This window comes from Zingiber officinale, chromosome 1B (genome assembly GCF_018446385.1).
Source record: "Zingiber officinale cultivar Zhangliang chromosome 1B, Zo_v1.1, whole genome shotgun sequence".
NCBI classification, from domain to species: domain Eukaryota; kingdom Viridiplantae; phylum Streptophyta; class Magnoliopsida; order Zingiberales; family Zingiberaceae; genus Zingiber; species Zingiber officinale.
Genome location: NC_055986.1, coordinates 129,903,629 through 129,975,717, shown reverse-complemented (window position 1 = coordinate 129,975,717; position 72,089 = coordinate 129,903,629).

Here is a 72,089-nt window from a genome sequence, read left to right as displayed (position 1 = left end):
ATTAAAATCTGCACTACAAGCCTACATAAAAATCTGCACTATAAGCTTAATTAAAATCTGCACTATAGGCTTAATTAAAAATCTGCACTATAAGCGCTTCTCATGCTTCGAATTCAAGAAGAACAAAGGTCCGAAACTACTCCTACTGCAGGTGAGAAGCACTTACCTTGCTTTTTGGATTCATAACCGAACAAGAAGGACTTCTAGGACCTTGGCCGGCCGCCGGAGACGATGCCCTAACTCCCTTTTGTTTTCTGCCCGAGCTCCGCCGTCGCACGCAGAAGAGAAGGAGAGAATGGTTTAGGTCACGGGAATAAAACCCTCTCCTAACTTATACCTTTTATAACCTAGTATTTCTGTTAACTCCTTAAATAAATTTTTATTTTTTTTTCTAAATAGAACCGCTGCTTGGATTCTTGGTTAGCCAAATCTTGGACCGGGTCAGAGGTCACGGGTTTGATTCCTCAGCCAAACCCTTTTTCTCCTATTTATTTCGTATTTATTAATTACTGCTTAAATAAATTTCGTTCCTTCTTTTAATCAGCATCGCTCGCTGGAACACTTGGTCAGCTGTGCTTTTGCTAAATCAGAGGTTGCGGGTTCGATTCCTCAGCCGAATCCTTTTTCTCCTATTTATTTCCTATTTATTAACTACTGCTTAAATAAATTTGTTCCTTCTTTTATTTAGCATTGCTCGCTGGAACACTTGGTCAACCGTGCTTTTGCTAAATCAGAGGTTGCGGGTTACCTCGGGTTCGATTCCTCAGCCCCTTTTATTCCCATTTATTTTCCGTTTCCTATTAACTATTACTTCAATAAATTTCATTACCCTTTTTAATCAGCAACCTTCGCTGGGACACTTGGTTAGCCATGCCTTGCTTAAGGTTTGGCTTGTGGGTTCAAATCTTGGCTGTAACCTTTTTCTTCCTATTATTTCCTGTTATCAACTTCTACTACTTAAATACATTTCATGCTTCTTTTAATCAGGAACGACTGCTTGGACACTTGGTCAGCCGGACTCGCTTAAAGCTTGGTTCGGCCGGAGGTCTCGGTTCGAATCTCGTCTTGGACAATTTTTTGTCGAAACTTCTTTCATCCAAAAATTACATAAAAATACTCTAAAAATTTCTAAAAATCTCTAGAATTTTTCTAAAGCATTTCTAAATATTTTTACGTACTATCAGGACTCGTAATGAGGAATTTTGGATCATTACACTAGGACCTAAGGTTACCTCCTCTTAGGGTTTTCCATAACCTAGGGTTACCACCCCTAGGACCTAGGGTTACCTCCCCCTAGGGTTTTCCATAACCTAGGGTTATCACCCCTAGGGTTTCCCACCTGCCTAGAATCCACTAGGACTTTTGCTTAAGACAACTTAGGACTTTCCTGCAAGCTTAATCAACCTTGTTAGATCACAAGATAACTTAACTTTGGACCTTTTGACATAATCAAAACCCAAGTTTGATCGTCTGGTGCATCTTGCACCAACACTTCCTTGCCCCTCAGTCCAACTGACTTACTAGGTTTTCGTTGCTTAGTCACAACTAGGGCTTCTCTGCTTTGCTACCCACCAGTACTTCCTGCCTAGTGTCTGATCCTCTTAATCTAGACACAGGAGTCCCCACTTTCTTTATTCGGAGTTAATATTCTACTCACATGGATTGATTGGACCATAACTCTTATGTACAGATGATGATTAGTACTTCTGGTAGTCTGAACTCTTATACCAATTGTTAGGACCGAAGAAATTTAGATATCTCCATAATGGTATGTATAAATACCCTGTGGTGGTTTTGATATAATCAACCAAAACAAGTTAGATCCTATTGTAGTTTGATGCCTTGTGTCTAAGTGTGCAAGAACTTAGGAGCATAAGAAGTCAAGCAAAAGATGGAGCTAGTGAGAAGGATAGTACGGGAGAGAGTCGACGGGCTCGGTGCGTCCAAGGGACAAGGTGCTGCGGAAGAGTATACTAGCGGGCAAGAAGGAATCGTGCAACATTTTTGAGGAACGAGAAGACAGAGTGGAAGCGTGATCTAGGAGAAGATTGGAAAATGGATTCTGGTGAGGCCTATTTCAGATGATCAAAAACATCCAAGCAATCGGAGCCGGAATGATAAGAAATAGGATAGTCAACAAGTTGTTGACTGTCCGGGCGCTTGGACCAAGTCCAGGCGCCCTGATTGTCCAGGGGCCCAGCCTTGCTCCAAGTGTCTGGACCCCCTGGGGCAGCCCAGGGCGCGTAGAGGAGGCACCCTGGTCTAGGTCGTGTCATCATGGTCTAGGCGTCTGGACAAAAAAAGTTTATCTTCGCTGAGTCGTTGCAAGCTATTACGATGTGGATAAAACTTTATGCACGCTCAAGCACCCGGACCCATTACAGGCACCCGGAGCTGCCATGCTAGCAAATGGATATATTCGACCAACAATCCTCTGATTGCAAACCTAGTAAATATTTTTGCCTTTATCTTTATTTTATGCATTTACTTTCTGCTATTATACAAGTATTTGCCTAACTTAGTCCGAAAATTGAGAAAGGGTATTCATTTATTTTCAAGGCTCTTCACCCTCTAGCCAACCTCCAGGGGACCAACAATTGGTATCAAAGCCAGGATGTTTCAGAAGGACTAACAATTGACCGAAACAAAGAAATTGATGGCTGGATCAAGCCTCATCCTGCCAAAGTTTGAGAAAGAATTCTCACACTAGAAACACCGAATGGAGGTATTTATAAAAACTGATTTCAAAATACTTTTAATAATCAAGTATGGTTTTGTAGTTCCTAAGGATCAACAAGGAGTGGAGAAAAAAAAGTACCTTTCAACGAAGAAGGAGCAAAGTGACTTCGTAACCAACAGGAGAGCGGAATATCACTTACTAAGTGTCTTACTGTCTCAAGAAGTCAATCACATTGGAAGCTACACATCGGCCAAATATCTCTAGGAGAAATTCTTAGAACTCCATGAAGGCACATCTGAAGCGAAGCTTGCATGATGGGACATCCTTCGGAACAAGATAATGAACATTTGTCTGGAAAAAGATGAGAAGGTAGCCCAACTACACGTGAAGATCAAGGAGCTAATCACTGAACTGGTCAACCTCGACAAAACAGTAGCCAATCAGGACATGGTACGCTACGCACTCAACGCTTTTCCTAGAATTCCAGAATGGACTTTGATAATAGACACCTACTACATCTCGAAGGACTTGAAGGTAGGTACCCTAGTGGATTTTTTTTTACTTTAGAATTACATAAAACTAGATGTGTAGGTACAACAAAAGAGTCAAATCAAAATATGGCACTAAGAGCCACCAAAAAGGACAAATCTGAGTCAGACTCAGATCTCGAAGCAGGCCAAGAAGCTTATATGGTAAGGAAGTTTAAAAAGTTTTTTAAATCTAATAAATTTAAATAAATGTAGAACATAAAAAAATCTAAGAAATAGAAGAAAGGTTTGATACTACCAGTGTCAAAAAGAAGGATACATAAAGGTGGACTGCCTAGAGCTCAAAAAGGAAACAGATAAAGGCCCCAAGGAAAATAAGAACAAGAATTTCATGGCCACTTGGGATGAAAGATCATCATCTGAGTCAGAAATAGAAGCATACGCCGGACTAGCTCTAATAGCTAGTCACGAAGAACAAAACACCTCAGAAGTCAGCATCGATGAAGGGAGAGCAACATCAGATGAATGCAGCGAAAAAGGAGGAGAATCAAGCTTCAAATCTGACATGGAAAGTGAGGCATACCTCTTGCCTCCTGATCAACCATATTAAATCAATGTGTAAATTAAAAACTAAAAAAAAATTAAAATAGGAGAATTTAGAAAAAAAAAAAGAATTTTGTTAAAATCTTGTTTAATATAGGATCTTGAAAAATTGAAAATTAAAAATGCTAATTTAAAGGAAGAAATAAAAAATCTAAAAAATTTTGCATGCTCATATTTTAGATGTTATCAAGGACTAAATTGATATTATAGATTTTATAAGGATCAAATCAGAAAAGTAACAAAAACATACATTCATAGAAAATAGTTGATCAATCTAGTAGGAATAAACCTATATTGGTTCCAAAATCATGTTTAGTTTAAATTGTGTATATTTCTAATTTGATTTAATATTTTCCTTTTAATTACCTAAAGTGCTAAAATAAATTTATTCATACAATTTCTATTCAAAATTAATTAGGTATTATTTTTTCTGAAAAGGAGGATTTCATTTCCTATCTGTAGAAAAATTTATAAATTTTTTTGACCATTGTATTATTTTTTATAATTTTTTTAATATAATATTTTTTAAATTTTAAAATATTTTACAGAGTTATTTTTATAAAATTATTTTTTGGCAAAAACTTAAAATATTCTCTGTCAAACAAAATATTTTTAAAATTGTTTGCTAATATTTAATTTTCTATGAATTATTTATGCAAATAATAATTTTTAATATTAAAAATTCTTGAAAACTTAATTTTCAAAAATTTATTTTTTTCAATTACATTCTCAAAAACTTTCTCAAGATTTTTCGAACCTCAAAACCATTTTTAAGTATTTTTTTAGTAAATAATTTATTACTGTTTAATTGATCTTATTTTTTTGTAAAATTTTTATTACTACTTTGGATATGTCTGCTTAAACTTTATAAAAAAATTTAAAATTTTTTAATAAATAAAATGATTTTTTATTGAAAATTACTTTTTAATCACAAAAATCAAAATTTTGAGAATAAATTCTAATTTTCTTCGTAAGTGTTAGTCACTGTTCGTGTATTCCTTAGATTTTAATTTTAATTTAATTTAGCATAACTCCTATTTTTAATGTGATCAAAGGGGGAGTTAGAAGTTAAGTTTAAGGGGGGAGGTATATTTTTTAAAAATATTGCATATCTAATGTTTGAAACTTGCATGTTCATTTAATTTAATGTATTGTTTTACCCTAACTTAACTTGGGTAGATCCACATCAAAAAGTAGAGATTGTAAGTATCCCGTGGTGATTTTGATGTGATCAACAAAGTTAAGTTAGGTCCTGTTGTGGTTTGATGTCTTGTGTCAAAGTGTGCAGAAACTTAGGAGCACAAGAAGTCGAACAAAAGACACAGCTAGCGAGAAGGATAACACGGGAGAGAGTCGACGGGCTCGGTGCGTTCGAGGGACGAGGTGCTATAGAAGAGTATGTTGGCAGACGAGAAGGAATCTCGCGGCATTTTCAAGGGATGAGAAGTCTGAGCCGAATCTTGCTCGAGGAGAAGACCATAAAATGGGTTCCGGTGAGTTCTATTTTAAATGGCCAAAATCACCCAAGTAATCAAAGCCGAAACGGGGAGAAACTAGACAGTCAACAAGTTGTTGATTGTCCGAGCGCTTGGACCAAGTCTAGGCACCTGGATGGTCTGGGTACTCAGACCTGGTGCAGGCGCCCGGACCCCCTGGGGAAACCCAAGGAACCTCCTCTACGTGCCCTGGTTGAGGCTGTGTTAGCACGGTCCGGGCGCCCGGACCCGGTCCAGGCACCTGGACTAGAAAAGTTTATCTTTGCGGAATCATTGCGAGCCATTGCAAGCCTTTGCGACATGGATAAAACTTTATCCATACCCAGGCGCTCGAATCCATTCCAGGCGCCCAAAGCTACCACGTCAGCAAACAGATATATTCGACCAGCAAGCTATAAATAAAGTCTCGGTCTCAGTAGTTAAGAGCATACTTGTAAATGAATTCTGTGCTTCATTTTTTATCTCTGTTCTCTATTTTTCTACGCTTTCAAAGTTGTAAAAGGATACTCTGCCTTTGGAAGAAGGAGATTTTTGTGAACTTCATTTGTTTAGGATTAACACTCCTCTGATTACAAACCTAGTAAATATTCTTGTCGCTGTCTTTATTTTATGCATTTACTTTATGTTATTATATAAGTGTTTGCCTAACTTAGTTCGAAGATCGAAAAAGGGTATTCATTTATTTTCAGGGCTATTCCCCCCCCCCCCCCCCTCTAGATGACCTTCAGGAGACCAATAATATGATATTGTTCACTTTGGGCATAAACCCTCATGATTTGATTTTGAGCTTTACCTAAAAGGCTAATACTAATAGAGATATCTTTCCCTTATAAGTTCATCATCTTTCTCATGTGATTTTAATGTGGGACTTTGTTTATAACCTTGTAACCCCAACACCTAAGACAAAATATGCATTATGAAAATCTTTCATTTCAAATTTACTAGATAAAAATGACTTAGTTTCTAGTAGAAAACCTTTATCATTGTTTACAAGCAATATATCATCCATATACAAAATAAGTATAATAAATTTACTCCACTGAACTTGATATACAAATATGGATTAACTGGATTCTCCTTGAAATCAAATAAAAAATCACTTGATCAAATTTCTAGTATCATTGATGAGATATCTGCTTTAAACCATAAATGAACTTTCTTAGTTTATATACTAGGTGCTTTAAATCTCCTTAAAGTTCTTTGATTGCACCATATATAGTTTTGTCAATATTTCCATTGAGAAACACAGTCTTAACATCTATGTAGTGTATCTCTAGCTCATAATGAGCTATAAGTATCATGATTACCCTAAGGGAGTCTTTCATTAAAACTAGCAAACTTTCTTTTTATAATCAATGTCCTCATTCTGAGTGAATCCTTTAGCAATTAGGCATGCCTTATACTTTTCGACATTGTCATGTGAATTCCGTTTGATTTTAAATATTCATTTACAACCAACAAGTTTCATACCTTCAAGCTGTTTTATAAGTTTTCAAACGTCATTATCCGCTATAGACTTCATCTCTTCCCTCATGACATCGATCTATTTTTCTAGATGAGGGCATTGTTTGAACTTTTGGAAGGATGTAGGATTATCTTCCAACCCTATGTCAAACTTATGCTCCTAGAGATATATATAATCACGAGACATCGTAGATCTCCTTTCTCTAATAGACCTCCTTAGTGACACTTGATCTTGAGTTGGTTGAGAGTCATTCTCAACTGTAGGAGGGAATACTTCTATTTGAGATGATGTACCTTCCAATAAAATTGGGAGGGATATGAAAATATCTGTTGGAACCCCAAGGTTATTTTTGGTGTGATCAACCAAGATAGGTTAGTTCCTGTTATGTTTTGATCCCTGTGTCTAAGTGTGTAAGAGCTTAGGAGCACAGGAAGTCGAGCGGAAGACACAGCTAGCGAGAAAGACGGCACGGGAGAGAGCCGATGGGCTCGGTACGTTTGAGGGACGAGGTGCTGTAGAAGAGTACATCGATGGATGAGAAGGATGCGCACGGCGGTCCGAGGGACGAGAAGCTAGAGAGGAAGGCAGCTCGAGGAGAAGGCCGAAATTGGATTCGGGTGAGCCTTATTTCGGTTGGCCGAAATCACCCAAGCGGAAGAGTGAGAGGAAGAGAAAAAGAAGCTGAAGCCTTCTGCTGGAAGGCGCCTTCACTGTGCATGGAAGGCGCCTTCACTGTGCATGGAAGGTGCCTTCAAGCCATGCGTAAGGAAGGCGCCTTCCTTACGCATGGAAGGCACCTTCAACTCATCATGGAAGGCGCCTTCCATAGTTATGGAAGGTGCCTTCGACTAGGCTGGTTCGAGCCATTACAGTGGATAAAACTTTATCCACTGGCACCTCGTTGGAGGCGCCTTCCATCCCTATGGAAGGCGCCTTCCAGCACTATAGAAGGCACCTTCAGCCTGCAGATAAGTTTTTCCAAGGGCCATAAAAAGACCTCCGGACCTAGGAAAAAAGGTAACAACATGAGTATTCATTTCCTAGCAATAGTCTGAGCTTTCACTGTGTGTAAGAGGCTTCTCCGCCTTCACCGACGGAGATTCTTAGTGAGCTTTCATCTGCCTTGGATTAACAACCACCTCCGTTGTAACCAAGTAAATTCTGAGTCTCTTTTAATTTCATATTGTTTATTTTTATGTTATTGTTGCTAATCTAAGTTGAAAGGGGAGAAAGGTGTTTTGTTTTAGTGTTTCAGGTAACTCAACCCTCTCCAACCGATCTACCTGGACATACAAGTGGTATCAAAGCCTAACAGCTTCAGGAGGACTAACCGCTGAAGGAAGCACACGAGATGGCCAGATCAAGCATTCACCCACCAAAGTTTGAGGGTGTTGGTTGCTACTGAGAATATCGTACCGGTTCCGCTGTACAAAAATTTTATACAAGTCCTGAACCATTCCTAACAACCTATTATGTTCTTTTGAAATTAAATTTGGAATCGCAAACGGAACTTAACATTATTGATTCCAAATTCAACTTATTTGTTCTTAGTGGTTTAGACTTGGATCACAAACGATTCTTAACATTATTGATCCAAATCCACCCATGTTACAAATTCAATTAAATATTAATTTCAGAGATTGGCTTCCAGGTTAAACATGACGAGGCACTAGGCCTTTTTGGGTATGGGAGCATCCACCACTTCCTAGAGAAAGTCTTTCAACGAAATTTAATATTTAATTTCCTTATAGTAACCCTAAGTTTAACCAAAAAGAACAATCGAATCACAAATTTGAAAACACAAAAGAAACACAAAATCGAAAACATAAATTCGATTACCTAAATTCATTAGCCTCTTGTGTTTGGTATTTCAAGATCTAAATAAAAGGATGAATTAGTTATGATGCGAAAACTAATAACTAGTTATATCTTTTATAGCTTATAGACCTCACGATCTTCTGTCATATTCCTCTTCTTATCTCGGACGTCGTGTGGGCGACGATCTACCGAGACGAGAATCCACCCAAGCTTCCTTCTTCTCCAAGCAAGTTTCGGCCACCACAAGAACTCCAAGAGAAGATGAGATTCAACCACCACCACCAAGCTCCAAGGGATGCTAGAAACAAAGTCTCCTTTCTCTCCTTCTTCTCCAAAAAAGATCCGGCCACCACAAGAACTCCAAGAGAGGATGAGGTTCGGCCACAAGAAGAAGAGAGGGTAAGGAAGAGGTGTAACGTCCGAAAATTCTCAAAACTATTTTAGAAATATTCTACGTTTTTTTCTGGAATTTTAGGATATTTTTATGGGATTTTTAGAATAGAGGAAGTAGAAAAAATAAATAGAGAACGAAAATAGCCTACGCGGGAATTGAACCCGAGACCTAGCGAACTCTATGTCTTATAGGGTGACTCTAGTAACCAAGTGAACCCAGCAGGGCCGTGCTGAAAGGAAAGGGAATCAATTTTATTTAAGTTGGAGTTGGGGCGAATTAGATCACTTAATATAAATAAGAAATAATTAAGTGAAGGGTTATTTGGATCGTGATTTTTCCTCTCCTCAAAACCTCATCGCCGCCCACCTCTCTTTTCACCCTCTCTCGGCGCCAACCACAAGGAAGGCTAGGGTTCCGCCCAAGGGCACCTTCCGGCGACGACTTCGACACGAGGACGCTCCCCTCCGCGAGAGGAACGCGTGAACGCGAGAAGATCGTCGAAAGGATCGTCTCCTCCGTGAAACCTAGCGATTAGAATCTTAAGAAATTACGAACAGGAGGTAAGAAACCCCTCACCTGCAGTATAAGTAGCTCTCATGTGAATTTCATGTATTAGTTTAGTAATATGTAGATTATCGACACAAAGGATGCGAATTAGCGCATACCAAGTGTTCGATTTAAATGGTTTAGCACAGGAAAATGCAGCTTAGGCATTTTAGTAGCCCAAATAAATGCAATAGAAGCATTTTATAGCTTATTTAGTCTTGCTCCAGCTTTTACAGGACTAGATGTCCAATGGGAGGGCTCCCACAGTCGCCTCTAGGTTTAGATAACCTAGTTCTAGATTTAGACAACCTAGTAAATGCAAGACAAGAATTTATTAGCTTATGTTCAGTATTTTACTTTTCAGTGGCACTGTACTGGATTAGATATCCATTGGGTTGGGCTCCCACAATCGTCCCTAGGTTCAGATAACCTAGTAACCATACTAAATTCGAGACTTACAAACCCGGGTCTAGTTAGGGATGCGCGCACAACACGTACAGTTGTCGGGCCCATTAGCAACATGATTATGTATTTTAATCTATTATGATAATAGCTTTCCAAACTCACAATCAGTCATGTGATTATATTTTAAAATCAGTTCTAGTTTAGCTCTAGTTTAACTCAGTTATATTTCAGTTTAGTCCTTTCTTGTTGATACTTCAGTTATTGCCATGATTAGCTCTTGGTTTCTATGTTTAGTATGATAGTATGTCATGCCTAGCATTCTCCATCATGTTTTCAATCAGCATCTTTCAAAAGCATGAACTCATCGTATGCATGTTTTAGTGAGGTAGATTGTTTCTTACTAAGCGAAAGCTTACAGATACTTTTCCTTATACTGCAGATAAAGGTAAAGGAAAGGTGGACTAGCGGAGGCTGGAGGTCAATGCAATGATGAAGATGTGTGTGGAAGGAACCTGGAGTAGAGATCTTGGAGAGACTAGCAAACTAAAACTTTAGTTTTATATAACGTTATTTCCACATTTTTAGTTATTTTGATGCATGAATCATGAAAGACCTGTTTAGATTGTTAGTAATCATGCTTAGAATGTCAGTTAAATGTTGTTAGTATGTTTATAGCCATGTTAGAACTCACGTGTATGAATTTGGCACGAAACAGTGTTGAAATCAGAGTTCTGGTATGAAATCAGAAACCCCAATCGATCGGTCGATCGATTGGAGGCTTCTCAATCGATCAGCTGATCGATTGGGGAGTTCGTACCGCGAACAGTAGGCTTCTGGATCGATCAGCCGATCGATCCAGCAAATTCTGTCGCGAACGGTAGACCCTAGGATCGATCACTGGATCGATTGGCTAGTCTGGATCGATCAGCCGATCGATCCAGAATATGGGCCCGAGCACAGTAGCATGCTGGATCGATCACTGGATCGATCCAACCTGACTACCACATACAGTAGCCACCTGGATCGATCAGGACATTCCAATCGATCCGTGGATCGATTAGGAGGCCTGATATCAGCAAGAAACTCTTAGTTAAGTTCCTTGACCATTGGGGGATGTAATATATGTCCTGAATAGTTTAGATTACACCCCTTAGCACATGTAGAACCAAGAAATGATGATAGTTTAGCAAAGTTTTAATTAGTACAGCTTCCGCACTTAGATTTAATGATGGTCATGGAATAGTTAGCACAGCATAATGTGACGGTCCGGCCTCACAGCCTAGTTAGTAGGAGGCGGGTCGTTACAAGAGGACCAGCCACACCAAGGAAGAAAAGAGAGAGGAATAGATGATAGATTATTATTAGGTGAGGCACCTCTACCCTCTCTTTTATATTCCTTGGTCTTGGCAAATAAGGAAAATTTAAATAAAAACTTCCTTATCCTCTTTGCCAATGAAAGGAAAATTTAATTAAAATTTCCTTTCTTGTTTCTATTTGGCCTACCACCTCAACATCCTCCATACAAGGAAAGTTTTAAACACAAAATTAAAACTTTCTAATTTGTTTCCAAAAATTTTTAAATAAAATTTCTCTTTTAAAATTCCCTTCATGATTGGTCATAAAAGGAAATTTTTATAAATTAAAATCTCTCTATTAAAACATGTGGATAATTTACAAAAAGGAAAGTTTTCTCTAAAATTAAAATCTTCCTTTCAATCTAGAAATAAGGAAAGATATCAAATTTTTTCTTAATCTTTTGTAGAAACTATAAAAGGAAAGATTTAAATTTTAAAACTCTCTTTTAAAATCATGAGGATGGCTGAAAAAGGAAAGTTTTATCAAAAATTAAAATCTTCCTTTTAACTACAAATAAGGAAAGATATCAAACCTTTCTCTTAATATTTTGTAGAAAACTATAAAAGGAAAGATTTAAATTTTAAAACATCTTTTAAAACCATGGCTTCCACATAAGAAAAATTTTTAAAAATAAAATCCTTTTAATTTATTGTGTCCAGCCACACCAAGCTTGGGTTCAAGCTAGGGTCGGCCACCTCTTTAAATCATCTCACCTTGGTTTGGCCGACCCTAGCTTGGGCTCCAAGCTAGGCTTGGCCGGCCACCTTAAGGTAGGTAAGAAGGTGGGTATGGGTGGGTATAACACTTTATAAATAAGAGGCTACGACAAGGACCGAGAGGAGGAATTGGTTTTGGTCTCCCGATGAACTTGAGCTTCCCGTGTTCGCCCCAAACACCCAACTCGAGTTCATCAATAATAACTCATACCACTAAAGAGTTATTATTGAACTACCACACCAATCTCATATTACTATATGAGCTCCTTTTTATCATGAGTGTACTAATCTCCCTGTGTTTAAGATATTGAATGCCCACTAATTAACTGTGTTAGTCTCCCTGTGTTTATCATGAGTGTGTTAGTTTCCCTATGTTTAAGATTACGAATGTCCACTAATTAAATAAGTTACTGACAACTCACTTAATTAATATCTAGATCCAAGAGTAGTACCACTCAACCTTATTGTCATGTCGGACTAAGTCTACCTGCAGGGTTTACATGACAATCCTTATGAGCTCCTCTTGGGGACATTATCAACCTAGATTACTAGGACATAGTTTCCTTTTATAATCAACAACACACACTATAAATAATATCATTTTCCAACTTATCGGGCCTCTTGATTTATCGAACTAAATCTCACCCATTGATAAGTCAAAAAAATAAATACTAGATATATGTGCTTGTTATTATATCAGAATTAAGAGCACACACTTCAATAATAACAAAGGTCTTGTTCTTTTATTCAGTCAGTATAATAAGAACTTACCTTAAATGGTCCTGCTCAATACACTCAGAGTGTACTTGTGTAATTTTATAGTTACTAATACCAAATTATACTACGAATATTCCAATGGTTTGTTTCTTTCCATCTTAGTCGTGAGCTACTATTTATAATTTATAAGGAATTGATAACATGATCTTCTGTGTGTGACACTACACACCATGTTATCTATAATATAAATTAATTGAACATCTACACTTAGCATACAAATGTAGACATTTGACCAATGTGATTCTTTATTTCAAAATAAATGTTTACAAAAAGCTAGACTTTTAGTATACACTCTAATAATCTTCCACTTATACTAAAAGACTATGCTGTCATAACTGTTGCCATACATTTGATTCCTATTCCTTCATCATGCCCATCAAAAGCTCTTGCCTTAAGGGCCTTAGAGAAAGGATCTCCCAGGTTATCATCTGATGCAATCTAGGCGGCAACAACTTCTCCTCGTTATATTATGTCTCGTATTGGGTGGTACTTTCGTTCTATGTGTTTATTTGCCTTATGGGCTCGTGGTTCCTTTGAGTTTGTTACTGCACCACTTATTATTACAATACATTGTAATAATTTTAGGCAAACCAGGAATCACATCTAAGTCCATCATGAAGTTTTTGAGCCATACAACTTCTACGGCTGCCTCAGAGGCTGCCAAATACTCAGCTTCCATGGTGGATTCCGAAAAGCATCTATGCTTATCACTCCTCCATTGTTATGGCTTTACCTCCTAAAGTAAACACAAAACCCCGAGGTCGACTTACTATTGTCTCTATCTGATTGGAAGTCAAAATCCGTATATCCCATAGGGAGCAAATCATCTGCCTTGTAAACTAGCATATAATATCCAGCCCCTCTAAGGTACTTTAATATATGACTTACGACAGTCCAGTGTCCCAATCCTGGGTTACTTTGATATCTACTAACCATGCCCATGACAAAACAGATATCCTGTCTCGTACACAGCATAGCGTACATTAGGCTTCCGACAATCGAATCATAAGGAACTGCCTTCATGTCCTCTATCTCCTTTGATGTCTTCAGAGACATCTCTTTAGATAAATCTACTCCATGCCTAAAAGGTAGAAAACCTTTCTCGGAGTCTTGCATGCTAAAATGAGCAAGGATTGTATCGATATATGAAGCTTGGGACAAGCACAACATTCTTTTCTTGTGATCCCTTATTACTTTGATCCCGAGAATATGTGCGCATTTACCCAAGTCCTTTATATCAAATTTCTTGGACAACCATACCCTTACTTCCGGCAACACTTTGATATTATTTCCAACTATCAAAAATGTCATCTTCGTATAGTACAAGAAATACCACCATATTTTCATCACACTTCTTGTATACACAAGACTCATCCAGACACTGAATAAATCCATACGACTGGATTACTTCATTAAATCGGATGTTTCAAGACCTTGAAGCTTGTTTCAGTCCATAAATAGACCGATTTAGCTTGCACACTAGATGCTCTTTGCCTTTTTTAATGAACCCCTCTGGTTACTTCATATGGATGTTTTCTTCAAGACTTCCGTTAAGGAAAGCTGTCTTGACATCCATCTGCCAAACCTCATAATCTATATGAGTGGCAATGGATCATAAGAGTATCCGGATAGACTTAAGCATGGTCACCGGTGAAAAAGTTTCCTCATAATCGATTCCTTCTTTCTAAGTGTACCCTTTCGCAACAAGCCTTGCTTTGAAGGTTTCAAAGCTTCCCATCTGTCCCTCTTTTCCTTTTGTAGATCCACTTACATCCAACAGCTTTTACACCATTTGGTGGTTTTACAAGCTCCCAGACCTTATTAGAATACATAGATTCTATTTCAGAATTCATCGCTCTCTACAAAGATACTGCATCTTTATCTAGGAGTGCTTCGTCATATGTTCGGGGATCAGATTCATGTTCACCAGGGATCAAGTCCGACGACTCTCCCAAAAACATGAATATCTCAAGTTGCCTCACAACCCTTCCACTACGACGAGGCACTATCTGTAACTGTGCATCATTTGTGATACGTGTTGCAGTTTCTTGTGATATTTCATCTTGCACTGTTGGTACTAGACTAGATGTGTCATCTCTCATTTCTTCTAGAACAATTTCACTCATGGGTAATCTTCCTCTAAAAATCAAGCATTGGTGCTAACAATGATCTTCTGATTTTTAGGATTATAAAACAAACCACCTTTCGTTCCCTTAGGATATCCTACAAACAGATAAACTTTTGTACGTGATTCCAACTTGTCAGTATCTCCCTTTAGCACATGTGCTGGACTACCCCATATCCGAATATGACTCAGACTAGGCTTACGCCCATTCCATAATTCCATGGGAGTAGAGGGCACTGATTTAGAAGGTACCATATTCAGAATGTACACTGCTATTTCCAGAGCATATCCCCAAAATGAATCTGGTAATTCTGAATAACTCATCATCGATCTAATCATTTCCATAAGAGTCATATTTCTTCATTCTGCCACACCATTTTGTTAGGGTGTATCAGGTGCAGGCAATTGAGATTGAATCCCAGCCTCTGATAAATAATTCCTAAACTCTCCAAAGAGGTATTCGCCACCATGATCAGACTGTAGTGTCTTGATACTTTTACCATGATGTTTCTCCACATAAGCCTTGTACTCTTTGAACTTATCAAAGCATTCAGACTTGCGACGCATCAAGTAAATATACTCATATCTCGAATAATCGTCTATAAAAGAGACAAAATATTTGAAACCACCTCTTGCCTGGATAGACATAGGACCACACAAATAAAAAATGAACCAGTTCTAACACATCTTTGGCTCTATACCCCTTGGCCTTAAAAGGTCTCTTGGTCATTTTACCTTCTAAGCAAGATTCATAAGTTGGAAAGTTTTCCAACACTAATAAACCCAAGAGTCCTTTGAATCCTACTCAAGTTAATATGACCAAGCCTTAGATGCCAAAGATATATTTTGTTCATTTCCGAAGGTTCATTTCTCTTATTAGAATTAGAAGATGTGCTATTAATTTCCATTTTTTTCATCGTGGGAGTTATTGGATTTAGAGTATACAAATTGCTAACGAACGTACCAGAATAGATAATTTCCCTATTTATCTTGATAACACCTTTACTATCATAAATAGACAGAATATCCATCCTTGTATTGTTTAGAAACTGAAATCAAGTTCTTTCTAAAACTTGGTACGTAAAGACAATTTCTTAAAACCAATATTTTATTCCTATAAACATCTCCCACTACAACAGCTGCTACTTCTGTAGCATTGCCCATGTAAACAGTGATTTCTCCTTCATGTAGTTGTCGAGTTTCCTGGAACCCCTGCAATGATTTGCAGACATGATCAGTGGTTATCATATCTACTCACCAGGTACTGGTAGATAACACCACTAAACATGTTCCAACTACTATACCTATATTGTTCTCTTCCTACGAGGACAGTCCGCATACAAATGTCTAGACTGCTTGCAAATAAAGCACTTACCTTTAAGCTTCTTCATTCTTGCTTTTAGTCCAGTACCTAGAGATCATACAGTCTTGTCTGTTAGCCCGATTCTAGTGTCCGAAGAGTTCCTTGAGATTGTACATCATGTCATGGCCAGTAGGCATGGTCTGATGCTGATGTTGCAACACATTTGATATAAAAGCCAAATGTAACTCTGCGCCATCTCATCTACTTTGACCCATTTCTTATGATACTCAATCTCCTCTTCACTAGAATCACTATTAGGCACATTAGGGCAGACCTTTAACAGTACAAACTGTTGGATCGTGATATTTCGCTAGAGGGGGGTGAATAGCGATTACGAAATTTGTTCGAAAAGAGTTACGCGCAGTGGAAATAGAAAAATAATGCTAACACAAACCAGTTTTACTTGGTTCGAAGCCTGTGTCGACTCCTACTCCAAGGCCCACACACAAGGGTGCTTTCAGTGGGCAATCACTAGCAGTTCGAAAAATTATTACAAACTAAGTGCTGAAATGCTAATAAAATTAAAGCTATACCGACAAGAAAATTAAGCAAAGAAGAAAGAGCGCGTTGTCAGAGCTTTGTTAGCGTCGCAGGAGCGAAGAGCAGCAGGGCAAGCAGTAGAAGATCTCTCTTTGAATTGTTGTTCTGAAGCTCCCCTCTGACCCTCCTTTTATATGAGGCTCAGGGTGCCCCGGATCCCTTCCGGGCGCCCTGGTGAGACGTGGCAGGTCCAACCAGTGAGCTCCACGTGGCGATGCGTGATTTGGATAAAAATCACCTCCCGGGCGCCCGGACCTTTGGGCGCCCGGATCCCCTCCGGACGCCCGGACCACCTTTCTTCAGAAACCAGCTTTCCTGCAAGACAAGGTTAGTTCGAGGCAAATAAATAGTGTATATCCTGTAAAACAGAGTGTTAGCACAGTTCATAAGTTTGACATAAAAAGTATGACTTAGATTCCATCTTTCCGAGACCGGAATCTAGTCATGATCTCGACTTAGAGATCCGAAATGGATCTAAGCCAGATCAACGCCTAATGTTCCCTTCCCGGGAACATGTCCTCACAGTCACTCTCTTCCAGTGACTTACCTTTACTTACCTGCCAGACGTCCGGTCATCCCTTCGACCCGTCTGGACTTCTCGCCAAGCGTCCGGTCAGCCCGTCGACCCGCTTGGACTTTTCGCCAGCTATCCGGTCAGCCCATTGACCTAGCTGGACTTCTTGCCAAGCGTTCGGTCAGTCCGTCGACCCGCTTGGACTTCGTGCCAGACATCCGGTCAGCCCGTCGACCTGTCTGGACTTCGTCTGCACACTCGGTCAGAGTGTTAGATCACAACAAACCTAACTTAACCCGATTTGTCATTCATCAAAACCTGAGTTAGACCGTTAGTGCTAACCGCACCAACAATCTCCCCCTTTTTGATGGAATGACAACCTGGTTAAGTTAGTAAAAATATGCAAAAAAAATTAAGCATTTTGTTCTAGCATGGGGTTTAAGTTTCTAGCATTTAGTTTTAAATTTTATTTTGTTTCTAACTTAACCACCTATATCCCTCCCCCTTTGACATTCATCAAACAAGGATGTAATTTAAACATTCAAAAATACAGAATAAAAATGTAGGAAATGATGTCAAGTTAACTTGGAGGAGTTTTAACTTACGAAGATTTGTTTAAGTATTAAATTGATTTTTTGGACTAAGTTTTTAGGGTAGCTAAAACATGTAAAACAATCTTTTGGAAAATAGTTAAGAGTGGCTAAATTTTTTGCAAAACTTTAATTCAAAAATGACTTTGTAACTTCATAGAGGATTTTCAAATCATAAAAAGTATAAGTTTCAAATTTTAGGATCAAGGTGAATTTTCAAAATATGCTTCAATTTTAAAGTATTTTCAAACATAAGTTTTGACAATCAAAATTTTAAGGCTAAGTTTTCAAAGCTAGATTTTTCAAACAACATTTTTTAAATTTGAAAAAAGTTCAAAACTGAGTTTTAAAAGATTTTACTTTTCAAAACTGATTGAAACTGAGTTTTAAAAAATATAATTGAAGAATTTAATTTTATAAAGGCTAGTTTTAAGAGAATATTTGAAAAATAATATTTCAAAAACTAAGTTTGAAAAAACTTTTCTTTTCAAGACTTATTAAGTTTGTCAAAGTTTTAGATTTGAAACCAAAGACCAATTTGAATAAAAAAAATATTAGAAAAAATATTATGTTTAAGGTGAGGAAAGTAGTTTTGGTGTTAAGTGTTGATTTAATCCTCCCCCTAAACTTGACATCTAAAATAGCTGTCTAACCATTTAGATACTTACTGACTATCAAAAGATAGCAGCTTTCACTTGGTTAGTCAAGTTAAGTTCATTGCAAGCAGTTAGTGGTTGACTTAACTGAGTAACTTAGCTTGATAAATGTATGTTTTGTATTTAACGCCCAGACTTATATCGATGCACTAACATAAGCATCTTAAGTCCAGGCAATTGGCCTATACATCTCACCCCTTTCTATGTTTGTTAATCACAAGCAAAGTAAACCTAGGGTGTTGGTGAGATGCTCAAATACTAGTCCTAGGGGAACATGATTTCTAAAGGATTTTTCTAGGCAAAGGCTAAAGTTGTTTTGAAATTCTAAAAGTAGGAAGGTTTTAAAAATAATAAAATAATTTTGACCTAGAATTTAAAACAGTCAATTTTAAAAAATTTGAATTTTGAAAATCCTAGTCTATTAAACACATTCCTAACTTTCTACGCAGATTGCTAAATTCACTCTCAGGGAGTGGTTTTGTGAATATGTCAACTAAATTGGATTTGAACTCAATATATTTGAGTTCAATGTCCCCTTTAGTAACATGATCCCTGATGAAGTGATGCCTAATTTCAATATGTTTAGTTCTGGAATGATGCACTGGATTTTTTGTTAGGTTAATTGAGCTAATGTTATCAATTAAGACTTTGACATTTGTGAGATTTAAGTTGAAATCGTTTAGGGTGTGCATCATCCATAATAATTGTACAACACACTCTCCTATTGCTATATATTCTTGTTGGAGGATCGGTGGCCGGCTTGAAGGGGGGTTGGATAGCTAGGCCACCCCCAAATCGATTTCTTCTCTACAATACGTTAGTTTGCGCAAGCGGAAATATAGAAACTAAAATAAAGAAACACAAACGAGAATACAAATGCTAACACGTTCGATGTAACGTGGTTCGGAGATTGCTTGCTCCTACTCCACGACGTGTCCTTGAGGTGGACGAGCCCTTGATCCTTTGGTGGATCAGTCCCCGGCAATCTCCGGCTAAAGCTTCTCCTTCTCGGTGGAGCAAACCTCTCACAAGATCACTCTTCCTCTTTACAAGATGGAGTTAGAATTAGGAGGAAGAGAATTATCTTGGGAGCTTTGGGCAAGATTCAGAAGGTTTACAATGAGTATCAGTAACCTACTCAATGCCCCAAAGCTCCCCTTAAATAAGAGGAAAGAGTTGATCATCAATCAACTCAAACCCTGACACCAGTCGACTGGTGCTAGCCGTTAGGCAACACCAACGGCTCTCTTTAGAGCCCGTTTTCTGCCAACGATCATGTACCGGTCGACTGGTCTTAGGACCAGTCGATGGTCCCCTTAGTCGACAAGCACAGAGAAGCTGGATCAGTCGACTGGTCCCATGACCAGTCGACTGGTCCCAGTACATTCACTCCTCTCATCCTTTCCGGAGTTGCCTTTGAAGTCCTCTTCCTCGGCCTTCGTCCTCAGATGCACCCGAGCCCGCGGCTCCTCTCCGTGCCATCCTTCACGCTGCCTTGAAGTCCACTTCCTTCGGCCCCACTCCATTGCTCCTCGTCCGCGCGGTCCCTCGGATGTCTTCCACACTATCCTTCACCGACTCAACGATCCGAGCCCTTGGATGAGCTTCCCACACTTGGCCGCACCAAGTTCTCATGTGTTCCACAAAGTCCTGCAAGACTCAAACACATATCAAATACATATGAAAGCCTAACTTAAACTCTTTGACACACACATCAAAACCTAGGTCGATTGCACCAACAATCTCCCCCTTTTTGATGTGTGGCAATATGTTTAAGTTAGGCATAAATAACAACTTTGAAAATTTGAAGCAATATGTAAACATGAAGCATAAAACCCAAGCTCCCCCTTAACACATGCTCTCAACCTTAATTTTCAAAGATTTGTACACAAGTAAACCAAGTAGATTTCTAACTTAAACCTACCCAATTCTCCCCCTTTGACACCATCAAAAATATTGTACCAGACACGTACACATACTATGGTATCAGTTATAACCAAATTTGAACCGAAAATTTGATTTTAAAGACCAACAGAATGCTGAAAGGCTGGTACCAGTCGACTGGCACAAACTGAACATCAATTTCAGCCTATGGCAGCCAACTTCAGAAATCCATAAAAATTCCAGAAAATTCGAAAAATCATGAAATTTTGAACACATATTTCTTATAATATTCTTTAACTAAGAAAAATATGTTTTCATGAAAAGTCAACCTATTTTAAAAATTTTGACCAAGTTTCAAAAATATCGAAAACATGCAAGTTTGTATCAATTTCAAGCTCAGTTTTGAAATCATATGTTTTAAAATAGCTAGACCACAGTAAATAAAACATAGAATTGTTTTCAAAACATTTGAAATGTCCAACTATGATCTATGGGCAAGATGTCCATTAATTAAACATTTGCTTTCCCCATAGTTGGTCTATGATCACTAAAAATTGACACATTTCATAACTCATCAAAATGCCATAAGCATATGTGAATTATTTGTATCATCCTAGTATCTCACATTTATTGTTAGAAAATAATGCAAGTCATTGTGAGATAAAGGTAATCTCTACTTAGCCCTTTTTATCATGAATTTCTATCAAGGCTAAGTACTCCCCCTTAAGGTCTCAAGTCAACCAAAAAAAATTGGAATTATGATTTCTATGGTTAACTTGACCTAAAATCCTCTAACCCTTGAGGATTGATTTTGGCACCCAATAGAAGTTCTCTCTAATTGGGTTGACCAAGTACTCCTTAGGGATCCATTTCCTATCTATGGTCTTTCTCTTTGATTTCCCCCTAGCAAGTAGACAATGATAAGTCTTTTCATTATTGGGTTCATTGTATCCTAGCCCATTTTTCTTAAAACTTGCCCTTTGGCTCCCAATAATCATGTTTAAGGTATTTGAGCCAATTTCAAATTTTCTAAGGGCATTGGTAAGGTATTCTACCTTTCCCTTAATTTCCTATTTTCCTCTTCTAAACATGAATCATTTGAACTTGTAGAGGAAGCATGCAAATCATCATCCCTAATAGGCATGGATTCTAATTTTTCTTTAAGCATGCAAATGTCATGTTTCAAAGACTTGTTTTTCCTTTTTGCCTTGAACAAGTCATCATTTGTGCTTGAAATAATTTTAACTAAGATATGGGGAGGAAGATTATGTACCTCACTTACCGAGAAGTCTGAATCCAAGTTTGACCTCCCTTCACTTGAGCTCCCTCTTCATCTTCACTTGAGCTCCTTCCTTCTTCTTGTTCGGATGAGGTGGAGGCTACATCATCAATCCCCATGAGAGCAAAATTGACTATGTGATGCTCTTCTTCCTCCGATGATGATGAAGGATCATCCCATGTTGCTTTTAGGTTTTGAGCCTTCTTCCCTTTTTCTTTTGTCTTCTCCTTCTTCTTCTTTCCTTCCTTCTTTTTCAAGAGAGGACAATCATCTCTTATGTGTCCTTCTCCTTGGCAATTGTAGCAAATTATCTTCCTTGTCCTACTTTTGCTTCTTGAGCTTCTCTTAGCATGAGATTTGTTAGATGAAAATTTTCTAAAAGCTCTTCTCATTTTCCTTACCATATACGCCTCTTGATCACTATCCATTGAGGCGCTTGATTCTTCGGAGTCGGAGGATGGTGGGGATGAAGACTTCTTCTTCTTACCCTTTCCCTTGTTTGCCACAAGGGCTACTCCTCTCGATCTATTTGCTTCTCCCTCTAATCCTTCAACCCTTGTTTCGTGAAGCTCCATGGTTGAGAAGAATTCATCTAGAGAGCTCTTCTCTAGATCCTTTGAAATGTAGAATGAATCTACAATGGAGCTCCATGTCGAGGATCTTGGGAAAGCATTGATAGCTTTCATTATGATGTCCCGGTTGGAGAGTTTCTCACCTACACTTGTTAGTCCACTTAAGATTTCTTTAAATTTAGCATGAAGTGTAGATACCTTATCTCCCTTCTCAAGCTTTACATTGTTGAGTTGAGTTCGGAGGAGATCTCTTCTTGCCAATTTAGCCTCCGATGTGCCTTCATGAAGCTCCACTAGCTTCTCCCATAACTCCTTGGCACTTGAGTAGGTTCCAACTCTTGTTACTTCTTGTTGGGGAAGAACATGTAGTAGATGATGGATGGCTCTCGAATTTGCTAGGTGTTCTTCCCTTTGTTTCTTGCTCCACCTTGTTTTCTCAAGTATCTTGTTGTCTTGATCCCTAGGTACTTCGAAACCATTTTCCATGATTAGCATAATATCAAAATCGGTTTCGAAGAATACCTCCATTTTCTTCTTCCACCAAGAGAAGTCTCCTTCGAATTTGGGTGGATGAATGTTTGAGCCGGCCATTTGATGATTTCGTTCTTCTTGGCGATTAGTCCGTTGAAGAGCTTCCTTGCTCTGATACCAATTGTTGGAGGATCGGTGGCCAGCTTGAAGGGGGGTTGGATAGCTAGGCCACCCCCAAATCGATTTCTTCTCTACAATACGTTAGTTTGCGCAAGCGGAAATATAGAAACTAAAATAAAGAAACACAAACGAGAATACAAATGCTAACACGCTCGATGTAACGTGGTTCGGAGATTGGTTGCTCCTACTCCACGACGTGTCCTTGAGGTGGACGAGCCCTTGATCCTTTGGTGGATCAGTCCCCGGCAATCTCCGGCTAAAGCTTCTCCTTCTCGGTGGAGCAAACCTCTCACAAGATCACTCTTCCTCTTTACAAGATGGAGTTAGAATTAGGAGGAAAAGAATTGTCTTGGGAGCTTTGGGCAAGATTCAGAAGGTTTACAATGAGTATCAGTAACCTACTCAATGCCCCAAAGCTCCCCTTAAATAAGAGGAAAGAGTTGATCATCAATCAACTCAAACACTGACACCAGTCGACTGGTCCATGCACCAGTCGACTGGTGCTAGCCGTTAGGCAACACCAACGACTCTCTTTAGAGCCCGTTTTCTGCCAACGGTCATGTACCAGTCGACTGGTCCCCTTAGTCGACAAGCACAGAATGCTTCTGTGCATTCTGTGAAGCTGGATCAGTCGACTGGTCCCAGTACATTCACTCCTCTCATCCTTTCCGGAGTTGCCTTTGAAGTCCTCTTCCTCGGCCTTCGTCCCTCAGATGCACCCGAGCCCGCGGCTCCTCTCCGTGCCATCCTTCACGCTGCCTTGAAGTCCACTTCCTTCGGCCCCACTCCATTGCTCCTCGTCCGCGCGGTCCCTCGGATGTCTTCCACACCATCCTTCACCGACTCAACGATCCGAGCCCTTGGATGAGCTTCCCACACTTGGCCGCACCAAGTTCTCATGTGTTCCACAAAGTCCTGCAAGACTCAAACACATATCAAATATATATGAAAGCCTAACTTAAACTCTTTGACACACACATCAAAACCTAGGTCGATTGCACCAACAATTCTGACTCAGTTGTAGATAGGGCAACATAATGTTGCTTTCTACTAAACCAAATAACAAGTGATGAACCTAATAATTGACATCCGCCACTTGTGCTTTTGCGGTCTAACTTGCATCCAGCATAATCTGAGTCAGAGTACCCCATTAGTTCAAAGTTATTAGTCCTAGGATATCAAATACCTACATTTGTTGTTCCTTTAAGATATCTAAAGATTCTTTTGACTTGAGTCAAATGAGATTCTTTAGTACAGGTTTGGTATCTGGCACACATACTAACTGCAAATAAGATATTTGGTCGACTTGCAGTTAAGTATAGTAGGCTACCTATGGCATTCCTATAATGCTTTAGATCAACTGGTTTTCCATTGGGATCATCATCTAGGATTGTGTTTACCGCCATAGGTGTTTTCATCTCTTTGGTGTTTTCCATTTCAAATTTCTTAAGTAATTCCTTAGTATATTTTTGTTGATAAATGTAGTTACCTTCATTTGTTTGTTTGATTTGTAATCCTAAAAAGTAGGTTTATTTGCCTACCAGACTCATTTCAAACTCGTGTTCCATTAAACTTGTAAATTCATCTAGGAATTCTGAATTTGTTGAACCAAAGATTATGTCATCTACGTAAATTTGTGCTATAAAAATATCTGCTTTTATTAATTTGACAAATAAGGTTGGGTCAATTTGTCCTTGGTTAAATCCTTTAGATATTAGGTATGACGTTAATTTTTCATACCAAGCCCTAGGTGCTTGCTTAAGTCCATATAAGGCTTTCTTCAATTTATAGACATAATCAGGGTGTTCCAGACTCTCAAACTCAGGTGGTTGTCCTACGTAGACTTCTTCTTTTATTAGTCCATTTAGGAATGCTGACTTAACATCCATTTGGTATAGTCAAAACCCTTTGTGTGCTGCATAACTTAGTAACATCCTAATGGACTCTAGTCTAGCTACTGGGGCATATGTTTCATCATAGTCAAGTCCTTCCACTTGACTGAACCCCTTAGTAACTAGCCTGGCCTTATTTCTGGTAATTTCACCAGTTTCACTTAGTTTGTTTCTAAATACCCATTTTATTTCTATTATTTTATTATTCTTGGGTGGTGGTACCAGGTCCCAAACTTCATTACGCTTAAATTGAGCTAATTCTTCTTGCATAGCTATGACCCAATCTGGGTCAAGTAGTGATTCGGTTATGGTTTTAGGTTCAATTTTTTAGATTAAGGATATTTGACTTAGATTTCTAAAGGAGGATCTAGTTTCAACCCTAAGATCTGGGTCACCAATTATTTGATCAGTTGGGTGATTTGGATTGACTCTTATTGTTCTAGGGGGATAACTTTCCTGAGGTTGTTCTTCTTCTTCATGACTTAGGATTTGGTTGGTTCCTTCAGAGTTATTGTTTTCTCGAATAAATTCACTTGATTGATGTTGTGTTTGTTCTAGGTTTTGTTTGGATTCTTCAAATTTCACATTAGTGGTTTCTTCAATTCTTAAGGTAACCTTATTGTAAACCCTGTAGCCTCTACTATTCAGGGAGTATCCTAAGAAAATTCCATTTTCGACCTTGGAGGTGAATTTTCCTAAATGTTCTCTTGTGTTTAAGATAAAAGCTGGGCATCCAAATACTCTAAAGTATTTTATATTAGGTTGTTTATTATAATAAACTTCAAAAAATGTTTTGTTATGGGTTTTGTTTTTAACTTGTATTAGATTTAGGTTTAGCTTTGGGTTCAACAAATAGGCGTTCTCTGGATAAACTTCTGGGCTATAGTGAGTCACTCGGACATCATTAAAGTAACCATGCCTTCGAGGTTTTCCAAATAGTCATATCCATTGGACTTAGTACAAAACCTTGGTCTAACTGGTTAGGATTCATAAAGGGTAGCTTCAGTCAGTTCCACTTAGCCAAAGGCACCAGGTCGAAGCCATATCTTCCTAGACATGCATAGACTAAGCTTCCCTAACGTACTATCATCCAATATTTCACCAGTACCATTTTTCAAGTTAAACTTGAACCCTTTTTAACTAATCCTAATTACCCTGTTGGGTAGGTTGGTTACGGTTACCCTGCTGGGTAGGTTAGTTTTGGAGGTGTCAGCTATTTTGGAGCCTCCCCCTGGATTAATGGCCTTTTAGTTTAATTTTGTTCTTGGTTTATGTCTGTTTCTTTTGTAATTATATTTTACTTGGTGATAGTTTACATTTTGTTGAGTTTTAATACGTTTAGATTTTAAACTTTTTGGTTTAGGATTGTATTTTGGTCTTTGACTTGATTTATTTGAGTTTATATAAAATATTTTTTCTTTAGGTATGTAGTATTGATTAAGTCCTACTTGCGTGATTAAACACACTTTCGGAACCCAAGCTTGTTTTGTTGGTTTGTGTTGGGTTATTAATGACTTGAACTTTTTATTTGAGCTTGACTTATAGCCAAGTCCGGTTTTATTATAAGTCGCTTTTTGATTATTTAATATTAAATCTAAGTTTTTGGATCTTGTTGTGAATTTTTCTAACATTTATTTTAAATTATTAATTTCATTTTTTAGTGATAAATTCTCCTCCTCAAGTATTAGATCTTAGGTTAGATTTGAATTTTTTATTTGTTTCTTGAGATTTTGATTTTCTTCATAAAGCAACTCATTTTCTTTTTCTATTTTAACTAATTTATTGTTTAAGCAAGAAATAATTTTAAAAAATTTCTTATTTAAGTTTAGATATACCTCTTCAGGACCTTCAGAAATGAGTACGGACTCGTGGCTCGATTCGGGTTCGGACCCGTCTTCTGATTCTTCCTCTGATTCTTCTTCGCGGGCCATCAACGCGAGGTAACTCTTCTTCTTCTGTTCTTCGGCTTCTGATTCATCTGAGGAAGTGTCATCCCACGTTGCTTTAAGGGCCTTCTTTTTGGTCGTCCTTTGTTTCTCGTTTTTCAATTTCGGACACTCATTCTTGTAGTGACCCTTTTTGTTGCATTCAAAGCATGTCACACTCCTTGGGTCGGTTGGAGAGTTGATCTTGTGAAGGTCCTTTTTGGTGAAGCTCCTTTTCCTGCTGGTGAACATTTTCCTTACCAAGTTCACCAGGTGCTCTTCATCTTTAGAGTTCTGATCAGAGTCGTCTTCAGGTTCAGACTTGTTTTTTAACTTCTCCTTGGAGGAACTTGCAAACAAAGCTACACCTTTCTCGGCTCCGATGTTAGTTTGTTCGTGTAGTTCTAATTCACAAAACAACTCATCTAATTTAAGTTTAGATAAATTTTTTGAAATTTTGTAGGCATCCACAATAGATGCCCATAAACTATTACATGGAAACGCATTCAGTGCATACCTTATTAAGTCCCGGTTCTCCATTTGGTGGCCTATAGCGTGGAGCCCGTTGAGGATGTCCTTGATCCTCGCGTGCAGTTGACTTACTGTTTCCCCTTCCTGTATTTTTATATTAAATATTTTATTTAAGAGTAAGTCCCTTTTTGTTACCTTAGCATCGCTGGTTCCTTCGTGTAGCTCGATCAGTTTGTCCCACAACTCTTTGGCGTTCTTATGTGGTCCGACCCGGTTTAGTTCTTCTCTAGTCAATCCGCACTGTAGGGTGTTGATTGCCTTGTTCTCTATTGATGCCTTCTTTTTTAGGTCTGATGTCCAATCTTCTGGATCCAATAGATTCCCGGAACTGTCTATTGGTATTTTGTAGGGTCTGGTGACCCTCATCCACTGGTCGAAGTTCGTCTTGAGATATACTTCCATTCTCTTCTTCCAGTATGAGAAATCATCTCTGTTGAAAAGAGGAGGTCGTACTGTGCCGAAGCCTTCAAGCTGAGATATTTTAAATCCTGCACACAATCAAACAAATAGGCAGGCAAATTCCCAAGACTTGGTCTTGGATTAGTAGTGCGGGAAGAATTGAAAAATAATAAATGAACTAAATTGATGTTGCACCAATTTAGATTTAATTGCAACGAGAAAACTTTCCAAACAGATAATAATAGCAGTTTGGAATTAAACGTAAGACTGAAAGCGAAAGAAAGAAAAGAAAATCCCCCCCCCTTGTCTAATTGGTGGTTGCACCAAATCAGAGCGGTATCTGCTCTGATACCACTTGTTGGATCGTGATGTTTCGCTAGAGGGGGGATGAATAGCGATTACGAAATTCGTTCGAAAAGAGTTACGCACAGCGGAAATAGAAAAACAATGCTAACACAAACCAGTTTTACTTGGTTCGGAGCCTGTGTCGACTCCTACTCCAAGGCCCGCACACAAGGGTGCTTTCGGTGGGCAATCACTAGCAGTTCAAAAAATTATTACAAACTAAGTGTTGAAATGCTAATAAAATTAAAGCTATATTGACAAGAAAATTAAGCAAAGAAGAAAGAGCGCGTTGTCGGAGCTTTGTTAGCTTCGCAGGAGCGCAGAGCAGCAGGGCAAGCAGTAGAAGATCTCTCTTTGAATTGTTGTTCTGAAGCTCCCCTCTGACTCTCCTTTTATATGAGGCTCGGGGCGCCCCAGATCCCTTCCGGGCGCCCTGGTGAGACGTGGTAGGTCCAACCAGCGAGCTCCACGTGGCGACGCGCGATTTGTCATTCATCAAAACTTGAGTTAGACCGTTAGTGCTAACCGCACCAACACAAACTTATAGCCTTTAGCAGTTAGGACAATGCCCAGGTTCTTTTCAATCTATGTAATTAGGATCAGTAAGTTTGTTCTCTTTCAGTATAATAGCCAGTGGGTTGAAAGTTATCCTAAGAATCACAAAATAAACTTTTGGTCAAGACTCTAAATTTAGAATAATATTGATTACTCAAATAATATCATTTAAATTTACCAATACCTCAAAACACCATGAATTTTGCATGCCACGTTAGTGTGGACGTATACAAAATCAAACATTTGTAAGAGGAGGTTTTACCCATCAATTTTATTATCTTGTCATCCTAAATTTATGACAAATAAAATTAATAGTTAGTATCCCTTTGGTCACACAAATAATAGCAGTGACTCTGTTGGGTAGGATACTATTAAATGTGTCTAAGTGTATACCATTACTTGATACTTAGTCCATTAAATAGGATTGTGCCCCTTCAGTTGGAGAAGATCACACGCTCCTAAATAATTTCCTATAACCATCCATAAAGGAATTTTGACCTAGTGATCCGCAAACAAACTCATCCGTTGTGGAGGGAGGCACTCAGAGCCAACACACAAGTTTGTTGCATCATTTACAAACCAGTAATGGAGACCGTGGAATTTATTTACTAATCCCTCTCCCACTTAGTTATTTAAGGTGAGGAATTTTAACCATGCAAGCACACATCACAGTAAATAAAAGCAATAAATATGAAAATTAATTTTCCAACTATTATTGCTTCTTGCATTACTGTTCTCCGTGTGCTGCCAACCCTAGCTGCTGCCATCTTTAGCCACCGCAATCGGGTCTAGTTGCTGCATCTATCTTGCTTCTTTTTCCGTTGCGCCTCTGGTCCACAAATAGTACCGCGCCTCGCAAGGATACGATCCGCGACAAAAATAGAATTTTACATATATCGATCCTATATTCCACAAAGGAATGTACATGTAATCTAGATCGAAACAAAAATATAAAATCCCAAAACTAATACAGCTCCTGCTATATTTAATACATACAATCATGCACACACATAAAATGCCCATGACATGTCCAGGGGTCCAATCACATACAATATCTATAAGTCATAATAGTTGGAGCATGCAACCACAAAGTTAGCACATCCTACTATTATCCTACCTAAATTATGTATGACATGTGCATAATTAAACTGAAAACCAAACACACAGAGGTAAACCCTAGCTCTGATACCAATTGTTGGTTGCTACTGGGAATATTGTATTGGTTTCCCTGTATAAAAATTTTGTACAAGTCCTGAACCATTCCTAACAACCTATTATGTTCTTTAGAAATTAAATTTGGAATCGTAAACGGAACTTAACATTATTGATTCCAAATTCAACTTATCTATTCTTAGTGGTTTAGACTTGGATCGCAAACGATGCTCAACATTATTGATCCAAATCCACCCATGTTACAAATTCAATTAAATTTTAATTTCAAAGATTGGCTTCCAGGTTAAACATAGCGAGACACTAGGCCTTCTTGGGTATGGGAGCATCCACCACTTCCTAGACAAAGTCTTTCAACGAAATTTAATATTTAATTTCCTTATAGTAACCCTAGGTTTAACAAAAAAGAACAATCGAATCACAAATTTTAAAAACAAAAGAAACACAAAATTGAAAACATAAATTCGATTACCTAGATTCATTAGCCTATTGTGTTTGGTATTTCAAGATCTAAATAAAAGGATGAACAAGTTATGATGCGTAAACTAATAACTAGTTATACCTTTTATAGCTTATAGACCTCACTATCTTCTGTCATATTCCTCTTCTTATCTCGTACGTCGTGTGGGCGACGATCTACCGAGACGAGAATCCACCCAAGGTTCCTTCTTCTCCAAGCAAGTTTCGGCCACCACAAGAACTCCAAGAGAAGATGAGGTTCGACCACCACCAGCAAACTCCAAAGGATACTAGAAACAAAGCCTCCTTTCTCTCCTTCTTCTCTAAGAATGATCCGGCCACCACAAGAACTCCAAGAGAGGATGAGGTTCGGCCACAAGAAGAAGAGAAGGGAAGGAAGAGGGCCGGCCACACCAAGGAAGAAAAGAGAGAGGAATAGATGATAGGTTATTATTAGGTGAGGCACCTCTACCCTCTCTTTTATATTCCTTGGTCTTGGCAAATAAGGAAAATTTAAATAAAACCTTCCTTATCTTCTTTGCCAATGAAAGGAAAATTTAATTAAAATTTCCTTTCTTGTTTCTATTTGGCCGACCACCTCAACATCCTCCATACAAGGAAAGTTTTAAACACAAAATTAAAACTTTTTAATTTGTTTCCAGAAATTTTTAAATAAAATTTCTCTTTTAAAATTCCCTTCATGATTGGTCATAAAAGGAAACTTTTATAAATTAAAATCTCTCTATTAAAACATGTGGATGATTTACAAAAAGGAAAGTTTTCTCTAAAATTAAAATCTTCCTTTCAATCTACAAATAAGGAAAGATATCAAATCTTTTCTTAATCTTTTGTAGAAACTATAAAAGGAAAGATTTAAATTTTAAAACTCTCTTTTAAAATCATGAGGATGGTTAAAAAAGGAAAGTTTTATCAAAAATTAAAATCTTCCTTTTAACTACAAATAAGGAAAGATATCAAACCTTTCTCTTAATCTTTTGTAGAAAACTATAAAAGGAAAGATTTAAATTTTAAAACCTATTTTAAAACCATGGCTTCCACATAAGAAAATTTTTTAAAAATAAAATCCTTTTAATTTATTGTGTCCAGCCACACCAAGCTTGGGTTCAAGCTAGGGTCGGCCACCTCTTTAAACCATCTCACCTTGGTTTGGTCGGCCCTTGCTTGGGCTCCAAGCTAGGCTTGGCCGGCCACATTAAGGTGGGTAAGAAGGTGGGTATGGGTGGGTATAACACTTTATAAATAAGAGGCTACGATAAGGACCGAGAGGAGGAATTGGTTTTGGTCTCTCAATGAACTTGAGCTTCCCGTGTTCGCCCCAAACACCCAACTCGAGTTCATCAATAATAACTCATACCACTAAAGATTTATTATTGAACTACCGCACCAATCCCATATTACTATATGCGCTCCTTTTTATCATGAGTGTATTAATCTCCCTGTGTTTAAGATATCGAATGTCCACTAATTAAATGAGTTACTGATAACTCACTTAATTAATATCTAGCTTCAAGAGTAGTACCACTCAACCTTATTGTCATGTCAGACTAAGTCCACCTGCAGGGTTTACATGATAATCCTTATGAACTCCTCTTGGGGGCATTATCAACCTAAATTACTAGGACACAGTTTCCTTTTATAATCAACAACACACACTATAAATAATATCATTTCCCAACTTATCGGACCTCTTGATTTATCGAACTAAATCTCACTCATTGATAAGTCAAAGAAATAAAAATTAGATATATGTGCTTGTTATTATATCAGGATTAAGAGCATACACTTCCATAATAACAAAGGTCTTGTTCTTTATTCAGTCAGTATAATAAGAACTTACCTTAAATGGTCCTGCTCAATACACTCAGAGTGTACTAGTGTAATTTTATTGTTAAGATAAACTAATACCAAATTACACTATGACTATTCCAATGGTTTGTTCCTTTCTATCTTAGTCGTGAGCTATTGTTTATGATTTATAAGGAATTGATAACATGATCTTCTGTGTGTAACACTACACATCATGCTATCTACAATATAAATTAATTGAACAACTACACTTAGCATACAAATATAGACATTTGACCAATGTGATTCTTTATTTCAAAATAAATGTTTATAAAAAGCTAGGCTTTTAGTATATATTCTAACAGAGGGGGAGTTCGCCAACTAGAAAAAGAAGATGGAGGTATTTTTCAAAACTGATTTAGATTTGTTTTTAATAATGAAGTTTAGTTTTGTAGCACTCGAAGGTAAAGAAAAATACCATTGGACCAAAAAATAGCGTGACAATTTTACGTCAAATGGTAAGGCTGAATTTCATCTTTTAAGCGTACTATCGGTTGAAGATCTTGACAAAATCGGTGACTACCAAACTGTAAAAGAACTTTGGGAAAGGTTCTTGAAGCTCCATAAAGAACGAAAAGAAGTTGAATCCAACTCCTCGATGGACACTAAGTCATCATTAGAAAAATCTAAAATTGAGGAAATCGTCAGAACAGCTCTAATAGCCAAGTACCTACCAAAAGATGAAGCAAGCTTGTCTGAAATGAGCATCAAGAGCATTGATAAAGGGGGAGCGTCAACAAAAGAAAGCAATAGTTTAGGGGGATCTACGGACAATGAGATCAACAAGGTAAGTCTGGTACAATCTCTTCCTCCACGCTCCTACGCACGGTGAGACGAGCCAACAAAGCGTTAGTGACCTAAGACCGAGGTGGGGATTCCTGGCTAAGCCTTTCGACACTCAAGTCAATTCCTCTCAAAGATGGAAGAAGAAGAAGAAGAACAGTAATTGAAGTGAAAACAGAGTTCAGATACTAGAACATGCGTACCTTGCCAACGGAGAAGATCTCCCTTTTTATACCACCTCACGTAACCTCCGTAGTCGTGAGGTGGTCCCCGGTTCGTTCGAGTTTGTTTAGGAGATGAAGTCATCTTCTATACTTTGTGTAATAATCCTTTAAGAAATCTTTTCTGTAACCCAGATGTACCCATTTTGTTGTTTATGATTCGTATTAATAATGGGACACATCATCATAATTGAAGAATCTTCTAGAAGATATTTCTGGCCAAATAATCTATTAAGCATGTTTCGGCCGGTCATTAAAGTCGACTGCATATACTGTTAGGAATGCCTTTCGCTGAATATATTTCGGTCAGTCGTTTAAGCCGATCGTATATAATGTTCAGATCACCTCCTACTGAATATGCTTCGACCGGTCATTCAAGTCGATCGTATATTCTGTTCAGATCACCTCTTGTTGAATGTGCTTCGACCAGTCATTCAATACGGTCGTATATACTGTTTAGATTATTATTTTTTGAATATGCTTCGACCAGTCGTTCAAGCTGATCGTATATACTGTTCAGATTACTTTCTATTGAATATGCTTCGACCGGTCATTTAAGCCGGCTGTATATGCTGTTAAGAATACCCTCTGTTGATTTTTTATTTATACTTTGGGCGAGCTTTGCTCAACTAACTATATATGAGCACGAGAGCGCTCGCTCAGCCTGTTGTCGGCCGGTAAGATGGTGAGAATATTATATAGGACTAAATGTCTTTATGCTCGGGCGGGCTTTTCCCGGCTGAACATACATGAGCACGTGGATACTTGCTCAGCCTGCAGTTGGCCAGTAAGATACTAAAAATATTATATAAGGCTAGATGCCTTCATGCTCGGGCGGGCTCTTGCCCGGTCGAGCATATATGAGCACGAGTGTGCTCGCTCGACCTGCCGTCGGCCGGTACTAGGCTGAGAATATTATATATGGCTAAATGTCTTTATGCTCGGGTGGGCTTTGCCCGGTTGAGCATATATGAGCATGTGGGTACTCGCTCGACTTGCGATCGACCGGTAAGATGATGAGAATATTATATAAGGCTAAATGTCTTTATGCTCGGGCGAGCTTCACCCGACTGAGCATATATGAGCACATGGGTGCTCGCTCGGCCTGCGATTGGCCGGTAATATGATGAGAATATTAGATAAGGCTAAATGCTTTTATGCTCAGGTGAGCTTCGCCCGGACGAGCATATATGAGCACATGGGTGCTTGCTTAGCCTGCGATTGGCTGGTAATATGATGAGAATATTATATAAAGTTAAATATCTTTATGCTCGAGTGGATTTTGCCCGGCCGAACATATATGAGCACATGGGTGCTCGCTTGGCCTGTGATCGGCCGGTAATATACTAAGAATATTATATAAGGCTACATGCCTTTATGCTTGGGTGGGCTCTTGTCTGGTCGAGCCTATATGAGAGCGGGGGCACTCACTCGGCTTGCGGTTGCCCGGTAAGATACTGAGAATATTATATAAGGCTAAATACCTCTATGCTCGGGCGGGTTTTACTCGGATGAGCATATACGAGCACGTGGGTGCTCACTCGGCCTGCGGTCGGCCGGTGAGATAGTAAGAATATTACAAATTGAATACCTTTATGCTCGGGCGATTTTGTCCGACCGAGCATGTATGAATGCATGGAGCTCGGGCGGGCTTTACCGTCCGAGCATATATGAGTGCCTGGATATTCGCTCGGCCTGCGATTGGCCGGCAATATATCCTTCCTATCTCTCTTAACCTGATCCCCTCCTTCATTCACTCGGACAATCTATTATATCCCGTATCACTGATGGATTCAAGTTTATTTATAGGTACATAGGTTTCATCGTAATCTAACCTTTCTACTTGACTGAACCCCTTTGCCACTAGTCTAACTTTATTTCTTACCATTTCACCTTTATTGTCTATTTTATTTCTAAAGACCCAATTACTATTAATTATAGATTTATTTATAGGTTTAGGCACTAGTTTCTAGATTTGGTTTCTTTCAAATTGAGCTAGTTTCTCTTGCATCACAATTATCCAATCTGGATCAGGTAGAGCTTCTTCTATAGTTTTGGGTTTAATTTTGGAAATAAAACCTATTTGACTTAGGTTTCTATAGGATGATTGAGTTCGAACTCCTAGGGTTGGATCATCTAAAATTTAGTCAGTTGGGTGATTAAATCTTATCCTTAATGGTCTTATGTTAAGGTCAACAATTGGTTCATCTGATTCACTTATTTTATATTTAATTTTACTATCTTCTTCATCATCTATCTTTCTTGTATTCTGATTATTATTTACATTGATTAAGTTAGGTAAATTATTTTCTTCATCAAATATCACATTGGTTGTTTCTTCAATTTTTAGGGTATATTTGTTATAGACTCTACAGGCTCTATTGGTTGTTGAATACCTTAAAAAGATGCTAGTTGAAGATTTTGATGTAAATTTACCTACATAGCCCTTAGCATTTAATATATGTACTTACATGCAAAAACTTTTAGATAATTAAATTAGGTATTTTATTGTAATATATTTCATAGGGGGTTTTATTATAAAATTTATTAATTAATATTTTATTTTGAATATGACAAGCTCTATTTATTACTTCTGCCCAAAATTAGTTACATAGGTTATATTCGTTTAACATTATTCTAGTGGCTTCTTGTAATATTCTATTTTTTTGTTCTACTAGACCATTTTATTGGGGGCTTCTAGGACATGAAAATTCATGATATATCCATTAGTTTACAAAATTGGGTAAACTTATGATTTTCGAATTCCCCCCATGATCACTTCTAATTCTTTTAATTTTGGTATCTTTTTTATATTCTATTAATATGCAAAAATTATTAAAGATTTCAAAAGTTTCATCTTTGATTTTTAGAAATTTTACCCAAGTAAATCTTGAGTGATCATCAACTATGACTAAGTAGTATTGGTTTCTGCTTAGTGACTTGGTTGTTAAATGAGTAGGTCTAAGTGTAGGAACTCAAGAATTGGGTCAATTCAATTTAGGTTTGTTGGTTTGTGGGTTGACTTAGTTTGTTTGCCTTATTGACAAATATTACAGATTGTATTTTCTAAATTTTTAATTTAGGTAGACCTCTAACTAAGCCATTTCAACTCATTTTTTAAATGAGTCTGATGTGAATATAATCCAGTCTTCTGTGCCACAATTTGGTTTCCTCTTATTGTGTCAAAAGACACTTTAGTGAGGAAATTGGTAGGCCAATTGTATAAATATTATTTTTCCTAATTCCCTTAAGTGTAATTTTAGGATTTTCAATATTTTTAATTAAACATTCAGAGATAGAAAAAATAACTAAATATTCAGAGTCACATAGTTGACTTATGCTAAGTAAGTAAAAATTAAATTTATCAAGTAATAGGACTTTTCGAATAATGAAATCGGAACTCAGTTCGATATTACCTATTCTGATTACCTTAAGTTTCCCATCATTGCCAAATATAACTGAACCTAAGTTCTTGAGTTTTAGCTTAGTAAACTTCAATCGATCTTCAGCCATGTGTTTGGAGCATCCACTATCCAACATCCATTGGTCTAAATCATTATGTTCCTACACATAAAGTATTTGATTTGGATCTAATTTTAACGGGTTATAAGATAGATTGATTAAATTCAACCCCTTAATTTTCATCTCACTCAGTCTAGGTTCTCAATCATGTTATATCTATGGGTGATTGAAAGATGGTTGATTGAGTTTAACTTAAGTTTAATTAGATTTGATTTAAGTTAAATTTGATTTAATTATATTTGATTTAAGTTGGATTTAAGTTAGATTTTAATTAGATTTAAGTTAGATTTTATTTTACTAATTTTTATTTTAATCTAAATCCGTCTCACCATTTTTCTATATTATCAATTAGGGAACCTTATGAGTTTTGTGAGATGGTTAATTTTAATCTTCAATTAAGATTAAAATCTAAAGATTGATTTATATTTGAATTAGATTAAGGTTTAACAGTTAGTTAATTAAACATTGATTTCAATAATTGGCTTCTAGGTTGTGGCAAGGCACTAGGTTTTCTTGGATATTGGAGCAACAACCACTTCTAGACAAAGACTTTAAAAAAAATTAAATATTTAATTTTCTTTTTGAGAATCCTTGGTCTAACTAAACAGGTATTGATCAAGCCTAAGTCCTTATCTATCTTAATCTAAGCATGTGTAAGGAAAGCGATAAAACAAATATCAACCAATTTTATCTAGTAATGAAGATGGTCTTTTTATTGGCTCCCTGTAACACCCCACACTCCTCACTACTGGTCTGCGAGGAAGGGAGCGCTACTGAACTACTAACTTTACTTAATTAGAGTCGTTCACATGTAATTATCAATACATAAATTCTCTAAACATACAACTGATAGCAGCGGAAAATATAAACAACTTATCTCTACATTCTACTCCAACATGTGAACACAACTAAAACTATACATCAATCTAATCATGCTGAAATATATGCATTAATCTGAACATGCATGCAACCATTATATATACAACTCAGATAATAGGTCTAATGTGCATAACAATAAAAAGAAAAAAATTCTAAATACATGGAAATCTTAATAAATTCTTATGCTAAATCCCAAGGCTTCTATAGTCCAGGCATCACACATCCATCCGCACCTCCTTGTCGCCTTCCTTTGCTATAGCTTTTCTTTCCTTTATCTGCAGTAAGAGGAAAATGCATCTATAAGCAAAATTTCTTAGTAAGCGCTATCTAACTCACAAAAACTCGAATATGCATGTGAATATACTAAAATCTAAAAACAACTGAATGCTCAAAAGAAGATACTACTCATGCTCATCTAATAGCAAAAGAAACTTACTGAAATGCTCAACATGTAAAGCTAACCAGAACAACATGCTAGCATAAAAGAAATTAAACTTGCTGAATTTTAAACTTATGTGAAGCTTGTTTTACTTGTTTAAAAACTTATACTTTAATACTTCAAAATAATAATAAATCTCTTCTTGGGCCCAGGCTTAGTACCAAAGTGTGCTCCCTAATAGAAACTGGGGTAGCAACCCACCAGTCCTACGAGGGTAAAGCCCTCGGTCTTACTAGGGCCAAAACCTCGGAATTGGTTACCTGGATTTGTTTAACGACAACCTCGGAAGTCCGGTACTAGCCTCTTAAAAAATAAAATACTTGTTATCTTTTATTACTTATAATATATAATGCCTCGGCATTTTAACAAGCACCTTGTGTGCCAAAATCCCTAAAGTCTTAACTTTGGGATCTACTCAAGGCCTTGGCCTTTTTCTCTCTTTTCTTTATTTTTCTTATACTTGTTAATACCTCTAATAAAAGAATGCTTCTTTAAAAACTGAAATGTTTAAACAAATTCTAACATTGAAATGCATAAACAAAAATCTGCATACTATGCTAATCAAAATTCTGTATACTATACTAACAAAATTCTGCACTTGTAAGCTTAATAAAATTCTGCACTTGTAAACTTAATAAAATCTGCATTATAAACTTAATAAAATCTGCACTTGTAAGCTTAATAAAATCTGCAAATCTAATTAAGCTACTAGAGATCTAATTGGATCTTCCAATGCTAAACCATCAAAACTGCAATACTAAACAATTCAAAATCTGCAATGCTAAACAAATCAAAATCTGTAATGCTACACATAGCTATTCCACACTAAAAATATGTTAAAGCTTGATACCTATGTAAAGCTTATACTTTTATAGAGCAATAGAGATCTTTAAGCATGTTACAACATGATCTAAACTGGAATACTAAGCCAAAATCGTAAACTGAAAACTAAATCTGCATACTATACTAATCAAGATTCTGCATTCTATGCTACACAATTTCTGCATACTATGCAAATATAAATTCTGCACTATAATACTTAACCAAACTGCACTATAATCTTTTTTTAAAAAAACTACACTATAAGTTCCACCAAAAATCTGCACTGCAAGTTCCACAAAAAATCTGCACTATAAACTTAATTAAAATCTGCACTATAAGCTTAATTAAAATTTGCACTATAAGCTTACATAAAAATCTACACTATAAGCTTAATTAAAATCTACACTATAGGCTTAATTAAAATCTACACTATAAGCTTAAATAAAAATCTGCACTATAAGCTTAATTAAAATCTGCATAAAAATCTGAATTTCTAATTACAAGGGAAAAACAAATCTTGGATCTACTCTAAATTCCCAAGCAACCACAATCCTTTACAGCATATTCCGAAAACTAAAAGAAACACTAGATCAAAGCTCGAAACTACCCTTACCGCAGGTGAGTAGCACTTACCTTGGCGTTCTTGGACTCACTACCGAAGAAGAAGGCTCCTAGGGCTTCGGCAAAACTCAATCTCTCGGCAACTTCTTTGCATCTACTTGTTCTCCTCGCCAAGGTGATCACGATGGTGGAGGAAGTCCTTGGATTTGGTCCTTGGCCGGCCGCCAGAAATGATGCCCTAGCTCCGGCTTTGTTTCCCGCCCGAGCACCGCCGTCGCGAGCGAGAGGAGAGGAGAGGATGGTTTAGGTCACGGGAAAAATAGAACATCAACTTATCCCTCTTTATAACTTAGTATTTCTGTTATGGCTTAAGACTAATTCGTTATTAATTTATTCACGAAATACCTGGTGAACGCTTGGTTATCGCACTTCGCCTAAATCTCTGACCGGGTCAGAGGTCATGGGTTCGAATCTCGGCTGCATCTCTTTTATACTTAATTATTTTCTGTTATTAACTACTACTTAAATAAATTTCGTTCTTTCTTTAATCAGCACCGCCCGCTTGGGCACTTGGCTATCACGCTCCGCTTAAGTTGTTGACTGGGTCGGAGGTTGCGGGTTCAAACCTCAGCCGAAACCTTTTTATTCCTAATTATTTTCTGTTTACTACTACTACTTAAAATATTTCCACTCCTTCTTTAATCAGTATCGCCCGCTTGGGCACTTGGTCAGCCGAGACAACTAAAGGATTTTCTTAACTAGAGTTCTCCGGTTCGAACCTCGGCTTAACCTCTTTATTTTTTTGCAACTTGTTTCTTTTGGTAAAAATACCAAACGAACTCCAAAAATTGCATAAAAATACTCTAAAAATTTCTAAAAATCTCGAGAATATTTATAAAGTATTTCTAAATATTTTTATGCACTATTAGGACTCGTAATGAGAAAATTTGGGTCGTTACACTCCCTCTGGATTATAGCCTCGACAAGGTCTATCAAGGTAGTGAATTTGATCTTTAGGAATTAAATATTGATCAAGTTCAACTTGATTAACCAAGTTAGACTTGGGGGCCCATGCTTGGACTACTTTTCTATTTGTTCGATTAATATGGGACAAGTAGAGCCTAAGAGCAAAGCCATGAGGGTATAGGCTCAAAGTGGATAATATCATGCTATTGTGGAGACACATGAACATCCTTCAGTCACAACAAATGGTATCAGAGTCATAGTCCAAACCAGATATCATGTGGGGTGTCCTTGGACGAAGTTGGTGAGCTCGGAGTAGGTCAGGATGATTGGATACTTGTGGGGAAGCTCTGGAACAAGTCAAGGTGACCAAATACTCGCGAGAAGACCCCAAAGAAGGTTAAGATGATCGGATATTTATGGGGAGGCCTGGAGTAGGTCAAGATAACTGGATATTTACGAGGAGGCCTGGAACAGGTCAGGGTGGCCAAATGTTTGTGGTGAGACCCGAAGCAGGTCAAAAGTGATCGAATGTGGATTCTTACGTGGAGGCCCTGAAAAGATCAGGGTGACCAGATGCTCATGGGGAGATCTAAAGCAAGTCAAGAGTGACTGGATGCTCACAGGAGGGCCCAAACCATGAGAGTAATACTGGTCTTTCGTTTAAGGGGAGGATTGTTGGGATACAATCAAAGTCCCATATTAGAAAGATATGAAAAAGATCATGGATTTAAAAGAATGTAAGATATCTCCATTGGTATGAGACATTTTGGGTAGAGTCCAAGAGCAAAACCATGAGGGTCTTGGTCTATAGTGGACAATATCATATTATTGTAGAGATACGTGAACATCCTTCAGTCACAACAATTTATCATGAGCTGGTTAGAGGGAGGTGAATAGCTTGCAAAACAAGTTAAACAATTCTCTTTCTTTCTATTATAGCAAAGACACACAATTTAATTAATTAAAATAAATGACATAAAAAAATAAAGACTCAAACAACTACTTGGTTACAAGTTAGGTGGTTGTTAATCCAAGATAGCAAAAAACTCATTATAAAAATTTCCTTCTTCGATCAAGATCAAAGGCAAAGAAGCCCCTTACAGTGATTAGAAGTTCAAGCAAAGAAGTATAGAAGTGAATATTATTTGTGTTATAGAACTCCTAGCTCTAGGGTCTTATTTATAGCATTCAAGACAAAGTTATCATTATGCTAACATGGCTTGGAGGCGCCTCCAATGTCATCCAGGGCACCCTCAATAGATAAAGTTTTATCCACACAAGCAATGACTCTTAAACAGCTCTGTCGCATTGGAGGCGCCTTCAATGTGATTTGAGGCACCTCAGCTACTATTTATCTGAGGCTCCTCTAGTCACAACTAAAGTGCCTCCAGAACCATTCATCTAAAGAACCTCCAGTCTCATCTGAGGTACCTCGAGTACTGTTCATCCGAATGGTTAATTTCAGCATTGACCATTCTTCGTTCTACTCTCTTAGGTGATGTTCCGACTGTCCAAAGTTGAGCTCATCCGAACCCAACTCCATTTTGCTTCTCGAGCGGGCTTTCTTCCTAGCTTCTCATCTCTCAGATGCTCTACGCGCGTTCTTCTTGCTCCATAAGTGTACTCTTCTGCAACTCCTCGTCCCTCGGATAAACCGAGCCCGTCAACTTGTTTCCTGTGTCATCCTTCTTGCTCGCTGTGTTTTTTGCTCGACTTTTTATGTTCTCAAGTCCCTGCACACTTAGACACAAGGCATCAGACACACACATGACCTAACTTAACTCAGTCGACTACATCAAAACTATCCCAAAGTACTTACAATCTCTTCCTTTTTGATGTGCATCAACCCGAGTTAAGGTTAGGGCAAACCAAACAAATAAATAATATAATGAAAGTAATTATTATATCAAATATTATATTTAAGTACAAGTATAAAACAATCAAAACATATTGCAATTTAACACAAAAAGTATTGTAAATTGAAATTAAATCATCCCCCTAAACTTAACACTTATTGACTCTCCCTCTTTGATCACATAAAAAATAAAGGGGGAAAATGAAAAATTATAGTAAAATATTTGAGAAATTTTCTAGGAGTTGTTATCTAATATTCTGTATTTTTATCAACATTTATTTTCAAAATTAAATAAATTTTAAAATTTGAATAACAAAATAGAAAAAAAAATAATTTGAAGATTATTTTTACTATTTGAAAAATGTTGAAACTTTTTGTCCATGTCACACAAAATATTTCGGATCATACTGAAAATTTTCACATGAAAACTATATTTCTTATAATCACAAATAAATATTTTGCACATAATTAGTTCATTTAAGTTTAAATACTTAAAATTAAATTTTGATTTCTAAAAATCCTGCTAATTTTTATAATCATAGAAAATATCATGATTATATAAAAAATTAAGTTTTTCAAGAATCAACTTCAAAACATTTTTAATATTAAATTTTGATTTTTTTTAATTAATTCATAAAAAATTAATAATGATCAAAATTTTTTGATAATTTTTATATTAACAGATAGCATTTTTATCTACCAGAGGAAATAAAATTTTAAACAGAAAATTTTTATGAACAGTTAATTTAGCCAATGCCAAAAAAATTACCTAAATAAATTCAAGCATGCATATAAAATTAAATCAATAGGTTAGAATAGATTTTGATATCCATAATAAATTTCTACCTACTGAATTAATTATATATTTTCTTGGAATATTATTTCATAATATTTTTGGTCTTTCTTTGAATGTACATATTTGGACCTATTTTTACATAAAGACCTATTTGTCATTTTGATAGTATCATACATTTAGGAGGTAGAAGATGTACCTCACTTATTGTATCAGAATCGTAGGTGAAGGCTCCCCCTTCATCATTGCTTTTTTCTGATGTGGCTTCGTCGTCTTCTATTCAGTGACTGACCATTAATGGTAGTCCGGCATATTGTTTCATCTCGGATTCGGATGATGACGCCTCACTCCATGTCGCTTGTAGATTCTTTTTGTTTTGTCCTTGTTGACCCTTCTTTCTTTTCTTTTCCTTTTCTTTTTAGTCGTAGATAGTTGTCATTTATATGCCCTTTTTCTTGGCAATTGTAGCATCTTATTTTCCTTTTATCTCATAGAAACTTCTTGGGCTGTATCTCATTAAATTGGTTAGTTTTAAAAAATTTATTGAATTTTCTTACTATGAATGCTTTTTCATTTTTGTCAAGCGATGATTCTAAATCCGACTCTAGGAACTTCTCTCAGAGTTCTATGGTAGAGTTGTAAGCTCCAATCCGGTTGCTTCTTGGGGTGATAGTACGCTCAGTAGATGGAACTCTACTTTATCATTGGCTTCAAACTTAGTTTGTTGCTTCTTGATCCATTGGAGCTCTTCTTTTTCCTCTCCGTTCTCATCCCAGGGTGTTTCAAAATCATATTTTATTGTTAAAAGTGCATCAAAGTCAGTTTTAAAGAATACCTCCATACAACGCTTCCATAACACGAACTTTCTCTGAACTTTGGTGGGTGAATGCTCAATTCGGCTATCGTCTTATTGCTTTAGTTGGCGGTTAGTCCTTCTAAAGTGTCCAGACTTCAATACTAATTGTTGGTCTATCATGGGCTAGCGAGAGGGGGGGGGGGGGGTAACCTTCAAAAAAGTTAGAACAATTCTCTTGTTTTCTATTATAGTAAAGACACACAATTTAATTAATTAAAATAAATGACATAAACAAATAGGGACTCCAAAAATTACTTAGTTATAATCTAGGTATTGGTACAGTTAGCATTAATAATCAAATTCAAGTTCTGATGTATTACAAAGATAAAATTAGATGCTGTGTGTTTTAATTTGGTTACCAAGTGGGATTGAAAGACTTGATGGATCTAGTGGACCTAACACCAGACTAAAGTCCAGTCGGGTCAGGGAGGACCAGATGATTGACAGAAAGTCCAGTCGGGTCAGAGAGGACCAGATGATTGACAGAAAGTCTAGTTGGGTCAGAGAGGACCAGACAGCTGGCAGGAAATCTAGTCGGGTCAGAGAGGACGAAAAATTAGCTGAAGTTCAGATGAAGCATCTAGTAGGAAGACCTGGTAGGTCAAGAAATTAGAGTCAAATAAGACTACAAATGGCAAGTGGATGTAAGTAATTGGAGGAGAGATCCACTGAAAATGCGTTCTTGGTTAAGGGAATAATAGGCGTGTGTCCGACCAAGGATTTCAGCGAAATCCAAAGTCAGGACTAGACAATCTCGAGACTGTCAAATTAATTTTAATACTACTTTTTGTCTATTTTGCTAACTCTGTGGTGTAGAACATCAAAGTTGGAAGTTAGATGTAAAAGGGATTTCCAAGCGCCCGAAAGGATCCAAGCACCCAAAATAGCTCGAATCCAGCTTTGGGAGCAGATGAGTTGGCAGACGCTGGTTAGTTGACCTATGTCATCATCCAGACGCCTGGGAAGTGATAAAGGTGACTTAGATAAGGCTTTGCCGAGGAGAAGCCACGTCAGTAGTCTAGGTGCCCAGAGATGGATAATCTCAGCGATGAAGGTGGATTGGATAGGTTTCAGTGGAGGTGCCCAAGGGTGGTCCATGCGCTTGGAAAAGCCTATAAAAGAAGCTTGACTAGAAGTTTCATAACATCAATTCTTACAACATTTCTACATGATTCCTCTATTGTTCGGCTACTCCAACTTCATATTACTGCTGTGTTACACACTATGTGAACATCCTTGATATACTTCAGATATTAACAGAAGTCGTAGATAGATAACTATCTAACTAGACACACGTGGAGTAAAAGGGTACTATTTTACTTCGTCTTATCACCGAAGTCGTATATATTAAAAATAGCAAAGTCTTTAACCAGTTCAATGAGTCAAAACTGTTTTAGAGGTGGACTAATGCCGAAGTAAAAAAAATGTCTTTTACAATTCGTTGGTTTTGTAATGTGCCGAAGTAATTGATAATATATAACTTTACAGTTTATATTGATTGCTAAAGTAAAAAAAACATCTTTTACCTAATTGGTTTTGTAATGTTTTAAAGTAATAGATGATATATAACTTCATAGTTTACATGATTACTGAAGTAAATATATTCTATAACTTCGCTAGAATTTATATTTACCGAAGTAATAGATGATATGTAACTTCATAATTTGCATTTATTACCGAAGTAAATGTATTCTAAAACTTTGCCATAATTTATATATGTCAAAGTATTTGGTATTATGTTACTTTCCAGTTTACATTTATTAACAAAGTAATCGATTTAAACCAGATAGCTTTAGTATTGATGAATATCAATCTTACAAACAAGTTTATCTACAATTATATCTACAACTATATCCAAAAGTATATCCACAAAAGTATATCCAATGTTTACTACAAACTACATCTACAAGACAAATTCTCTCCACTCACTTATAACTTCATCAAATTGAGATTTGTTATAATATTTATTCTTGATTGTTCATGTAAACTGAAATGTAAAAAAAAATACAAAATGCATTAGATTTAATCTAACTATAATTTATTAATAATATTATGATGAAATCAACACATAGTAACAACTAACAAGATTTTTATCTCAACATAAAGTTTTTTTTAGCTCAAGCAAAATACATCAAAAAATCAATTAGAACCAATCCTATGTGTTATATACAATTCAACTTCGAATGAAGAAAAGTTGGACCAACAAATATAGCTGAATGATTGTCAATAAGGAGAGACTGCAATTGCTTACTGTTGATGAGAATAGGATGGTTCTAACAGGATTGAATTTGAAGCATCAATCGCTAAATGATACACAAACTTAACAAAGGTTTGTTTTGCTATAAAATTGGATAGATGCAAGTTGAGCCTTATCATCCTTCAATTAGATGCTAAGTTAGTGAGTTAACAAATAGCCAAGGTTAGATGCTAAGTTGAGCCTTATATTAATGGATTGCAAAGATGATAGGTTGACACAATTACAATGATTACTTCCATATTGTTAACAAATATAAAATACGAGGTATTTCACTTGACTATAACCTCCAGACAATAGATATGTAACAATTGCTAGACTATAATTATAATGAAGAAAATGAATGGCTAAACTTAGGTGGCATGGATTACCAAAAATAATTTCTTTTGATTTTCAATCTAGCACCTAATGTTATAAACACTAGAATCAATAGATGATAATTAACTTTTGAATTTTTACAAAATGCTAGTAAATGTATCTTTCAAACATGACCCTTAGCCAACATATCAGCAAACATGCCCCTTTCAGCCATCAATTAAATCATTCAATAAGTTTTTTGATATCTTTTCATGATTCTGATCTTTTTGGATTAGATTAATCATTAATATGATGCTAATAGTGTGCTAAATGGCTGTCTAATTCTAATGTTAATAAACAAATTAAATGTCAATGCAATCATTAAAGCATCTAAACTCCATTTAATTAACCAAAGAGTTCAAAGTGATCAGGTATCTGAAAGACCAAAAAGTCATTTAGAATCTATCTCACAAACAACAATAAGATTGGAGACTTAGGTATTTAAGCAAATGATGTCATGTTCCTTTAATTCAAGAACAAAACTTTCAGGAATGCTTCATAGCAATCTAGGAGATTAACTACCTAGAATCATACCTCATCTTTGTTACTGAACATGTTGTGAAGATGAACAACGTTAAAAGCAATTTATCATGAAACATCTACTTTTCTACTTAGATGTTTAGCACAAGATCAAAAGTTTCACAGAAACATCAACACGATTAAAGAATTTCATGAATTATTATGATCCTATAATTCAATATCAAAACTCACCATCTTATCCAACTCTGGATTTTCAGATTCAACTATCTCTTTCATGTACCTCATCATACAATATCCATATTCAACAGATCCACTTTGTCTTATATTACCCTATAATGAAATTGAAAAGGTAATGCAAAAGTCATAATCGAAATAATAAGAACTATTCATTCATATCTTCATATAACGTCACAATACATACCTTAATTTGTTTAAAACCTAGCCCTTTAGGAATACCCTTGGATGCATTGTACATCTCCCCATTACATTTTAAAAAGTAAAGTTAGTTTTGCATAAGTATCTTCTCCACATATTGGACATGCATAATAACCATGTGTAGTACATCCACTAAGGTCATCATAGGCAGGAAAGTCATTGATGGTCTATAATAAAACTACTTTAAGAGTGAAAAACTATCTTCAATAAGCATCATATATGCCATCAACACCTCCCACAATCATTGCAAATCTTTAACCAGCACCTCGAGATAGACATTTATATCGTTTCTAGGTTGTTTAGGTCCTAAAATGAGCATAGTTAGCATGATGAATTTCCTCTTCATACACATGTTTGGAGGTAGATTATAGGTGGCCGACATGATTGGTCAACAGCTGTACCAACTATTAAGGTTGCTATAAGGATTAATGTCATCAGTTGCAAGTGCTAGGCGAAGATTTCTTGGCTCACTTTCGAAGTCAAGCCACCTATAATCCACCAACTTCCAAGATGATGAATCAACTGAATGACGTAACTGATCAACAACTCTTGTGGATTCTGCATGCCATGTTAAATTTTTTGAGGTCTCTAAAGATTTAAACATGCACTTAAATCTTGGTATGGGACGGAAATACTACACCGCCTTAGCAGGAACACCTTTCTTCTCAACGTTCTTCTTGGTTTGCTTCCACCTCGACAATCCACATTTTGGGCAACGTAGATAATCTTTATATTGCTTCCTATAAAGGATGCAATTATTGGCACAATCATGAATCTTTTCATGACTCAACGTCAAACAACTCAATGTATTTTTTATATCATATATTTTGGATGGAAGATTGTGATTATCTGGTAGCATATCCCCAAAATCCATTAGTAGATCTAAAAATAGAGCATCACACATCCTATGCCTTGCTTTGGTATTGTACAATTTTGCAAGTGCACTTAACTTTGTGTAGCATTTACATCCATTGTACAACAATTTCTCTACTTCCTCCAAAAATTCCATAAATGGTTCTAGATTTTTTGCATAGTTATTATATGTTGCCTCACACATATTAGTGGTTTCAAACTCTTCGTGATAATTATTAATTAACTCCTGGTTGGTACTCAAATTTACTCTATCACTCTCGACAGACTCACCATGCCAAATTCAATTCACATAATTTTGACTAAAACCATAGAAATAAATTTATCCTCGAATGGACTTCATCGGTCCTTTTTAAGATTTACACATTTGCAACAAGGATAATGAATTAAATTGGGGTCAATATTGGGATTCTATATACAACCTCTAATGAACTACTCCACACCATCTTTATATTATTTGGGCCTCTATCCGAGTGAATCCAAGATTTATCCATTTCAATATAATAAAATCCCAAAAAATGAGTGCTAAAAAATGAGCGCCTATATAAGCTAAACATAATGGTTATCTATGAAGCTAATTACAAGATCATCAAAGAAAGTTTGGGTAATTCTACAATTTAATTTATAGAGTACCAAGAAATGATGAACAACATATTCACTAAGAACGAGTGTGCATAACATGTAAACTATCAAAAATTACATTACAGAAAGAGTAATACATCATAGAAATTACATCACACAAGTAAATTTGCATCACAGAAATTAACATTTTGACCTTCAGTAAAAAAAAGTCTAACTGTTATTTTGAAAACTACAACTCTAGGTTTGAAAGAGTCAATTAGATTGGTAAGGAGATTATACTAATCCAACAAGAGTAAAGTCAAACCGAGTTATCCTGTCTAACATTTAATGAATAGAACATTTAAAAATTCCAAAAGAAAATAGAAAACTCATACTTTGCATATATTTTTAATGTTTCTTCAGGAGATTTAAAAAGGTCCCAACCAGAATAAGAAGAGAATAGTTCACATATAAAGATAGCTAATCATCCCAAAAGATTTGAAGAAGGAGAAGAGTCACCAGATAAAGGCAAAGCGCAGTCAAGCTTCAAAACCCTAAATCTTGCATGGCAAAGAAAGAAAATCAAGAGATTGGCGTCTAGGGGAAAAGATTGGTAGTTTTTACATACCTCAAATCACTGGAAGTCCAGAGAAAATGTATGCCCACTAAACCTTCAACAATGATGCATGCCCAGAGAAAAGATAGTGGGGCAAGAGATCGACATCTAGGGGAAGAGAACAAGGGCAAAAAAGAACGGTGACCGCTAGGGTTAGAGAAAAGAACGAGGGTCGTGCACTAAGTATTTTAGGCGCTAAAGTATTTTTGGGTGCTAAGTATTTTGTTCGGTGCTAAGGCAAAATTATCTGGTTCATCTTTTTTACTTCAGCATCTATAAATTATAAATTTAAAATTACCTTTTTATTTCATCAAATACATTATGTCGAAGTAATATACTACAAAAAAAGGAGTGAAGCCCGTATTTTTTAAAATACGAAGTAAAACATGTTTTTTTTTACTTCTATAGTGTTATTATCGAAGTTGTTTATTATATACTACTTTAAAATTACTAATTACCGAAGTAACCTATGCTGAATTAAAAAGAAAATTTTCTACTAGTGACAACTCTTCTACACTTGACTAGTATAGACGGACCAACACTAACACATGAGTGATATGTGGAAAATCCACAAGTGCACGAAAGTGTCATCATGTAATAATAAGATTGAATCCATAGAGATTGGGATCGAGTACTAGCTTACTAATCAAACTTAACAGTCTTGACCAAATCAAAAGTTGTCATGATCATAAATCAGAATCTAAATGTGAAAAAGAAGTGAGATTGTGAGAGAGAGAGAGTGAGAGAAAGAGGGAATTTGAAGAGATCACAAAAGTAAGCCAAAATGTGATCAAAGTAGATAGATAGAGAAAAGATAGTCAGATAGAATGATCCTAGGATTTCAGTTTCATCTCCATGATAGTTGTAACAACCACCCTTCTTACTACTACTACTCTCTAAGGATGACCGTTACTTAACTACTAACTCTACTTAACCGGTATGATTAAAAATCACATGGAAACCCTACCGAAAAATTTTGACAGAATCTCCCCTGTACCGGTGACCTTAAACTGACATACATAACATAATATACACAGCCACAGGCGGCTGGAACATATATCAAACATACAAAAGGAATAATATCATCACACAGTTTAATGAAATCAAATCATGCAAGTAATGAATAGCGGAAACAAAATAAACATACAATTAACTAACAGCGGAAGACTAAATGACTCATCTAATACATTCTTAATAAATGGCAATCTTAATAAATTCTTAAACTAAGTCCCAAGGCTTCCATAGTCCTGGCATCACACACCATCCGCGCCACCTTGTCGCCTTCTTTTCTATATCTTTTCCTTTCTTGTATCTGCAGTAAGAGGAAGTGTAGTCTATAAGCAAAATTTGCTTAGTAAGCGCTATCTAACTCACAAAATCACGAATGTGCATGTATACGAAAAGAACTAAAAACTATATGCTCTAAAAAGAAATAAAGCATAAACATAACTGCTCATGTCAAACTAATAGCAAAGGAAAGCTAAGAAATCTACTCATGTAATTCTACTCGCTAATCATGCTACTCATCTAATAGGTAAACATGAAACTACTCATCCACTAGATAAACATGGTAGAATAAAGAACTAAACTTACTGAATTCTAAACACCTTCTGAATCTTATTCCACTTGTTTAAAGACTTATTCTTTAATACTTTATACTTATGTAAAACTTTCAAAAACTTATACTTATAATACTTCAAAATAATAATCAACTTCTTCTTGGGCCCGGCAACTGTGCTTTTACTTTTGTAACGACCCGACCCATTCGGCGGCCCATTTGGCGACCCTCTGGTCGTCGACCTTCGACCGTCGGTCGAGCCGTTACTACTAGGTTATCTAAACCTATGGACGACTATGGGAGCCCAGCCCAAGGACAGAGAGTCCAGTACAGTGCCACTGATAAATGTAAAATACTTGTTATCTTTTAATACTTCTATATAATGCCTCGGCATTTTCTTAAGCACCTTGTGTGCCAAAATCCCTAAAGTCTTGACTTTGGGATCTACTTAAGGCCTCGGCCTTTTTCTTTCTTTTCTTTATCTTTCTTATATTTTTCTTAAACTCTTAAAAAGAACATAGACATGCTACAACATAATTAAATTAAAGGAAAGAAAATCTGACTTCTATAAGCATGCTATATCAGAGACAAATCAAAAGAAAGCATATCTAACTTCTTCAAACATGCTACAACATATTTAAAACAAAGGAAACAATTCTGAGATCTTTAAGCAAGCTAAAATGAATGCAAAGGAAAACCCCAAACTGCAACGTGAACTGACATAGCTGTTCCTACTCATTGGAGTTACATAAACTTGATATCTACATGCATAAAACTAATAAGGAAGGATCTGTATCAAAACTAAGCAATGGAAATGCTAACAGCACAAAACCACTCTACTGCATGCTCATTAAAAGGCCTGTTCCTACACATGGCAGCAAAGAAGAAAATCAAATACTAGGATGTTTCATGCTCTCATTTCCGAATCTAAACAACTAAATCTGGTTTTATGGCAGCAAGCTTCAAGATAAACCAAACCTAAGTCTGTTCATGTTATTCTAATAGCAAGGAGAAACATTATAATTCAATACTGCTCGTGCTCTTCTAGTAATAAAGAAACTACACATGCTTAACTAATAACAAATAGAAAAGTCCAACAACATGCTAAATCATAAATCTAAAGAATCTTTAGGAAATAAAAACAATCTTGAAACCAATCCAAAACTGTTCCGAAGTCATGAAAGGAAGACTAAATCCCTAGCAACAATTCTATATAGCATGATCCAAAACATGAAAGGAAACTAAAGCTCTATCAATTCCTCAATTCTGTACAGCAAATTCCAAAACCAAGGAAAAATCTAAACTAAGATGCTTCCCAATGCCACTAAACTGCATGCTCCGAGTTAAACGATTTCATGTTCTCCCTTGAACCTCACGGCAGAAAACAAAATCCCTAAACATGCTTCACAGCAAAACTCGAACAAACAAGGAAACACCAAAACAAAAACCCTTCTATCTTCTTTATGTGATTCACGGCAGAAAAACAAAACCAACCATCCTTAACAACATGCTACGAAATCATGGAAAACAAGAATCCGATCAAAAACACAAACCACCTACAATTTATCCCAAAGCTTTCGGAAAAGAAAGGAACAATCGGAGCTATCCTACTGCAGGTGAGTAGCAACTTACCTTGCTGTTCTTGAGCTCACTACCGAAGGAGAAAGGCAGCTCTAGGGTTTCCGAGATACTTGAGTTCCCGGTTCCTCCTCGTGCCCACAAGCTCTCCTCGACGAGAGGATCACAATGGCATAGAAAACTCTCGGCTTTGATCCTAGGCCGGCTGCCAGAGACCAAAACCCAGCTCCTTCTTCGCCGTCGCCCGAGCAGAAGCGCCGCACGCAGACAGAATCGGGAGGAGGGAAAAGATTAGGTTTAGGTCACGGGAAAATTAAGCCTTAAGTTTCCCTTTTATATTCCCGGATTCCATTAACTTCCTTAAATAAAATTTCCTACCTTTTCTAAACAGAACCGGTGGTTGGATCACCTGGTCAGCCGGGATTTGACCGAGCCAAAGGCCGCAGGTTCAAATCCCCAGCCGAGTCTTTTATTCTCTTTTTATTCTGCTACTAACTATGTATTACTTAAATACAATTCGACCCTTATTTGATCAAGTAATAACTTCTAGCCCAGTTGGTTAGCCGGGTTTTGCTCGGGTCAGGGGTTGCCGGTTCAAGCCTCAGCTTGGATATTTTTTTGTCGAAACTTCTTTCGTTTAGTAAAAATACCAAACGACCTCCAAAAATTGCATAAAAATATTCTATAAATTCCTAAAAATCTCTAGAATTTTTCTAAAGCATTTCTAGATTTTAATAAGGACTTTTAGGACTCCAAATCGTGAAATTTGGGGTGTTATAATAGTAAACACTCGATCTATGTCTCAATTCTCATCCTTAATATTGGCTTGTGTAGGTAGACAATTCTAAGGTATCCGATGTAAACTTTTGCTTCTAAAATGGAGTACCAACCCTAATTGTCGAACGTAGTAGGTAAGATCCATTAAGTTCTATGATTGCCTAGGGTTCCTCACGGCAAGCCAGGTTGCACTTTCATATCAGACTCTCCACATCTTGGTTGTCTATGGGTCAGAGGGTCGGGTTCTCCTTTCGGTTCATCCCCAAACCCTCATGGGATATGAATCTTGTGCTTTTGGCATTAAGATCGTATTAAAATAGTAGATCTGGACCAAAATCCAACAATCATAAAAACAAGATAGAAAATATGCATAGATCAAAGGAAAGTATTCACATCACATGGAAATTACTCCCTAACCCTAGAATCTAGAAAATTACCCCATAAACAAGGGGTTACAACTAGCAAACATACTTAACAATCTCAATCAAATAGTTTATAAATTAGAGAAAGCAGAATAGAGGAAGAAATTCTTAGATTGCTTGAAGAATCCTCCTCCTAGATGCTCCCAATGGCTCCTTGGTGCATGGATGGCTTCGGAACGGCTTCGAAGACTCCTTCTCCACTGCCTTAGGGTCCTTGGATCACCACCCCAAATCGACCACCTAATTTTATGGAATGAATCACCTTTTATAATGTAGATCCACTACATTAATGCCCCCTAATGTCGGCTCCACGGATATGGAGGGAGGTACATGTAGGTACACAAGCGTCAGGCGCATGATGGGGTAAACCCCAGGTCGTCAGTTCCTGAGAATCGACCCCTGACCATTACACCGGAGATGTCATGTGCCCACCATCTGTGCTACACCCTGGGGGCATGAATCACCTTTTATAGCGGCTAGGGTCAATTACTCACCATGGGTTGTGCCGCTGGGCACAATTGCCCGTGGCGAGGCATTGTGTTCTCCAATAATCTTGTTATCATAGTCCATGGCATTGGCCACGAGCACCCATGGCATAGCAGAAAAGCTTTCCACAGGTTGTGGCACTGGCCACGATTGCTTGTGGCGTGGCAACAAAGCCTGGCACGGGCCATGGCGTTGGCCACGACCGCCCGTGATAAGGCAGGTCTCCTTTCCTTGGTCTTTTTGCTCCCCATTTTATTCCAATCTTGCTCTTGTCATCCAAAAAAAGCTAGAGTAGTATCTAAAAATAATAAAATATAAAAATGAAGCATAGAATCAAGTTATCTCAAATTATGCATGCAAAAGTGGGTCGAATGTAAAGCGAAAATATAATGAAAACTTTATATACTTCACACTTATCAACAAGCACATTTAGATCTCCATTTAAGTATTGGGTAATGATTTTGATTTAAAGTTAATTATTGCTTAAAGAAAGTGTAAGTGTTGTGACACTTTCTTCTTTGTGTATTCAATTATGATTGATTAGTGGATTACTCGTCGGAAAGGTCCAAAGGACCTGGATCTTAGAGAAGGAGTTGTTGAAGGCTCTGAACCAAGTAAAAATAATTGTGTTATATTTTTTTTCTATTTTTCTTACTTAGTTTATTTTTTACTATGTACTCATTTTAAAAAAAGAGTTAAAAAGAAATGATTTTTAAATACATGTGATTCACACCCCTCCTCTCATGTACAATCGATCATACAAGTGGTACTCGAGTCTGGTTCGCTGTGGATTGATGCAACCACCATTCGAGCTAGGGGTTTCCTCTTATTATTTTTTCACTTCATTTTTTTTTGTTTTTGAGATTTTTCAAATTAGTTTGAATTGGTGCAATCATCTCTTTAGATAATATTTTCATTTCAATCTTTTTACAAGTTGCTTGAAGTTGGTGAAACACCACTCGAGTCACTTTTTTTGCTTTATTCTCTCCCACACTACTAAATCTAAGAAGACAAAGAAGAAGAAGGTACTACAAGTTACCTGAGATGAATTTTCCTCGGAAGAGTCAGATGTAGAAGATTGAAAGTAAGCTAGCTACCTCATACTAATGGCAGCCGGACTAGAGCCAGAAAGTGACTTAGATCAAGAAGATGAGTCTAAGTATGAATTAAGCCACGGGTCTGTACCTATTTCCGAAGATTCCAATGAGGTAACATCTATTTTAAATGTAAATTTTTTTAAAGTAATTGTATGCTTAAATAGGAAATTAACTAAAGCTGAAGAACAAGTTAAATTACTCCTTAAGGAAAATCAAGACCTTAAGGAACAACTTAACCTAAACTCCTCAACTAAACAAGTTCAAAATAGAAACTCAACTCAAGTTACAAAACTTGAGGAAGAAAACTCTGTGTTGAAATGTGAAGTTGATAATTTTAAAGGATTGCTAGAAAAATTCATAACAAGATCCAAAAATCTAAACTTAATACTCGGATCCCAAAGAGCTGTGTATAACAAGTCTGGACTCGGATACAAATCCAACTCAACCAAAAAACTTTATTTCACTAGTTAACCAACATAAGAAACAAATCAAAGCATGAGTTCTGAAAGCTTACCTAACTAAGCAAGTAGGACAAAACCAATACTATGTACCTAAATATGAAATTCTCTATATAAACTCAAAACATAGTATATATGATTAAAGGGGGGCACCAAATTAGTTGAAACCTCAAGAACATAACCTACCCTCTTGGGTAAGTAGGGCTAGATAGGAATAAGATGTTTTCATTCTTGTCCAACATAGTACTAGAGTGGGGAGAGATGATAGTACATTTGGGAAGCTTGGTCTAGGAAGTCAAGTAGGTTAAGGCGTACCTTACTTGGTCTACCTAGATAAGTAGAACTAACCAAAGTTACCTTGATATATTCTAGACTAGTTAGACCAAGATTTTTCAATAGGAGGGTTAAATGTATAATTTTAAAAAAAAAGTTTGTCTAGAAGTGGTCGTTGTTCTGATATCCAAGAAGGCTTCTATGCCTCATCATGGCTTAGAAGCCAATTTTTGAATTGTATATTTAACCAACTAACGATTAAATCTAAATCTAACACAATATCAAATTATCTTTAAAATAAAAATCAGGATAAATTAACTAACATCTCACAAAACTATAGGAGTATTTTGGTTGAAAACTTAGACCGGGTGATATGAATAAGTTAACTAAAGTCAAAATCCAAATTAAAACAATTAAAACCTAAAATCAAAATTAAACTTAAATTAAAACTTAAAATATAAATTAAAACTTAAATTAAAATCTAAATTAAAACTTAAATTAAATTAAACTAAAACTAAACTTAATTAAAACACTTAATTAATGATTAAATAATAACATCTCCTACTTTTTTTAAGGAAATTAAGTGGATACTGGACAGTAGTTACTTTAGGCATATAACTAGGAATCACACCAAATTTACTAAACTAACAGTCAAAAGCTTAGGAATGGTTGCCTTTGGAAACAATGATAAACTTAAGGTAATTAAAATAGGTAATATTGAACTTGAATATAATTTCATTATTTGAAAAGTATTACTTGTTAAAAAATTTAAGTTTAACTTACTTAGCATTAGTCAATTGTGTGAATCTGGTTGTAAGGTTAAGTTTCCATTACGTGAATGTTTAATTAAGAACATAGACAATCCTAGAATAATGCTTAAGGGATTTAGACAAAATAATATTTATGCAATTAACCTAGTCAGCTCCTCACTTAAGTGCCACTTGACATAAAAAAGAGAAAACCTGGCTATGGCATAGAAGACTATCCCACACTCACTTTAGAAACATCATTAAACTAAATGATCTAGTTAGTGGATTATCAAAATTACCTAACTTAGATTCAATAATTTGTAATGCTTGCCAACAAGGAAAATAGAGTAAATCATCTCACAAACCAACCAGTCAAGCTCAAACCAACTCAATACTCGAATTATGACACTTAGACTTATTTGACTCACATGGAATCAAATCAATTAATAGAAGTTTATATTGCTTAGTAATAATTGATGATTATTCAAGATTTACTTGGGTAAAATTTTTAATAAATAAAGATGAAATATTTGAAATCTTTAGTAATTTTTATAAATAAATAGAAAATGAAAAGATTTAAAAATTAAAAGAATTAGGGGTGATAATGGTGGAGAATTTAAAAACCATAGGTTTGATAAATTTTGCCTAAAAAGGGATACCATCATAATTCTCTTGTCCTAAAATACCTTAATAAAATAGAATAGTAGAAAGAAAAAATAAAATCCTTCAAGAAGTCACTAAGACAATGCTTAATGAATATCAACTACCTAAGTACTTTTGAGCTGAAGCTGATAAAATAGCATGCTACATCTAAAACAAAACAATAATAAATAAACAACATAAAAAACCTCTTATGAAATTTATTATAATAAAATACTTAATATTAAATATTTTAAAGTATTTGGATGTTCGGTATACATTAAATATAAGAGAACACCTAAGAAAATTTACCTCAAAAATATAAAATAAAATTTTTGTAGGATACTCAGTAGAGCTTACAGAGTTTATAATAAAAGTACACTAAGGATTGAGGAAATAACAAATATAAAATTTGATGAAAAATCTAATGTTGGGTTGTAATGGCTGTAAATAAAGTCCTACATTGAAAATACATTAAAAAAAATCATGGATTTATAAGAGACAGATATCTCCATTGTGTTGGATCGAGACCGCGCTAGAGGGGAGGGGGGGGGAGTGAATATCTCTCATGACTTTCACAATCGATTTAAATGTATCGGAGAAATTGCAGCGGAATAAAATAAGAAAACAACACAATCGCAAACACAAGGTTTTTACTTGGTTCAGAACCTTGTGCGACTCCTACTCCAAGGCCCACGTTCATTGAACGTTTACTTTGGGGAACACCTATAATTTCGTAAAATGATTACAAATGAAGTATAATTGAATGCAATGAAATATACCAACAACAATAGAAATCGCAGATTCAGTGCTCCGGGTTGTCGGCGTCAAGTTGTAGCTGTTGGAGCAATCCCAATGGTTTGTGGGACCATGTGTTTTGGTGTTTGGGCAAAGGGTTTAAGTTAGGTTCACCCTTGTTATTTGATATGTGTATGTGAGTGTGCAGGTATGAAGGATACACATGTGACTCAGGTTGATGGCTTCGGGTCCGGTGAAGGATGGAGCATCCGAGGGACCGTGGACAAGGCAGCGAGGACAAGGGCCGAGGGAAGCGACTTTGAGGCATACGCGAAGGATGGCATTGGGGACGAGCCGCGGACTTGTATGCATCTGAGGGATGAGAGCCAAAGGAAGTAGGCTTGAAGGCGAGAGGTCAAGGCTGCAAAGAAGCGTCAAGTGAGTCGTAAGGGTGAGGGTCCGAGTGCTAAGAGAATGTACTCGGGTACCAATTGACTGGTGCAGTCAACTGGTTTAGTCGACTGGCAGCGAACAGAATGTTTATGTTCGCTCAGTCAGTGTGGAGCAGTCGACTGCTAGTTTTAGCAGTCGACTGGTATCGAGCCGTTGGAATGTAACGGTCGAATTTCCACAGAGGGCAGTCGACTGCATGTTTTGGCAGTCGACTGGTAGGCGGGATTTTCAACCCGCGGCCTATATAACCAAGGCTTGGAAGCTTGGTTATCCCTGATGAAATTAGTGGTGGTAAACCCTAATTAGTAGTCTACTAGTCTCAAGAGTCTTGGTTGGTGTTGTGGTGAGGTTTCTCCACCCACAAGGAGCGACTTGAGATAGCCGGAGTTTGTCGGGGGCTAATTCACCTACGGATCAAGATCGTCCACCTCAAGGACATGCCGTGGAGTAGGAGCCCTAATCTCCAAACCACGTTAAACGAACGTGTTAGCAGTTTGCATTTCCTTTCTTAGTTTTAGACTTTAGCTTGTTTGTTTTGTTTGTATTCTGCTGCACAAGCTAACAAGTGTAGGAAGAGCGAATATTTGGGGGTGTCGTCTATCCAACCCCCCTTCAAGCCGGCCATCCGATCCCCTACAAGTAGTATCAGAGCCAAGGTCGCACTTCACTGGACTAATCGCCGAGAAGAGCAAATATAAGAAGATGACCGGCTTGATTGCACCTCCAAAGTTTGAAGGAGGAAGCCTTAGGAACATCACATTTTGGATGATGAAGATGGAAGTCTTCTTCGACACGGATTGGGACACCATGATGGTGATCAAGGACTCGTTCGAAGTCCCAAGAGACAAGAAGGGAAAAAGACTCCGACCACGACATTGGACGGAAGAGCAAACCTCACGTTCGGAGGCAAACTCAACGGTAATATCAATCTTAATAGATATATTGTCGTCTAATGTGATAAGTGGTGTAGGTGAATATAAGAACGCCCACGATTTGTGGAGCAAGGTGAAGATGATTCTACTTGAAGAACCTAAACCTACACAAAAAGAAGAAGAACCCAAGGAGATGGGTTTAATTGCTCAAGTTGAGGAGGAGCAAACGGAAGTTGAGTCACGCTCAACATCTGAGGAGGAAAAGGAAGATGAGATATCATCTACATCCTCAAGAATTGAAGAAAATTCCAAGACAAGTGAAGAATAAGAAGAGGTCTTTCGAAGTGGTCAACCTAGCAAGCACCTCCATCGAAGTGAAGTCAAAGGACCACATAATTTGCTTGGGGTACAATGAGAAGGGGCACTACAAGAGTAGGTGTCCAATGGATAAGAAGAAGGTAACTCCTAAACTCATTCAAGTTAATTTGAATACTAACAAGGGTTATAGGAATGAAGAAACCCAAGGAAGGAGGATGCGCATCATATGCTTCACGTGTGGAGAGAAGGGCCACTACCACACCAAATGTCCCAAGAAGGGAGAGATTAAGAAGTTAGCGCATCTAAAGAAATGGGAGAAGAAGGAGAGAAGCAAGTGTCAAGGGGGAGCTTCAAGGGTAAGGGAGGTATATCCTAACTTGAAGTATAGTTCAAATTTTCATTCTTCAATGCATGTTAGGAAAATTGATTTTGTTAATCATAGTATGCCCATACAAAATTTTGAATTTAAATATCATGATAGGAATAGGGTAATTGTAGATCATAACCCTAGGAGAACCATTCATGATAAATCTAGGCATGATAGACCTAAGGAGAATCTAGGCAAAAATCCAAAGAAGGGAAGACATATGCCTAGAAAAATGGGTAGGTCTAGGAATGTCCATGGTGGATATGTTGATTCTAGGTTTAGGAACCTGGAAAGGGAAAATCAAGCTTTGAAGGCAAAACTTGATAAGCTGGAGAAAACCCTAGAAAGATTCAATGTTGGATCTAAGGGTTTAGGCATGGTGTTGGGTAGTCAAAGACCCAACAATGATAAATCGGGTCTAGGATACTGATCTAGGGTCTCCAATGCTAAGGGAAAGTCTTATGCTAGGGTTTCATATGACTATAGCAAGGAGAAACTAATAAATGGCAAGGAAAATCCATTTAAAGGTAAGGAGAAATTAACCAAGGATAAGGTGTCCAAGGTTAAGAAGGTTAGGTTTGTAGGTCAAGTGTCACCGGAGGTGTACCGATGTGGCCTAGCGATTGTGGATGAGTCACCTAGGGAGGTGGCTATGGCAAATAGCTCTAGGGGAGCTCAAAGAGTCAATTTGGGACCCATGGCCAATGGATCTCAAGTGTGTTTTACTTGGGAGTCTAGAGGGGTCATGAAATGTGCCAAGTGGTTTGCAGACAGACTTGAGTCTCAAACCTAGGGTTTTGGCACAATTGGGTTGTGTTTCATGCAAAAAATATGACATTGAGGTCATATAGCATGATATTTGATTTTGGATGTATAGATGTCATATAAACCAATGCTAGGGATGCATTGTCGGTTAGTATGGGCAAATACATCAAGAGGAAGTCAAAACTAGGACTTTAGGTCAAGGTTCAATTGAACCATTTAGCTAGTTTTGGGTTTTGTGTCAATCTTGGGATTGGTGATAGATATATTTTTGAATGTATTTTTTCCAAGTAGATATGGGTAAAACATACCTCTCTATAAAATTTGAGAATTTTTGGATGTCTGTGGAATTATTGGCACATTTTTGGAATTGGGTTCAGAATGTTGAAAAGGGCTAAAACAACGTACCAGTCGACTGGTACAGTTACCAGTCGACTGGTAATAGGGAAAATCAAGCACAGAATGGTTCTGTGTGCTGTTTCAATAAGGGCAGTTGACTGGGGCAGTCGACTGATACTAGTCTGAAAGTATTTTCAGCACTGGATTGTGACCGGGTCAACTCGTTGAGGTGTATGAGATGCATGGAGGATGAATACATGAGTTTAGGGTCAGTTGGATGATAAGTTTTAAACAATTGAGATATTATTGGAAAGCTTTTTGGATGTTTGGTAAAGGGGAGAAGTAAGGTTTAGTTAGGAAAACCTGAAAATGCCTTTGCGTAGGGGGAGGCTTGTGATAGGTTCTTAAAAAGTCCTGTGGGAAAATCCTAGCTCAATGGGGAGCATAGGTGTATGGGGAGCCTTAGGATAGGTTCTAATGCTTATCGTAAGTCCATTCGACGGTGTAAGTCCAAGTGTGTAGCCTTGGCAACGTAAGTCCATTTGTTTTAGTATGTTAATTTTCTATTATGTTTTCCCTAACTTAAACGTATTGTCAAACATCAAAAAGGGGAGATTGTTGAAGCAATCCCAATGGTCCGAGGGACCATGTGTTTTGGTGTTTGGGCTGTAACGACCCGCCTTCTACTGGCTAGGCTATAATGTCGGACCGTCACAATATGCTGTGCTAAGCTATATCCATGGCCATCACTAAATCTAGGTGCGGAAGCTATACTAATTAAAACTTAGCTAAACTACTATCATTTCTTTATTCTATATGTGCTAAAGGGGTGTAATCAAACTATTCATGTCATATATTACCTTCCCCATGGTCAAGGAACTGGAATAAGGGGTTTCCCGCTGCTATCAGGCTTCCCAATCGATCGGTGGATCGATTGGAATAGTCTAATCGATCCAGTGATCGACCCAGCATGCTACTGTATGCGGAACTTAGGTTGGATCGATCCAGTGATCGATTCAGCGCGCTACTGTGCTTGGGAAATATTCTGGATCGATCGGATGATCGATCCAGACTGGCCAATCGATCCAGTGATCGATCCCAGGGCTTTCTGTTCACGACCGAAGGCATCCGGATCAATCGGCTGATCGATCCAGGAGCTTACTGTTCGCGGTACGAACTTCTCAATCGATCGGCGATTGAGAAGCCTCCAATCGATTGGCCGATCGATTGGGGGTTCTGATTTCGTACCACCAGTCTGATTTCAGCACTGTTTTATGCCAAATTCACACACACAAGTTCTAACATGACCATAAACATCCCAATAATACTAACTGACATTCTAAGCAGGAACACTAGCAATCTAACCAGGTCTTTCATGATTCATAGCACTAAAATAACTGAAATAAGGAAAGTAACAACTTAATAAAATGCTAAAGTTTCATATTTATTTCTAGTTTCTCCAAGGTCTTTGTTCCAAGTTCCATCCACACACTTCTTCATCACATTGTCCTCCAGCCTCCGCTAGTCCATCTTTCCTTTACCTTTATCTGCAGTATAAGGAAAGAGTATCTGTAAGCTTTATGCTTAGTAAGAAACCATCTACCTCACAAAACATGCATACGATGCAATTTATGCTTTGAAAACATGCTATTTGAAATATATGTATACTGAATATGCTAAGCATGGCATGGCACACAACACATAGAAATCGAACTAATCATGGCAATAAAGCTAATCATAACTATCACATTGTATCCATAGGAAAACTAATCTGATATAGAAAGCTGAGCTAAGCTAATGCTAGACTAATGCTGAGGCTACACTGCATTCACATAACAATCTTGCGAGAGTTTGAAAACTATATATAATAAGTGAAAATACGTAATCATGCAGCTGTTTTGGCCCGACAACTGTACTTGCTGTGCGCGCATCCCTAACTAAACTCGGGGTTACAAATTCTGAATCTAGTAGGGTTTACTAGGTTAGCTGAACCTAGGGACGACTATGGGAGCCCAACCCAATGGATATCTAATCCAGTACAGTGCCACTGAGAAAGTAAAATACTGCACATAGCTAATTATTACTTGTCTTGCTCTTTCTAGGTTATCTGAACCTAGAGCTATGTTGTCTGAACCTAGAGGCGACTGTGAAAGCTCACCCATTGGACATCTAGTCCTATAAGAGCTGTAGCAAGACTAAATAAGCTGTGAAAATGCTTCTATTACATTTATCTAAGCTAATAAAATGCCTAAGTTGCATTTTAACTGTGCTAACAATTTATTCGAACACTTGGTATACGCTAATTCGCATCCCTTGTGCTGGAAGTCTACATACTACTAAACTGAAGCTTAAAAATTCATACGAAAGCTACTTATACTGCAGGTGAGGGGTTTCTTACCTCCTGTGCTAGGTTTCTTACGATTCTAATCGCTAAATTCCCGGTGGAGGCGATCTTCTCGACGATTTTCCCGCGTCCACGTGTTCCTCTCGCGAAGGGAAGCGTCCTCGTGTCGGGGTCGTCGCCGGAAGGTGCTCCTAGAGCCTAGGGGCGGAACCCTAGCCTTTGCTTGGTGCGCCGAGAGAGGAAGAGGAGGGAGGGGGCGGCGTGAGGTTAGGGTGAGGAGGAGGAAAGTCACGAATAAAATCTAATAACTCCTCTTTTAATTTCCTATTTATATTAAGTGGTTAAATTCACTCAACTTAAATATAAATATAATTGTTCCCCTTCCCTTTCAGCACGGCCCTGCTGGGTTCACTTGGTTACTAGAGTCCGTTATAAGTCGTAGGACCCAATAGGTCTTGGGTTCAAAACCCACGTAGGCTATTTTTCGACTCCATTTATTTTTGCTACTTCCGCTACTCTAAAAATTCCCTAAAAATATTCTAAAATTCCAGAAAAATCATAGAGTATTTCTAAAAAAATTTTGAGAATTTTTGGGCATTACAATCCCCCATACCTTATAAAAAGTTCGTCCTCGAACTTAGAATAACTCTGGGTACTTCTGTCTCATACTGGCTTCTGTCTCCCATGTTACCTCTTCTGTGGTGTGATTTTGCCAAATAACTTTTACTAATGGTACCTCCTTGTTCCGTAATTTCTTAACTGCTCAGTCTATTATCTGAATAGGCCGACTGTCATAGCTAAGGTCTTCGCGGACTGGTACCGACTGGGGCTCAATCACCTGGGTGGCATATGGGATATGCTTCTTCAGCATAGAGACATGAAATACATTATGGATGGCTGACATCTCCTGTGGTAGCTCTAGCTCATATGCTACCTTGCCAACTCTTCTAGTGATAAGGTATGGTCCCACATATCTGGGACTTAGTTTGCCCTTCTTCCCAAAATGCATTACTCCCTTCATGGGAGCTACTCTGAGGAACACTGAATCCCCAACTGAAAACTCTAAGGGTCTGCGCCGTGTATCAGCATAGCTTTTCTGGCGGCTCTGAGCTGTCTCTATCCTCTGGCGGATCTGCTGTATAGCTGCTGTGGTATCTGCTACCAGATCTGTCTGAAGCTCCAGTTCTTTCTGTTCACCACTCTCATACCAGCAGATTGGAGATCTACACCTCCGCCCATAGAGAGCCTCGTAAGGTGCCATGCCGATGGTGGCCTGATAGCTATTGTTGTATGCAAATTTTGCTAAACTCAGATATTTGCACCAACTTCCCTTGAAGTCTAGGGCACATGCTCGGAGCATATCTTCGAGTACCTGATTTACTCGCTCCGTCTGACCATCTGTCTGAGGATGGAAAGCTGTGCTGAACTTTAACTTAGTGTCCAATGCTGTCTGTACACACTCCCAGAAGTGAGAGGTGAACCTACTGTCTCTATCTGATATAATGGTCCGTGGGACTCCATGTAGTCTGACGATCTCCTTGAGGTATAACTGAGCTAGCTGTTCTATGGAGTAGGATATCCTGATAGCTAAGAAGTGGGCTGATTTAGTCAATCTGTCGACTATTACCCAGATGGTATCAAAACCATTCGTGGTTCTGGGTAGTCCCACTATAAAATCCATAGAAATGTTTTCCCACTTCCATTCTGGGATCTGGATAGGCTGTAGAACTCCTCCTAGTCTCTGATGCTCTGCCTTGACCCTCTGACAGGTTAGACAGGTGCTAACGTATCTAGCGATGTCTCTTTTCATCCCAGGCCACCAAAAACGTTTCTTCAAGTCCTGGTACATCTTGGTGGAACCTGGATGCATCGCATAAGGAGTCCTGTGAGCCTCATCTAAAATCTTCCTCTTTAGTTCCTCCTGATCTGGAACATAGAGTCTGTCACCGAAGTATAATACCCCATTGTTGGACACTCTGAATTCTCTACTTTTTGATTCTGCTAACCCTTGCTTGATTTTCTGAATTCCAGGATCCTGTTCCTGAGCCGTATGGATGTCACCAAGCAGGGTAGATGCTAATGTCATCGTAGAGAGTTGTCCTACTATAAGTTCGAGACCAAAATCCACGATCTCTTTCTGTAGGGGTGGTGACATGGCTGCTAGGGATAGTAAGGTAGCATCGGACTTCCGGCTAAGTGCGTCTGCCACCTTATTGGCTTTTCCTGGGTGATAGAGGATGTCTATGTCATAATCTTTGACCAGCTCGAGCCATCTCCGCTGTCGCATATTCAGATCCTTCTGAGTGAAGAAGTACTTCAGACTCTGATGATCTGTATACACTCTGCACCGAGCTCCATACAAGTAATGTCTCCAAATTTTGAGAGCGAACACCACTGCTGCAAGCTCAAGGTCATGAGTAGGGTAATTCTTCTCATATTCCTTGAGTTGTCTGGAGGCATAGGCAATCACCTTACCTTCTTGCATCAGTACTGCTCCTAGTCCCAATTTAGAGGCGTCGCTATAAATATCAAAGCTATCTGTGTTTTCTGGTAGAGTCAGAATAGGTGCACTGGTCAATCTCCTTTTTAACTCGCTGAAGCTGTTCTCACAGTCCTCTGTCCACTAAAATTTTCTGTTCTTTCTGGTAAGAGTTGTTAGTGGGGAGGCTATCCTGGAGAAGTTCTCTATAAACTTTCTGTAATAACCTGCTCGTCCCAAAAAGCTCCTGATCTCACTGGCGTTCTTGGGTCTTTTCCAGTTATTTACAGCTTCTATTTTACTGGGGTCTACCATGATACCATCCTTTGAGATGATGTGGCCCAGAAAGGACACCTGATCTAACCAAAATTCACATTTCGTGAACTTGGCATACAGCTGGTTCCGCTGAAGGGTCTGCAATACTATTCTCAGGTGCTCTGCGTGTTCTTCCTGAGTTCCTGAATAGATAAGAATGTCATCGATAAACACGATAACAAATCTATCTAGGTAGTCCCTGAATACTCTTTTCATGAGGTCCATGAAAGTAGCTGGAGCATTGGTCATGCCAAAGGGCATGACTACGAACTCGTAGTGTCCGTATCTAGTCCTGAATGATGTCTTGGGTATATCCCCTTCTTTAACTTTCACCTGATGATAACCTGATCTGAGGTCTATCTTGGAGAACACTGCTGCTCCCTTTAACTGATCGAACAGGTCATCTATTCTGGGAAGAGGATACCTATTCTTGATGGTGACTTGGTTCAGTGCCCGGTAGTCTATGCACAGGCGCATGCTCCTGTCCTTCTTCTTCACGAACAATACAGGCGCTCCCCATGGTGAGTGACTAGGGCGTATGAAACCTTTGTCAAGCCTCATGAAGTTTCTTCAGTTCTGCTGGAGCCATGCGATAAGGTGCTTTGGAGATAGGATTTGTACCGGGAATGAGTTCTATCTCAAATTCAATCTCCCTGTCTGGTGCTAGGCCTGGTAACTCTTCAGGGAAGACTGCTGGGTAGTCACATACGACTCGGACCACTGCTAGCTGTTGGCCCCTATCCTGACTGGCATTGACTACATGCTCTAAAAATCCCGTACATCCTGAATCCATTAATTTTTGTGCTTTTAGAGCTGAGAGAAACTTCTTGGCCTTTCTCTTGGGCTCTCCGCTGTACTCAAACTGCACTCCTGCTTCGGTTTGGAATATAACTTTCTGTTTACGGCACTCTATGGAAGCTCGGTACTTGATCAGGAAGTCCATTCCCATGATGACATCGTAGTCAGCCATATCTAGCACTATCAGATCGCCAAACAGCTCTCTGTCTGCTATAATGACTGACACTGCTCTAAGCTAGTGCGTAGATGCCATAATTTCTCCCGAAGGTAGCGTCGTCAAAAACTGACCACTGAATACCTCTGGGGGTACTACTAACTTTTCGGCGAATGCCCTGGATATATAAGAATGGGTTGCCCCAGTATCAAATAAGACAATTACACTTTGCTGTAAAATACTAATCTGACCTGTAACAACTGTCGAGGCATTCGCTACGTCCTCTCTGGTTAAGGAGTAGATCCTTGCATTCGTCATAGCTGGAGGGGCTTCTAGTCTGCCCTGGCTGATGTGTGGACCATCTAAAACGGCCTGCATCTGATGTAGCTGTGCTGGCTGGCCTCCATATTGTATCGGCTGTGGTTGAGGAAGACTTATCTTGTTCGGGCATTGCTTAGCCATATGCCCTTCCTGTCCACATTCAAAGCATCCCCGTGTGCCCTTGCGACAAACTCCTGGGTGAAATTTCCCATAAGTAGCACATTTGGGATAGCTAGGCTGTTTGCTGGCTGGTCCTCCCTTTGGGTAACTCCCTAGTTTGCGCTTGTTGCCGGAGTTCCCTTTCCAGTTAGAGTTGTGGCCTTGTAGTTTCTGAGTACTTGAGCCTCCTTGCCCTTTTGACTCTGTGAGAACTTGCTTCTGCTGCTTGATATGGTTCTGGTAGTGCTCGGTAGTCAGAGCACTACTGACTAGTTCTTCGGTGGTTTGCGGCCTATGAACGCCGCAAACCACGTTCATTGCTATTTCCGGCCTCAGCATCTTGAGCATCAATCGGACTCGTTCTTTTTCTGTGCTGACTAGTTCAGGGCATAGACGAGCCAATCTGTTGAATTTCTTCACGGCTTCCTCAATTGATAGGTTGCCCTGACGAAACTCAGTGAACTCGTCGTAGTGGCGGTTTGTGACCCGCATGTGGAAGAACTCCTCGAAGAATTCTTTCTCGAAGTCAGCCCATGTCATCTGGTTCACTGGGCGCTTCGCTCTGATTCTCTCCCACCACATACGTGCATCTCCTGTCAAGCAGAAGGAGGCGCACTTCACCTTTTCATGCTCCGGCCAGTCCAGAAGCTCCATCGTGCTCTCCAGTGTTTTGAACCAGGCTTGAGCATCCCATGGTTCACTGGTGCCTGAGAAGTTCTCGGGCTTGACTCTCTACCATTGGATCAGATAGGCTTCTCTCTTTGCCTCTGCTGCTAGGGCTGCTGGTGCTGTAGGCTGGACTGGTGGAACCTCAATAACTACTGGGGTTGCTATGTTGGGTTCCGGGGTGACAGTGGGAGTGTTCTGCTGATTAGCCTTTAAGGTGGCTATCTCCTGTTGCTGTTCAGCTAGCTGCTGCTGTAACTGAGCCACTAATGCTGTAAGGTCTGGGGGAGGCACTGAATTGTCTGCCTCATGCTGGGGCTCAGTAGCTGGTGCCCTTCTAGCTGGGTGTCCTCGTGCCATTTCTAAAGGAACAAAGGACATACATAACTAAAGCATCATGTGTATATAACTACTATCACTATCATGTTAGTTACTATCACAACTAAGCATACTTTAGTTATCTACAAATATGAAAGCAATAGACATAGCAAAGTGAGAGGTATTCTTACTTGGAAGCTGCAGGTTCAATGCTGATGTGTGCGTAGAAAGTATGAAACTTTCTGCTCTGATACCACTCTGTAACGACCCGCCTTCTACTGGCTAGGCTGTAAGGCCGGACCGTCACAATATGCTGTGCTAAGCTATATCCATGACCATCACTAAATCTAGGTGCGGAAGCTGTACTAATTAAAACTTCGCTAAACTACTATCATTTCTTTATTCTATATGTGCTAAAGGGGTGTAATCAAACTATTCATGTCATATATTACCTTCCCCATGGTCAAGGAACTGGAATAAGGGGTTTCCCGCTACTATCAGGCTTCCCAATCGATCGGTGGATCGATTGGAATGGTCTAATCGATCCAGTGATTGACCCAGCATGCTACTGTATGCGGAACTTAGGTTGGATCGATCCAGTGATCGATTCAGCGCGCTATTGTGCTCGGGAAATATTCTGGATCGATCGGATGATCGATCCAGACTGGCCAATCGATCCAGTGATCGATCCCAGGGCTTTCTGTTCGCGACCGAAGGCATCCGGATCGATCGGCTGATCGATCCAGGAGCTTACTGTTCGCGGTACGAACTTCTCAATCGATCGGCGATTGAGAAGCCTCCAATCGATCGGCCGATCGATTGGGGGTTCTGATTTCGTACCACCAGTCTGATTTCAGCACTGTTTTGTGCCAAATTCACACACACAAGTTCTAACATGACCATAAACATCCCAATAACACTAACTGACATTCTAAGCAGGAACACTAGCAATCTAACCAGGTCTTTCATGATTCATAGCACTAAAATAACTGAAATAAGGAAAGTAACAACTTAATAAAATGCTAAAGTTTCAGATTTATTTCTAGTTTCTCCAAGGTCTTTGTTCCAAGTTCCATCCACACACATCTCTATCGCATTGCCCTCCAGCCTCCGCTAGTCCATCTTTCCTTTACCTTTATCTGCAGTATACGGAAAGAGTATCTGTAAGCTTTATTCTTAGTAAGAAACCATCTACCTCACAAAACATGCATACGATGCAATTTATGCTTTGAAAACATGCTATTTGAAATATATGTATACTGAATATGCTAAGCATGGCATGGCACACAACACATAGAAATCGAACTAATCATGGCAATAAAGCTAATCATAACTATCACATTGTATCCATAGGAAAACTAATCTGATACAGAAAGCTGAGCTAAGCTAATGCTAGACTAATGCTGAGGCTACACTGCATTCACATAACAATCTTGCGAGAGTTTGAAAACTATATATAATAAGTGAAAATACGTAATCATGCTGTTGTTTGGGCCCGGCAACTGTACTTGCTGTGCGCGCATCCCTAACTAAACCCGGGGTTGCAAATTCCGAATCTAGTAGGGTTTACTAGGTTAGCTGAACCTAGGGACGACTATGGGAGCCCAACCCAATGGATATCTAATCCGGTACAATGCCACTAAAAAAGTAAAATACTGCACATAGCTAATTATTACTTGTCTTGCTCTTTCTAGGTTATCGGAACCTAGAGCTAGGTTGTCTGAACCTAGAGGCGACTGTGAAAGCTCACCCATTGGACATCTAGTCCTATAAGAGCTGTAGCAAGACTAAATAAGCTGTGAAAATGCTTCTATTACATTTATCTAAGCTAATAAAATGCCTAAGTTGCATATTAACTGCGCTAACAATTTATTCGAACATTTGGTATGTGCTAATTCGCATCCATTGTGCCGAAAGTCTACATACTACTAAACTGAAGCTTAAAAATTCATACGAAAGCTACTTATACTGCAGGTGAGGGGTTTCTTACCTCCTGTGCTAGGTTTCTTACGATTCTAATCGCTAAATTCCCGGTGGAGGCGATCTTCTCGACGATTTTCCCGCGTCCACGTGTTCCTCTCGCGAAGGGAAGCGTCCTCATGTCGGGGTCGTCGCCGGAAGGTGCTCCTAGAGCCTAGGGGCAGAACCCTAGCCTTTGCTTGGTGCGCCGAGAAAGGAAGAGGAGGGAGGGGGCGGCGTGAGGTTAGGGTGAGGAGGAGGAAAGTCACGAATAAAATCTAATAACTCCTCTTTTAATTTCCTATTTATATTAAGTGGTTAAATTCACCCAACTCAAATATAAATATAATTGTTCCCCTTCCCTTTCAGCACGGCCCTGCTGGGTTCACTTGGTTACTAGAGTCCGTTATAAGTCGTAGGACCCAATAGGTCTCGGGTTCAAAACCCGCGTAGGCTATTTTTCGACTCCATTTATTTTTGCTACTTCCGCTACTCTAAAAATTCCCTAAAAATATTCTAAAATTCCAGAAAAATCATAAAGTATTTCTAAAAAAATTTTGAGAATTTTCGGGCGTTACATGGGCAAAGGGTTTAAGTTTGGTTTATCCTTGTTATTTGATATGTGTATGTGAGTGTGCAGGTATGCAGGATACACATGTGACTCAGGTTGATGGCTTCGGGTCCGGTGAAGGATGGAGCATCCGAGGGACCATGGACAAGGCAGCGAGGATAAGGGCCGAGGGAAGCGACTTTGAGGCATACGCGAAGGATGGCATTGGGGACGAGCCGCAGGCTTATATGCATCCGTGGGACGAGAGCCAAAGGAAGTAGGCTTGAAGACAAGAGGTCAAGGCAGCAAAGAAGCGTCAAGTGAGTCATAAGGGTGAGGGTCCAAGTGCTAAGAGAATGTACTCAGGTACCAGTCGACTGCTGGTTTCACCAGTCGACTGGTGTAGTTGACTGGTTCAGTCGCAGCGAACAGAATGTTTCTGTTCGCTCGGTCAGTGTGGAGCAGTCGACTGCTAGTTTTAGCAGTCGACTGCTAGTTTTAGCAGTCGACTGGTATCGAGCCGTTAGGATGTAACGGTCAAATTTTCACAGTGGGCAGTCGACTGCATGTTTTGGCAGTCGACTGGTAGGCGGGGTTTTCAACCCGCGACCTATATAACCATGGCTTGGAAGCTTGGTTATCCTTGACGAAATTAGTGGTGGTAAACCCTAATTAGTAGTCTACTAGTCTCAAGAGTCTTGGTTGGTGTTGTGGTGACGTTTCTCCACCCACAAGTAGCGACTTGAGATACCCGGAGTTTGTCGGGAGCTAATCTACCGACGGATCGGGATCGTCCACCTCAAAGACATG